Consider the following 72,089-nt stretch of genomic DNA (forward strand, 5'->3'; position numbering starts at 1 on the left):
TAATGTATATGAACGGGTCCTTTCAGTTGGTATCAGAGCGGTGGTCTTAGCGAACCAGGTCTGCATTAGTGTGTCTAACTGATAAGTCGTTAGGATGCATTAGTGAGTCTGGACTTCGACCGTGTCTGCATGTCAAAAGTTTTGCTTATCATTTCTAGTCGGAAATCATCTGCTTATCATCCATAGGAAATTATCTACTTATCATTATTAGTCTAGACACGTCTTGCTACATTAATTGCATGAGTAGTGTATAGACAAAATTCATATCTTAGCGTATCTGCTAAATCATATCTTATCGTATCTGTTACTTTAAACTTTGCCTGACATATCCCGCAAATTCCTCCGTAATCTATGAAATCTTTTGATCTCTATATATAGATATCCTATGTAAATAGAATACCACCCGATAGCCGAAAAATCATTTTATATCGAAAATCCTTTATCCAATCGTACGAAATGGAATTTGTCATCAGTTCAAGTCACTCGGATTCCGAAATGGAATCTCACTCAAGCTCCGAAAGCAGTGTGACCGGAATGGATCAACCAATCAGTCATCACCTATTCTGGATGAATTGGGGATGGGTTCGTAGCCTCCTCAATCATTGGAAACAAGAAGAAGGCGATCCTTTCCATCCACCACATTGCCCTCTTGGCGAAGAACCTGAAGCACTTACCGGCGAACCTGTTCGAGACACCATTTTCTCTCTCATTTCCAGGGTATCTCGTCACGATTATATACTACATCAAATTCTAGATTTTATTTATCCGCTCGTTCCGACCAACAATCATCCTGGAATAATAGAAGAAGTCAACGAACTTCGCGCTCGGGTAGTGGCTTTGGAGAATATGGTGCAGAGATTACAAACACCAGCAGCAGCACCAGCAGCATAACCATTACCACCATCATCAACGCCAACAGTACCATTACCACCTCCAACCACAACCGCGTTGTAAACCTCAACTTCACAATCTGTCCCACTAGCATCAACGTCATACGCACCATAGATACCAAGGAGTACCAACAACAATAACTGACGAAGTATTAATTCATAACTTCATTGGAGAAACATTCCACGGCGATTATATAATCTCTAAAGTCTTAGAGATTATCTAATCTAGCCCTAACCATAAATCAGTTAAGCGAACCAAAATGATAGAAGGAAGAGTAGAAACCCTGACAAAAATGGTGTGTGATTAACAAGTTAAACTTGTTTTAACAACAGCATCAACAGTACCGTCAACGTCACCAGCATCGTCAGTACAGTCAACATCAGAATCAACAATACCTATAATATCACAAACTCCGTCAGTTCAAGAATCACTGTAGACATCATTACGAATCAATAACGTGTATATTGTATCAACAAGTTATGAAGAATTCACTCATTCCCTCTGAAGAAATTATATATATATATATTTTTTATATATATATTTTGAAATAAAAAATAAATCTTTCCGTGCTAAGCTATTGTGTGTGAATCTTAACTACTCGGTTAATTCATATTATAAATATGCAATAATGTACGTCCCTCGCCCGCGACTTAACCATCGTTAACTACAATCTCTGTCTCAATTCAACAAATTCCAATTCCTAATAAATCAAGTATATATTTGATTTTACACTTCATCATTGATGTAACCGAAACTTTTCAGATAACATCATTCGTACTTTGCGAAGTTCACAAGAATTTAACGAAAACCAACATCACATCTCAACAAATAACGAAGTATTGATTCATAATTTCAATATTATTGAAGAAATACTTATGTAACCTCTAAAGCCTTCAAGGAATTATTCAATTCTAGTTCCAACCGTAAATCGGATGAGTTTAATTTAGTATTAACTCATTAAAATCTATGTTACATCTGAGGAGAATATATACATATATATTTTCATAAAGACTGTAATAAAATTCTTATGTACAAAATATTAATTGTGAAAATTTTTTAACGGGTAGGTAATACTCGAGAGATATATATAAATTCACAATTAATATGTTACATTCTTCGAATCAGATTAAGCAAATTATCAATTATACTTCCTACTTTCACAATAATATACATTCTTTCATAGAAATTAAAACAACCATACTAATTCAAACCCAATTACATATTCTGATTTTAAAATCTCAGAATTTAATTCGAGATATAATCGGTACTATCACTTTTAGATTCCTACATCTTTCAAAGCTATACTTTGACTTCAAAAGTGTGTTAGAACATCAAATGTATATTAACGATTACAATCTGTGTTCAAAATCCTTCAAAATTCCTGAAGACACTTCAAATAATAAACAATCGAGATAATGATCCAACCACATATTAACCACAGTCTTGCATCTGAAAAGCTCTCGAAACCAGAGTCATAATTTAACACGTATCCGTGTCAGACCCTTTGGCATTTATTAGCAAAAATAACTTTGCGATTCCTTTTCAAATTAGTCAGTTTTGTCACAGCTTTAGCAAGTCAACTTCGACTTTTCAGTTGAAACAGTCTTATTATAACCTTGATATAGACGTTGCCCTTTCGTCATTGTTACCGGAGAACCTTTTATGTCTCACCACATTAAAAATAAACTTACCAACAACTTCACTGATCTTTGACTTTCCGAAAAGTCATTATATTTATCGAAACCCCATCATTTACTCATCCGCATCTTGTAACAAGAATTGTCATGCCAATTACTGGGAATCAGCAATTAGTATTTTGAAATCTTGCAGCATGTCTCTGCCAACAGTTATAGGTGTATATATAACGTCTATCTCCTAGACTTATATACTTTGAATGTGAAGTTTCTGAAAAACACCCTAAACTGCGAACTAGTTCTCCGAAGTTTGAAAAATGCTGATGAAGCAGCAAAAACTGTAAACGACCTTAACAGTCAAAAGTTTGATAATAAAGGATAGTGTGTTGGAAAAGCTTAGAAAAAGAGAAGGTTTGGAACTGGAAAACGGATTAAGCAAACCATGAAGGAGGCTATGGACAAATCACAAAGACTAAACCTGCCTTCAAAGAATCCAAATGATTCAGTGTCTGCTGAAATTATTATTAAATACCTTACTCCTGACTCTAAACCCTTGTGAATAATATTCTTCATCATCCTCTGATCTTAGATATTCTAAAATATCATCATATCTTTCATTATAAATATCCTCCATATTTCTGAAGATATTTTCTTACCTATTCTTATCTGGAATCATTTATCTCTTTGCGCTATCTGGATTACATCAAAAAGGAAACTGTTTAGTTCCTATACTCTGTAAACCTTTGAGTTTAAACTATGAATGTTTTTGAAGTAGTGTTGGAAACTGAAGCATGAGTTAGTATAATATAATGACACTTGATCAACGTGATTATATTACAGTAATTCATGCTGAGTTTCTAAATGGAACGTGATGATTCACAGATCATAACATCATCATGTGCCATGTTATACGACTCTTGTATTCTATTTAACCTCTAAAATATCAAGAAAATATTTCTTGATGATTCGGCCTTTTCCAAGGTATTCTTGTAATTTGACAAGTCAAGATCGTGCCATCACAATTTCCTTCCTAGAACATTAACAATGTTCATTCCGAAATTCATATCTGTGAATTCTGGACCATTACAAGCGGTGCTTAATCGCAAGAAGAAGAAACGAAAGGACAAAACTCCGAAATAGAAATTGGGGTATAAATTGCAGTAAATAAAAGAGAGCATTAACTGTGGATGACAATGATTATAGAAAATAGAAACAGAGACTTTGAAATATAAGGGAAGATATAAATCCCAACGACAAACCAAAAATTATAAACCATATATATCGATGCATATAGCAATATAAAGATACGGGAGAACTAGAAACACTATAAACCCAAGAGTATAGTAGAAGTAAATAGATTCTTCTGGCGGTAGATGAAAAAGAAGAATGACCGATATGAAAGTTATAAGTATATCGAGAATCAGAACTGGATGGAGCATATTGATGAACACTTTAAAATATGAGTTGAGGGGGAAAGAATAGAAGGTGATGAAACATGACTAGGAACTTAGAAATCAACAGATTTAACTCACACAATGACGGAATAAGTGAATCAAACCCTCTAGTAAGTAGGTTAAGCGTTTTGGGATTAATTTAGTCATACCATAACTAAATCAAGTGTGATTAGATCAACACCTAGAGCTATTATTCACCACCTGGGTGATTTGGGTTGAGAGAGAATCGGAGGAGCTCACCAGATCTGAGTGTGTGTAACAAATGAGAGGCTTAACCTAAAATGAAGAACATAAGACTTTATATACCCCTGCTGTTGACTCACCCGTACGATTCATCCATCACACATACGAGTTGGCTTCATCAGCTGTACGGGTGATCACTCACTCGTGTCTTCTCATTTAGGTTGTAACTGTGACTTAGCTCAGTATCAACCGTGCGTATGAGCCTATCAGCCGTACGAGTGAGGCTTCACTCGGACGTCTGACTAAGTCTAACATAGTCAAACATCCAAATCTCGTTCCTGCAGTTCCTGTAACCACATACAAACACGGATAGTATAATAACGAACAATCATGGTGGCCTGTAAACTGTTGTACCTGCAATGGACGTGGGTAGATGTCTAGGGACTTGCATAAAATGCATCAACAGAAGGTTTGAGTTGTAAGGAAACGAAGGAGGTGAATTTATAAGAAAATCTCCGACAGAACAATTAAAATGGACGATCGCATTTAAAGCGGATCCTAATTCCCTTGATTACCGGAGAGTCAAATCTTATTAAGAAGATTTTCTTCAAATCCCTTGAAATCTGGGAATCAATCATATCTACGTCAAATGATAAGATGAATCTACACTTACTCATTTCACTCTTCTATGTTAGCTTCATTCGTACTCTTCATATAAATGGATTGTTTATCTAAATTATTCGCTGATAATAAAACTCTAATTTTCAGCCCGTATGCATCATGAAAACATACTTATTATCATTCACGAGCTTTCCACTCAAATTTCGGGACGAAATTTCTTTAACGGGTAGGTACTGTGACAACCCAGAAATTTCCAACCAAATTTAAACTTTAATCTTTATATGTTTCCGACACGATAAGCAATATTTGTTAAGTTAAATTTCAAGAATTTTAAACTATGTTCATACATTCATTCGACCTCGACCAAGTTCCAACGATTCACGAACCATTAAATGAATATGATTATATATGTATATGTGTATATATATATTATAACTTGAAACGTAAACAAAATATTAGATTAAATACTTTATATGATTGTATCTGTTTCAAAATGTTTATCAATGGAATTAGAAGATAAGATCAAATGATTGAATTATCAGATATATTCAATTATGATTACAAGTCTCTGTTGAAAAGCCCACGTTGATTTGAGAAATCTTTCTATTTTAACAATATTCAGAAAATGGTAAAGTGATTTATAAATAAGAACAAATTGTTAATCATTGAGAACTAGACAAAGGATAGTGGAAGATTGAATCTCATAAAGACTCGATTGATCTATTTAGTTTCAAACGTACAAAAATGTTTTCAGTTTAAAAAGAACTTTATTATTAAAACGTATATAACTTTTATAAATATCTAGAACCACTTTTGACAACTCATTACTTAACTAGTATGATAAAGATAACGATATTTATATTTTATTTTATTAAATATATATAATGATTTAAATTAATATTATATATATTTATACGCGTATTATACGTATTATGTAGTTTTATACTTTTACTATACTTAAACTTTACCTTTACTTTATTTTTACTTTACTTTAACTTTAACTTTAATAATTCACTTTAATAATTCATACTTTAATAATTCATACTTTAATAATTCACTTTAATAATTCATACTTTAATAATTCACTTTAATAATTCATACTTTAATAATTCACTTTAATAATTCATACTTTAATAATTCACTTTAATAATTCAAAAATCTATTATAAATAGAATTCAATAGGCTTCATTATTTCATAGAAACTTGAAAATATTTTTCTCTAAACTCTCTCAATCGATTTACATATATATATTTACTCCATATTATTTCAAGATATTATTAGTATACATAAATATTACGTCAGAGTACTGTCCGAGTGATTTCGAAATTGTTTTTCGAGTGGGATTGGATTAAGGAAATTATGGGTTATAGCTATGGAGGTGATTGGGTATGGTTCATGGGTATGCTCGCGAGGTCAATATAGTATTTATCATCTCCGTTGCGTCTACGTACCTTTCCTGCAATATTGAATCTCAATATTGATACGTGAGTACTCATAATTTAACTTTTACATACTAATAGTGTATCCCTGACTAGTGCTCGAGTATATAGGATTATGCATGTTTGTACTTTTGATATTGCCTTTAGTTAGGTTATGTTGAATCCTGAATTAGTTATATATGCGACTGAGATAAGGTATAAGATATGCATGTTGTTGGAAAGCTAGCGAAAAATTAAGAACTTTTCATTTAGATATCGAATGATTTCGATGAACGGATTTGAAGTTATAGTCCATCGAATTTTTGTATTATTATTAAAAATGATTATTATTATCGTCGTTATTATCGTCGTTCCAGTTTTATCTTATTATTATTATTATTATTATTATTATTATTATTATTATTATTATTATTATTATTATTATTATTATTATTATTATTATTATTATTATTATTATCTTTATCAATAAAAGGATTTATCATTAAAAAAAATTATTATTTTTTTATTATTACTATCGTTATTATCGTTAAAGTTATAATTAGTATTATTATTATTATCCAATTATTATTATTATTATTATTATTATTATTATTATTATTATTATTATTGGTATTATTATTATTATTATTATTATTATTATCATTATTAATATATATATCATTATTTAAAAATGGTTATTGTTATTGTTAATATTATTATTACTATATTATCATTAAGATAATTATTAGTATTATCGTTAATAATGTTATAGTAACTATCATTATTAATATTAGTGTAATTAAAACAAATATTTGTAACACCTAATTATTTTGATTACTATTATTATCATTATTACGAACATGATATAAAAGACGATTAAAAGCAATTAAACGAAACGATTAGGAAATAATGGGTAAGAGTATCATGATGAAATTAAAATATTATAAGATATTGATTTAGATAAAATTATCGTTCTTATTATTTTTATCATTACTATTATTATTAAAATTATCGTTAGTATTAAAACTATCATTTTAACAAAAATTATCATTTTAATAGAAATGTCATTGTTACTATAAAATATCATTATTATTATTATTTCAAATAGAATTATTATTTTAAAGATAATATTAAAAATTATCGTAAATATTAAAGTTATCATAATTAGAATTATCATTTTATCATAATGTCATCTTAGTAATTATAAATATTGATATTTTTATAATAATAATTATTATTACAAAATAATACAACTTTTACTTACTATCATTATAGATATTATTTTATCAAATAAATATTTGATACAAACATATTTTACTACGTGTAATAACTTACTTTAATAATACCTATCATATTATCTTTATAATATTAAATGAACCCTATAAATTTTATTACTTAATATATATAAAAGTATATTTTATTATATAAATATAATATAAAATTTTATTTATTAATAAATAAATTATATTATTTACTCTAATAAATCTTTTAAAAATATTTAAAAATATAAAACGACGATATTTAAACTATATATTAATCATGTATAGATTTTTGGAAATTATTTTGAGTCAAATTTACTTTTGTTGACTTTTGCATATTAGTCTCGAGCATTAGGATTGTGGTACACTATGACTTGACCTAATTTGTTAGACAAATATTGACCAACACATAAATATATATAATTAATTTAGGTTCGTGAATCCGAGGCCAACCTTGCACTTGTTCAATGACGTTATATGTATTTTTACTACGAAATACAGTATGGTGAGTTTCATTTGCCTTTTTACCCTTTATATTTTTGGGACTGAGAATACATGCGCTTTTATAAATGTTTTGACGAAATAGACACAAGTAATTGAAACTACATTCTATGGTTGAATTATCGAAATCGAATATGCCCCTTTTTATTAAAGTCTGGTAATCTAAGAATTAGGGAACAGACACCCTAATTGACGCGAATCCTAAAGATAGATCTATTGGGCCTAACAAACCCCATCCAAAGTACCGGATGCTTTAGTACTTCGAAATTTATATCATGTCCGAAGGAGGATCCCGGAATGATAGGGGATATTCTTATATGTATCTAGTTAATGTCGGTTACCAGGTGTTCACCATATGAATGATTGTTTTTGTCTCTATGCATGGGACGTATATTTATGAGAACTGGAAATGAAATTCTTGTGGTCTATTAAAATGATGGAAATAAATGATTATGATAAACTAATGAACTCACCAACCTTTTGGTTGACACTTTAAAGCATGTTTATTCTCAGGTGTTAAAGAAATCTTCCGCTGTGCATTTGCTCATTTTAAAGATATTACTTGGAGTCTTCAATAGCATATTTCGAAGAACGTTGCATTCGAGTCATTGAGTTCATCAAAGATTATTATTAAATCAATTTATAGTTGGATAGTGGATATTATGAAATGGTATGCATGCCTGTCAATTTTCGATGTAAAGAAAGATTGTCTTTTAAAAACGAATGCAATGTTTGTAAAATGTATCATATAGAGGTCAAATACCTCGCAATGTAATCAACTATTGTGAATCGTTTATAATGTATATGAACGGGTCCTTTCACTAAAGAACTAGTCTTCTCCCCCCATTCTGAATTTTTATTTTTTTTAGGTTTTACGAGATGAAGAATTCCTTTGATCTGAACCATGGTCTAATACTACACGCTTTAATCACTAAACGGAATAATGACACCCTTCCAAGTGAATTGGTATCATTAATCAGAGGCAAATTGGACGGAGTAAGAAAAGAACTCAGAAACGATCATAATAAGTTACATTTTGGTAAAGAAAAATCAAAATCTGCAGCGAAAATAAGAGCACGACACCTTGAAAGATGTCACAAATGCGGAAAATGGTCACATGAAGGAAAATGCTCGACGAATCAGACATATTCCAATACCGAGTTCGTTACTTTATGTAGAGAAGGACCGTTCATATGTTTCGAAGAAAAAACGTTGAATGCTCGAGGTTACGCCTATGTAGCTATGGAAAACCAATTAGTCCGTTTATCTTATGAGTGGGCTAAAGCAGGTCACTGAGAATTCTATCTCACAGGTAAGTATGTACAGTTTTTTTATTTTTATTTTATTATTTTTAACCTTTTGATAATAAACGCTAAATAGTTCGTTATAAAGTATTAAATTGGTATTCAATAAAATTAGGTTTTGCGACCGAAATTATTGATATCATACAAAAATTTATTACATCACTGCGAAATTTACCGTTTATTCTTAAGGTATAAATATCTTTAATCATTCAACCCTAAATATTTCAAAAATTCGTCATGAGTTAAACTAGGTTATGGAACCGAAATTACTTTACCGAAAAGAGGGGCGTATATTTTTGATAATATTTGATTGATAAAAGTGGGATAAAAGACCAAAAAGATTTTTAATTTTTAATTTTTACTTTATTCTTAAAATTAAAATTAAAATTAAATTATTATTGTAAACTTTTTAAAATCAATATATTTAAGTTTGTAAATATTTGAAAAGTTAATATTTTTAATATAAGTTTGTATGTATAAAAACAAAAATATAATAAAAATTTGGTGTGAATTTTTAAAATTTTAATAATATGAATTTTTAATTTTATGCATTTTAAATTTAAGTTTGGTGTGAATTTAAAAACAAAATTTACTTTATTTCGCTAAGTTAAAAATTTGATTTTTAAAATTCGTCGTGAGTTGAAGACTAGGTCGTTGAACTGAAATTGCTCTATCCAAGGGAGGAACGAGAACTTTTATTATCATTATTTTTAACCTTATTGAATTAAAGTATGCCAAAAACATAAAAAAAAAATCTTTACTGTTAAAACCACGTTTTGAATTGACAAATTTTAAAATTTTGTCGAGGGACGGAATAGGACAACGATCCGAAACGCCCTCATCCTAAAAAGAAACAAATTTTTAAAATTTTATTAATTATATGTTTTATAAGTTATAAGGTTTAAAAAAAAAAAAAACCCAGACCCCATGCGATCGCATGGGGTTTGGCCTTCAACACCATGCGATCGCATGGTGGCCAAAAACTTGACAGGATCATATATCAGCGAGCTGTGCTCTCTGTCTCCACTTCATACTCACACACACATATGTAAACACACACATATAACCCAAAAATCACCATTTTTCACCAAATTCAACCAAATTTCATCCTACAATCCGCTATAATCATGCCTAGATTCGGATTCTTCAACAAAAAGGTAAAGATTACACTCCTAAACTCATAAATTTTCTAGTTTTTGTGATAATTACCAATATTTTACCTAATGCAATTTTGTTAATTTCTAGTGTAATTAGAGTTAAATTGTTAGTATATTATGCATGTATAACCTAGATTGATGCTATTTAACATGATTTGAAGCAAAAAATTTCAAAATTTTTAGGAATCTAGGGTTTATGTTCTTGAGCAATTTGGGGCTTTTTGATATAAACAGGTTATGGCCGATTTTTGTCATGAATTATTGCTAAATTAAGTAGTGTAACATGTTTAGGTAGCTAAATGATCCAAACATTGATCCTAAACATGATTTTTGGAGATTAAAGTAGACTTTTTAGGTATAAAATTCATGAACTTGATTAATTTGATATAATTGTCATTAGAGACTTGTTTAATTGCTAGTAAAGGTTGTTTTGACATGTTATTTGAGTTAAATGCTTATGAACTTTGTATACATTTTCATATGAGCTTATTTGAAAAAGTGTAGAATTGTAAAAAAATGTGAAAATGTGTATAAGTTTAATTTTGATTGAACATGTTATTGTGGTTAATTTAATTTGTTATTTTGCTAACACTAACGCATATTTGGATGCACAAATTTTGTGTTTAATGTGTTTTGCAGAAAACCAATACTGCTGGTGCTTCATCATCATCTAGACAACCACAACAAGAACCTGAACAAGAATATGAGCAGCAAAACGAGCCAGAACCCAAACAAGAACCACAACAGGAACAACAACATCAACCTGATCAACATGTACCTTATTATGATCCGCTACAATTTGTTGATGCCTTCACAGTATTTCTAATACATCCGCCAGTAGAATACCCAACGATTCCTGAACATACATTGCATCCTAATCTGAGATTCGATAGAAGCTGGAGAGATTACCCGGCATATCAAAGTAATAAATTCAAATTAGTAACGAAAGATGTAGAGGTGCCTAGGGTAATTGATTGGAATCCTTTGGAAATGGTACATCTAGCTGACCGTGTTAGACTGCTACTGATTCAAAGGTATGTCAGTTCTTCTTTACCGATTGGGAACGTCTATTCACCATTCGTAGGCCTGTATATAAGGAATGGTGTGTCGAGCTTATGAGTACTATATCATTAAATGCAGATGTAGATAGGTTAGATGATAGAAGTTTTCTTAGATTTATACTTGGCCGTAGGATGTACAGGATGTCCATGCTGGACATGGCCAGGGCTTTGCAGATATATACGCCCACTGAATTGCTACTACCCGATTGTATGAATTTGATTTATCGTGGTGAAAAGGTAGATAGGAATTTTGACGCAAAGGCCGTCTGGAGGCGTATGTCAGATTATAATGTTTTTGGGCGGGCAGGAACACATACCTACTTACATATTAACAGAGCCGAGCTTCGTATAATTCATAGATTTTTGGCTAACTCGATTATACAGAGAGGTCACAACAAGGAAAAATTGACCTTACATGATTTATTTTACCTAAAGTGTATTCGAGACCCAAGAGGCTTTGTTAATATCCCTTACTGTGTTGGTTTTTATTTATCTAAAATGGTGGAAGGAATACAGGAAGGGGGGATAATTGGGGGAGGTATTTTTGTTACTCTCATTGGAGAGTATTTAGGTGTAGATAGGGATCAAGGGGGTCCACTTTTGGTATGTAGAGAACAGGTTGAGCTTTTAGGATTGAGGGTTTATGCGGGTGCTAAGGTGTTAAAGAGTAGACGCAACCAGGCAATACCCTATGAAGGTAGTCATCCTCAGGTAGAGAGAGGCTCAGACGAGGAAATGGAGGAAGCGGATGACATTAGGGATGTCATTCGGGATGCTATGACTGATGTCTACCAGCATATAGATGAGGTAGATATGACAAACACGGAGAGATTTCGTCGGATGGAGCAGTGGCAAGCCCGGAATGATTACGAGCATTCCAGGCAACAACAACATGATAGATGGGACTATCATCAGCGTCAGATTATGAGCCGGCTGTCACCTCAGGATCACTACGTTCTGACCCGACCCGCTTACTATCCTCAATACCAGCCCGAGATGAGACCACCATATACTCTCTACGACCCTAACCAGGCCTACCAGTACACCTATCACCAACCATGGAACCCAGACGATGACATGAACTGGAACCCCTATCCAGATTGACATAGTTCCAGTTGGTAACTTCTATGATTTTTCATCTTTTTATTATTTTTATTTATTTATGTTTAAACATATGATATTGTGATACATTAATGTATTGTTTAATATTTTTATTATTTTGTACTAATATTTCATATTTGATTTGAAAGTGGGATTTTAAGTCCCATTTCAAATTACCATGCATGTTTATATTTGTATGTATGTATATTGTACACAACAGGGTAAAACAGCGCATTTTCAAAGACTGGCATTAAGTTCAGCAAAAGCTAGTAATTTTGACGACAAAACGAAAAACAAATGTGATGTAACAACAAGATGGAATGAACAAATGATGTGCACCATTTATCATTCAACAAACAAACGCCAATATGTTTGGAAACTTTGGTAAAATTTAGTCATTTTTCTACGCTAATCACCCTCAATAATTTAAATTGTTACCGATTTCTTGCAAATGAGGGCATTGCAAGATCTTAAGTGTGGGAAGGGGTTAAATTCTTTCGGATTTTTAAAAATTTTAACTTAAACACTTGGTTACCATTAGAAATACTAGTAACACAGTAGTTGTATTAGAATCTAGTGCTCTCTGATAAAAAAGAACAGTCCTAGTCTTATATACTGACTACCCAATTCTAGTAAAATTTTTCAAAATTTTCAATTAAATGAATTCAAAATCATGTTTATACATATTTATGAACGATAAAACTAGGTGTTAACACCGAAATTATTGTTACCTCAGAAAGGACATAAATTGAGAAACAAACCAAAATATTAGAATTCATTTAAAATGGAATAGAGGACAATAAAAAGGAAAATAAAAGCCAAGTGTGGGAAAAATTTACCAAGATATTTTGAACATATATCACATATTTTTGTACAAATAACTGAAGATACTTTTGTTTTGGACAAAATTAACCATTTTACCCAATTTCTTATAATATATTTGAAAGAAAGATGGATCTACACGATGAATCAATTCCATCATTAAAAGGAAGTAAAGTCTTCCGAAAAAGACACGCGCTTCTTGATTTAGGTCATGAAGTTGTCATCCAGACCAGTTGTAGAGTCTACGAAAAACCTTGAAAAGTTTTCTCGAAAATCAGCTGGAAATCCACGGACCTCAGCATCAAACAGGGTCGCTAAGTGGTCAGACTTATCCTAACCATGAGAGGATCTGTCTCATAAAATGGGGAGGACGCCGTGCAAATTAGCTTGATAAGACTAATGAATCAGATGTAGCGACCCGACCAAATCATGTTTGACGGCGCCGTCTACGTAGGTCCCATTACATGGTCATAAGTCTTTAAGACAAAGTTTGACCGAAAATATGTCGCATTCATTTCATAAGTGTGGATGTTTCAAACTTTACAAAAGTAGTTTCCATAACTAGTACATAACGATGTTTAAAGTACAAATGAAACACGTGCGACACAGTTTAAATTAGTCAAAAGACGCTCCACGTATGCAAGTATACTCGACATCCAAAGCAAGTATCAAAAAGAATGAGCGGAAGCATGTATCACCTAATGTTCAAGGACCTGAGAAAAACATAGAAATCTGTCAACGAAAACGTTGGTGAAATCATAGGTTTAAGTAAGTAAGTGAGTAAAAGTAAGTCGAACCACAAGATTTGCATCATTGATAAATAGTAATACATTCTAAAAGTTAATATTCACGAGCACCCAATTATCAAGGCTTAACGTTTCCTTTAATAGTACCCCATCACAATAGTGTTAGAACATACACTGTTTCCCGAAAATATATTTCATCCGAATAACGGTAGCGAACCGTCCGAATAAGGGTTTGTCGAACCCATATTCCATACAACATAAGTTCACGCCTACACTTACATCCTGCAAGTGTAACTAATGATAATCGAATTGAGGATTTTGTTCTAAACTCGTATGTAGAATGTTTGTTTTCCTGTACTTACGTTCACTTAGTTAAAAAGAAACGTTTATGTTTTCTCATCCCAAATGTAAGTTCAAACGAGTAAAAGTGGGACTATGATCTCACCTTGGGCGCAAGAGTAAATAAGTACTTCGACAAGTGACGTGTGTAAAGAACAATGCTAGTCTTGACCTAAACAAATAGATTGTATCAATAACGATAGTCACGATTGGTCAAAGATGTTCAATTAGTCCTATGGCTCGTTACGACTCGATTATGTAGCATGTGAATCAATTTATCAAGTTTCATGCAAGATACAAGTATAGAAACAAGTTAGAATGGTTGCATAAACATTTGGTTAAGTTTGACAAAAAGTCGAACTTCGGTCGGGTCAAAGTCAACTAAAAAGTCAACATATTCGGGTCGGGCCCCGAACTATTTTTCTGAAGTTTTTATTCATATATAAGCATGTTAGAACAAGTCACATGTGAATCGAAGGTCCATAGCGTGCCAAACATTTTCCATATTTTGACCATGGAGGTCAGAACCTGGACACGTTATATGTCGCGCCGCGAACCAAGGCTGCCGCGCCGCGGCATATAACGGGTGCTGGTACCTGGTCAGTCTCAAATGTTCAAGTCTTTTTCCAAACTTCGAACAAACACAAAACTCAAACCGTAAACACTTATGACTCGCACCTTATGTCGTTGGAAAGCTCTTTTGACAAGGAAGACAACTAAGCACATTTCACCAACCGAAAACATTAATTGCAATAACCGACTTTTCAAATCGAATGATCAATCAATGCACACATTTAATACTCAAATTTGATAAGTGCACATTTATGACTTGGGCATTTAATGCATACATACAACACGCCGTTTTGTAGGTAATCGAGAATACAATACAACTAACTACTTACTAACAATAATTCATGGCATTCAATGCATCAAATATTCATTTCAAGCTTATCAAACCCTAACCCAAATTCACCAAAATCACTAATCAAGTTTATGGAGTTTTCTCAAGCAACCTACACATCAAATTGAAGCTAGTGATACTAGGAACACATTTAATACATGCATTTATAACATTTAACATCATTCAAACAACCAAATCACCAAATCAAACACACCAAAGTTTATGTTCATGCTAGTTACTTCAAATAACAAAATCGAACATATAAATCATATATTCATGTTAGACTTGAGCCATAGACACTAATTAACAACTTTATAAGTTAAAAACATCAAGAACACAAAATCTAGTGATTTTAGAAAGTTACCCAAATGTAATGAAATCGGTATAGAATCGAAGAGGAAGTTGCAAGGATTCCAAATATGTAATTTGTTTTGGTTGAAGCTTGATCGATTTGTTTTAGATGATGAATTCTTGTTTGAAGGTTTGAGAGAAACTTTGAAAGTAGTTAGAGAAAATGGAAAAGAAATGGAAAAGAAATGGGGAGGTGGGTTTGACTAGTCAAAAGCTAGTCACCTCTTTGGCATTTTAGCAAAACTAGTCCCTCGAGTTCGGTTTGCGGGTGCGTTAAATTACCTAAACAAGATAATTTAAAACGCGAAATAATGGAAGATGTTATAAACATATAACGGAGTTTAAAATAGTATAGCGGAAAAAGGCGGGATGTTACATTACCTACTCCTTAAAAGAAATTTCGTCCTGAAATTTAAGTAGGCGTAGTAGTCGTTGTTTCTTCCTCGGAATCTTGCGTTTTCGGAACCGGGAACAAGTGAGGGTATTTCTTTTGCATTTGATCTTTCCTTTCCCAAGTAAACTCGGGTCCCCTTTTGGCGTTCCAACGGACTTTAACAATCAGAATTTAGCTTTGTTTCAATGTCTTGACGGAGGTGTCCACAATTTCAACCGGTTCCTCCACAAAATGAAGTTTGTCATCAATAGTGAGTTCCTCGAGAGGGATGACGATATCGGGTTCGGCAAGACACTTTTTCAAGTTAGATACATGGAAGGTAGGATGAACAGAGTTCAATTAAGGCAGAAGATCTAAACGATAAGCAACGGTTCCAATACGCTCCAAGATTTCGAAAGGACCAATATACCGCGGATTTAGCTTCCCGCGTTTCCCAAAATGGATTACACCTTTCCAAGGTGCGACTTTTAACATTACGCGGTCACCGACTTGAAATTCGAGGTCGTTGCGTCTTTTGTTGGTATAGCTCTTTTGATGACTTCGGGCCGTCCTAAGCCTATCTCGGATTTGAACGATTTTCTCGGTGGTTTCATGAATGAGTTCGGGCCCGGTGATTTGCACGTCGCCTACCTCGGCCTAACAAAGAGGTGAACGACATTTTCGGCCATATAACGCTTCAAAAGGTGCGGCTTTAATACTCGCGTGATAACTATTGTTGTAAGAGAACTAGGAGAGAGGTAAGTGCTTGTCCCAAGCTTTTCCAAAATCAACCACGCAAGCTCGTAACATGTCCTCCAAGGTTTGAATTGTGCGTTCGCTTTGTCCATCGGTTTGAGGATGATATGCGGTGCTCATGTCTAAACGCGTTCCCAACGCTTCTTGTAAGGTACGCCAAAATCTAGAAACAAAACGGCCATCTCAGTCAGAGATAATCGATAAAGGTACACCGTGTTGGGCTACGTTCTCCTTGATGTAAAGTTGTGCAAGTTTCTCCATTTTTTCCGTTTCTTTCATGGCAAGGAAGTGTGCGGATTTGGTGAGACGGTCAACAATGACCCAAATAGTATCATAACCGCCCGACGTTTTTGGTAGCTTGGTGATAAAATCCATCGTTATCCTTTCCCATTTCCATTGCGGGATTTCGGGTTGTTGAAGCAACCCGGACGGTCTTTGGTGTTCGGCTTTGACTTTAGAGCAAGTTAAACACTTGGCAACGTAAGTAGCAACGTCCTTCTTAATGTTCGGCCACCAATATTGTTCTTTAAGGTCGTGGTACATCTTATTGGCACCGGGATGAATCGAGTATCGTGATTTGTGGGCTTCATCTAAGATGAGGTTTCGTAAATTGCCATACCTAGGCACCCAAATCCTTCCGGCGAAATATCGGAGTCCGGTCTCCCTAATTTCGAATCGGGAGACGAGAATGTTCAAGAGCTCGTGTGAAACGTTTTCCTCCTTGAGAGCCTCATCTTGGGCTACCCGAATTTGGCTATTAAGGTTGGTGTGGATGGTGATGTTTAAGGCGCGGACACGAAGAGGCACCGCTTTTTCTTTTTGACTTAAGGCATCGGCTACTATATTTGCCTTTCCAGAATGATAACGAAGCTCGCAATCATAATCGTTTAAGGTTTCAATCCACCGTCGTTGTCTCATGTTTAGTTGCTTTTGATTGTGTTGGAGACTTTTGTGATCGGTAAAGATAGTACTCTTGGTTCCATAAAGATAGTGTCTCTACATTTTAAGTGCAAAGACAACGGCTCCGAGTTCGAGATCATGAGTCGTGTAGTTTCGTTCATGAATTTTGAGTTCTCGAGAAGCATATGAAATGACTTTCGTTCGTTGCATCAACACACACCCAAAACCATGCTTCGAGGCGTCGCAATACACAACAAAATCATCGTTGCCTTCGGGAAGTGACAAGATAGGAGCGGTGGTTAGCTTCGTTTTCAAGATTTGAAATGCGGATTCTTGTTCGGTTGTCCAAACGAATTTCCTTCCCTTATGAGTTAACGCGGTTAGAGGACGAGCGGCCAAGGAGAAATCTTTGATGAATCTACGATAGTATCCGGCGAGACCCAAGAATTGACGAATGTGAGTAGGAGTAGTAGGAGTCTCCCATTTACTAATGGCTTCGATTTTTGATGGATCGACTTTAATACCTTGATCACTTACAACATGACCAAGAAATTGAACTTCCTTCAACCAAAATTCACACTTAGAGAATTTGGCATAGAGTCATTCTTGTCTTAAAAGTTCAAGCACAAGTCGGAGGTGTTCCTCGTGCTCTTCTTCGCTTTTAGAATAAACCAAAATATCATCGATGAACACGATAACGAATTTGTCAAGATATGGTTTGCACACACGGTTCATAAGATCCATGAACACCGCCGGTGCGTTAGTGAGACCAAATGGCATTACAAGAAATTCATAACTACTATAACGAGTCCGGAAAGCGGTTTTGGAGACATCTTCCCCCTTAACCCTTAATTGATGATAACCCAAACGGAGATCGATTTTTGAATATACACAAGACCCTTGTAGTTGATCAAAGAGGTCATCGATGCGAGGAAGAGGATATCGGTTCTTAACCGTCAATTTGTTTAGTTCACGATAATCAATGCACATTCGTAGGGATTCATCTTTCTTTTTAACAAACAAAATCGGAGCGCCCCAAGGTGAATGGCTAGGTTGGATAAAACCACGATCAAGTAGTTCTTGGATTTGACTTTGCAATTCTTGCATTTCGGATGGAGCGAGTCTATATGGTGCACGTGCTACGGGTGCGGCTCACGGAATAAGATCGATTTGAAATTCAACCAATCGATGAGGTGGAAGACCCGGCAATTTGTCAGGAAATACATCGGAATAGTCACTAACAATTGGCACATCATCGATGTGCTTCTCATCGGACTCGACTTTCTTAATGTGAGCAAGGATCGCAAAACAACCCTTACGGAGTAGTTTTCTAACTTTAATGCACGAAACGAGGTTGAGTCCGGTGCAACTTTTATCGCCATAGACGATCAAAGGTTCACCATTCTCGATAGGAATTCGAATTGCGTTAAGATCACAAAGGATGTGAGATTTCGTTTTGGCTAGCCAATTCATACCAATTATTACATCGAAGCTTCCTAGTTCCATGGGTATCAAGTCAATTTCAAACTCATTACCTAAAATGTTTAACGTACACCCCCGATAATATGTGTCGGCACTCAATAGCTTCCCGTTGGCCACTTCAATGGTATAAGTGGTATCTAGTGGGAGTGGTGGAGTGCTAAAAGAATGGATCAAAGTCTTGGATACAAAGCATTTATCGGCACCCGAATTGAATAAGCAAGTAACATAGGTGTTGTTGAGAAGAAACGTACCCGTGACTAATTCATTGTCATCTCAGGCTTCCTCGGTGTTGATGTTGAAAGCTCGGCCGCGCGTATTGGGGTTATCTTTCTTCTTCGGGCATGCATTTCTATAATGGCCCGTTTGGCCACATTCATAACAAGTGATCGTTTTTGGAGGATTGGGCCCCTTTCGAGCGACGGGGGCGGCGCATGTGCAATTGTTGGCCTTGTGACCAACTCCTTGGCATCGGTGACAAATTAGTTTGCCACATTCACCCGAGTGGTGCTTGTGACATTTGTTGCAAAAAGGTTGAGTTCCGACATAACCTTTCTTGCCGTCGTTGGTGAAGGGCTTTTTGGTGAAGGTGTTGTTGTTGTAGTTGCTTGATGGAGTGGCTTCCTATTTCCTTTTGTTGCCACCAGATTTGTCCTCGGCCTTAGGAGCCGGCACTACGATTTCATCAACCGTTTCAATCAATTGGTGGGCCATGTTCAAAGCGGCTTGGTGATTAGCGGGTTTGGAGGACATCACACCTTGTTTGATGCTCTTTGGAAGACCATCCATATAGAGTTCAACCCTTTGAGATTCGGGGTTCACGAGATTAAGACACATCAAGGATAGTTCAGCGAAACGTTGGTTATAGGCCTTGAGATCGTTTCCGACTGCCTTCAAAGTTCTTAGCTCTTGTTCGAGCTTCCGGGTTTCTTCGCGAGGGAAATATTCAACAATCATCTTTTCCCTTAAATCGGCCCAAGAGAGGGCATGAGCTTCATCGGTACCCACCGATTGTATATAGGTGTTCCACCATGTAAGAGCGACACCGGTGATAGTGTGGGTGGAGTACTTGACCTTATCTTGGTCCCGACAACCGCTTATGCTAAAGACGGCCTCCGTTTGTTCGAACCATCGAGTGAGAGTAACCGGTCCCCCGGTTCCATCATAAGTGTGAGGTTTGCACCCCAAAAAAGCCTTGTAGGAGCACCCTTCGCTAGAGTTACCGGCCCCTTGGTTATTGTTGTTGTTGGAGGAGTGATCGGCCATAGCCGCCTCTACGGTGGTGGCTATCATTCGTTGTAGAGCTTGTTCGGGAGTTTCATGGTGTGGCACACGACGAGGAGGCATTGTTCCTTCAAAACAAAAGAATACCGTTGGTTAGTATTCTAAATAATACTAACCGTGATATGGAATAAAGATAGAGAGAAAATTATCCTTGACTCGCCTTAAATTCTTTATGTCATAATGTCGGAATGTTCATATGAGTCACCGTAATATAATCCCGAAAATTATATTACCCTAATTCATATGTGCATTCGACATTACTTCATATAGTCAAGGTGGCGCGTGAATAAAATTTATCAACGTAAGATCAAGATCGAATATGAGTTAGATATGATAGAAGAGTTCGAGTATAAATGCACAAGTAGTCAAGTAATTCCTACTTCGAGTCTATATGCCGGTTGTAGTCTACATTCACCAATGTACCCTATGACTCGGGGTTGACACCAATGAACTCTAAATCCCTACAACCAATGCTCTGATACCATCTGTAGCGACCCGACTAAATCATGTTTGACGGCACCGTCTACGTAGGTCCCATTACATGGTCATAAGTCTTTAAGACAAAGTTTGACCGAAAATATGTCGCATTCATTTCATAAGTGTGGATGTTTCAAAGTTTACAAAAGTAGTTTCCATAACTAGTACATAACGATGTTTAAAGTACAAATGAAACACGTGTGACACAGTTTAAAGTAGTCAAAAGACGCTCTACGTATGCAAGTATACTCGACATCCAAAGCAAGTATCAAAAAGAATGAGCGGAAGCATGTATCACCTAATGTTCAAGGACTTGAGAAAAACATAGAAATCTGTCAACGAAAACGTTGGTGAAATCATAGGTTTAAGTAAGTAAGTGAGTAAAAGTAAGTCGAACCACAAGATTTGCATCATTGATAAATAGTAATACATTCTAAAAGTTAATATTCACGAGCACCCAATTATCAAGGCTTAACGTTTCCTTCAATACTACCCCATCACAATAGTGTTAGAACATACACTGTTTCCCGAAAATATATTTCATCCGAATAACGGTAGCGAACCGTCCGAATGAGGGTTTGTCAAACCCATATGACCATACAACATATGTTCACGCCTACACTTACACCCTGCAAGTGTAACTAATGATAATCGAATTGAGGATTTTGTTCTAAACTCGTATGTAGAATGTTTGTTTTCCTGTACTTGTGTTCACTTAGTTAAAAAGAAACGTTTATGTTTTCTCATCCCAAAGAGTAAAAGTGGGACTATGATCTCACCTTGGGCGCAAGAGTAAATAAGTACTTCGACAAGTGACGTGTGCAAAGAACAATGCTAGTCTTGACCTAAACAAATAGGTTGTATCAATAACGATAGTCACGATTGGTCAAAGATGTTCAATTAGTCCTATGGCTCGTTACGACTCGATTATGTAGCATGTGAATCAATTTGTCAAGTTTCATGCAAGATACAAGTATAGAAACAAGTTAGAATGGTTGCATAAACATTTGGTTAAGTTTGACAAAAAGTCGAACTTCGGTCGGGTCAAAGTCAACGAAAAAGTCAACATGTTCGGGTCGGGTCCCGAACTATTTTTCTGAAGTTTTTTTTCATATATAAGCATGTTAGAACAAGTCTCATGTGAATCAGAGGTCCATAGCATGCCAAACATTTTCCATATTTTGACCATGGAGGTCAGAACCTGGACACGTTATATGTCGCGCCGCGACCCAAGGCTGCCGCGCCGCGGCATATAACGGGTGCTGGTACCTGGTCAGTCTCAAATGTTCAAGTCTTTTTCCGAACTTCGAACAAACACAAAACACAAACCGTAAACACTTATGACTCGCACCTTATGTCGTTGGAAAGCTCTTTTGACAAGGAAGACAACTAAGCACATTTCACCAACCGAAAACAATAATTGCAATAACCGACTTTTCAAATCGAATGATCAATCAATGCACACATTTAATACTCAAATTTGATAAGTGCACATTTATGACTTGGGCATTTAATGCATACATACAACATGCCGTTTTGTAGGTAATCAAGAATACAATACAACTAACTACTTACTAACAATAATTCATGGCATTCAATGCATCAAATATTCATTTCAAGCTTATCAAACCCTAACCCAAATTCACCAAAATCACTAATCAAGTTTATGGAGTTTTCTCAAGCAACCTACACATCAAATTGAAGCTAGTGATACTAGGAACACATTTAATACATGTATTTATAACATTTAACATCATTCAAACAACCAAATCACCAAATCAAACACACCAAAGTTTATGTTCATGCTAGTTACTTCAAATAACAAAATCGAACATATAAATCATATATTCATGTTAGACTTGAGCCATAGACTTGAGCCATAGACACTAATTAACAACTTTATAAGTTAAAAACATCAAGAACACAAAATCTAGTGATTGTAGAAAGTTACCCAAATGTAATGAAATCGGTATGGAATCGAAGAGGAAGTTGCAAGGATTCCAAATATGTAATTTTTTTTTGGTTGAAGCTTGATCGATTTGTTTTAGATGATGAATTCTTGTTTGAAGGTTTGAGAGAAACTTTGAAAGTAGTTAGAGAAAATGGAAAAGAAATGGAAAAGAAATGGGGAGGTGGGTTTGACTAGTCAAAAGCTAGTCACCTCTTTGGCATTTTGGCAAAACTAGTCCCTCGAGTTCGGTTTGCGGGTGCGTAAAATTACCTAAACAAGATAATTTAAAATGCGTAATAACAGAAAATGTTATAAACATATAACGGAGTTTAAAATAGTATAACGGAAAAAGGCGGGATGTTAGATCAGATCCCCAGAAAGGATAATCTCCTTAAAAGATCAAAAATCAGCTTTTAATCCTGATATTACTCAATCCTAGAGATTGATCTTAAAGATTGAGAATTACAAACTCATGGAATTCGATGATATCTAAACTCGAGCTTGAACGAGAAAATATTTTGATCAAAATTACAAACCGATTTGTTTTCTAAAAAACCCATTTTCAATGTGTTCATTACCATTGAACGTAAAATCCTAGGAATTCACCTGGAATTTATTAGGTCACCTGAACCAAATCGGGTGTCAACCGTAAGAACGGTGGTTGCATAGCATGGTTGAACACAGGACCTTATGCCAGACTGAAAAAATTATAGGGTGAGCTTTACTATTGCTCCTACAAAGGATAGTAATTGCATCCGACACGTTATAGACCATAATTAAAAGCATGTCAGGGGACATTGCCTTAACAATTGCTTGTTCAACGATTTCCTTTACAACCGGATGATAGTTTACCGATAGGTAATATACGGAGCAAGTATACTGGACGTGTTGCTTTACCAATACAAGGTTAGCAAGTGGGTGACACAAAACCGCAAGTTTTGAGCTAAAATTTTCAAATCTGAAACCCACCAAACCCACAAAAACAATTTGCAAACACCGGTGAAGGGTTATTCCGGAAAACTTATCTAGGGTAAAAACTAGATTATATTTTCAAAAGATCAAATGTTTTCATAAAGATCCAATTTCATAAAGGATCTAAATTTTCATAGTCATGTGGGACTGTAAACCACATCGTTACTACCATTGTTCATACCGCCGTATAAAAATCACTGATGTACAAAGTGTGAAGAATAAAGAATTGATTCTAATATTTTTATTTCAAGACTATATTGCTTGAGGACAAGCAACGCTCAAGTATGGGAATATTTGATAATGCTAAAAACGAACATATATTTCATAGCATTATCCCTCAAGAAAGACAAGCTTTTAGTTGCAATTGTTCTATTTACAAGTAATATTCGTTTAAATAATAAAAGGTGAAGACAAAAGACAGATTCGACGAATTGAAGATGCAAACGACCAAAAAGCTCAAAAGTACAAAGTACAATCAAAGATGTTCCAATTATTGATAAGAAACGTCTCAAATTTACAAGAGTACAAGACGCGAAATGCAAAATACAAGATATTAAATTGTACGCAAGGACGTTCGAAAATCCGAAACCGGGACCAAAGTCAACTCTCAACGCTCGACGCAACGGACTAAAAATTACAAGTCAACTATGCACATAAATATAATATAATATTTAAATAATTCTTAAAATTATTTATATATTATATATTATATTTAAAAACCGTCGGCAGAAGAAACAAGCTCATGTGAGCTGGAAAAGCAGGCCATGCGATCGCATGGCCTGGCAGTTATAAAGCCATGCGATCGCATGGTGAATAGTACCAGGCCACATTCCTATAAAAGCATGCTCTGGTCGACTGATATATCCATATCTTTCCTCTATCTATCTCACGAATATATATATATATATATATATATATATATATATATATATATATATATATATATATATATATATTATATTTTAATTTTAATTTTAATTCTAATTTTAAATTCTAATAATAAGGGTATGTTAGCGAATGTTGTAAGGGTGTAAGTCGAAATTCTGTCCGTGTAACGCTACACTATTTTTAATCACTGTAAGTTATGGTTAATGTTATTTTTAAATTAATGTCTCGTAGCTAAGTTATTATTATGCTTATTTAATGCCGAAGTAATCGTGATGTTGGGCTAAAAATTAAAATTGGGTAATTGGGCTTTGGACCATAATTGGGGTTTGGACAAAAGAACGACACTTGTGGAAATTAGACTATGGGCTATTAATGGGTTTTATATTAACTAAATGAAACCTCGTTAATTTAATATATAGACTTATAATTTGACGTATTTATATATAACCACATAAGTTTGACTGGGTACGGTGGGCGGGATATCTATAAAATACCAATAATTGTTCATTTTACAGGACACGGAACTGGATTAATAGTTAATAGACTTGTTGAAACAGGGGTGGATTACATTTAAGGGTAATTGGTGTAATTGTTAACAAAGTAGTAAAACCTTAGTTTACACGCAGTCGATAACCTGATGTATTCATTAAACAAAGTATTAAGACCTTGTTACAATTCGAATCCCCAATTAGTGGGAATATTTGACTTCGGGAATAAGAATAATTTGCCGAAGACTTTTGTATTTTATGATTATGACTGATGGACTATTATGGACAAATCCGTATGGACATATTGAATAATCCAGGACAAAGGACAATTAACCCATGGGAATAAACTAAAAACAACACGTCGAACATCATGATTACGGAAGTTTAAATAAGCATAATTCCTTTATTTCATATTTAATTTCACTTTTAATTATCGCACTTTTTATTTATTGTCATTTTATTTAATTGCATTTTTAATTATCCTACTCTTTAATTATTGCAATTTTATTTTATCGCACTTTTATTTATCGCAATTTCATTATCGTTATTTACTCTACGCTTTAAATTAAGTTATATTTATTTTTAATATTTTACATTAGGTTTTAACTGCGACTAAAAGTTTTAAAATCGACAAACCGGTCATTAAACGGTAAAAACCCCCCTTTATAATAATAATATTACTTATATATATTTTTGTATTTTTACAATTCTATACCGTTAAGCTTGTTTAGAGTCTCCATGTGGAACAAACCGGACTTACTAAAAACTACACTACTGTACGATTAGGTACACTGCCTATAAGTGTTGTAGCAAGGTTTAGGTATATACATCCTATAAATTAATAAATAACTCGTGTAAAATTGTATCGTATTTAATAGTTTTTCCTAATAAATATATAACTATTTCCTAGTACGCCTCGCATACATCAATGTCTACCAGAACACCACCACAATACCACCACTTCAATCATCATACCACCTCCACACCCGTCATTTTCCTTTCTTTATATTTTCCTTCATTAACTTACGAATATGCTTCTTTCCGTCTCAAATCATCATCGAACCCTTGCACCTCTATCTTTAATCAACCAACACAATTATGCTCTACTATTTCTGTCTTTCTATTACTATGATCAACACCCACAAACTGCTACAGTAATTAAACGAAAAAGATATTAATTAGGAGGATGCCGATATCATGATGATGCAGGAACGTAATAGTTGCTGCAACTCGTGTTTCTGTTTCACTTTATAACCCCACGCAACACACAACTACCGCTATGTTCCTATTTCAATCAACTAACATTACCATCAGGTTACCTACAATCACCACCTTTCTTATTTATTTTTTTGTTTCATGTTGCAACCCACTTTCCTTCTTCCTCTTGATCACCATCGGCAACCATCTTAAACCATCATCATACATCAACCTCTGCCACTGCAACATCACCATCCACTACTTACGGCTCACCCACGATTAACTCAACCATCACCATCTCCACCCGTCACCTGCTGCGACTATTTTATATCACCATCACTTTCATTCTTGAACACCATCAACAAATCCAATTGAACCATCACCTACCACTGTTGTATTGCTGCTATCCAGTTTCTTTTTCTGTTTTGAATGAGTAAACAACAACCAAAACACCACACAACCCATTCCTCGATCACCGTTAAGGCTGCTGTAAGTTTTGTTTTTTTATTCTATTAAATATTGATGATGATGATAACGATGGAAGATGATTAATGATGATGATACACCAAAATAGTAGCTGTAAAGATGAGCTGTAAAGTTATTTAGATAGCGACTTTTTTTTTGGTTCCTGTCATATATCCAGACGTTTAAACAAGGGACATTCAAACTTGTTTTTGGACCGATTGTATCAGTGGGCCGAACTATCTGCTGGGCTGTCTAGTTAGGCTATGTAGCATGACTAGTTGGGCCGTGAGTTTGTGAGGTAAATTGGGCTGTTGGTTCACGCTTTTCCTACTTCCTGCTCGATTGCAACTCATAGAGTTGCTGCATCCGTTTTCTATTACAAAATGGAAATGATGATGATGATAGTATATGGTAATTATGATGAGGGGATGATGGAAGATGTTGTATAAAGATGATGATGAATGATACGTGACCATGGTTATGATATGATGACACGTTAAATATGATGATGATTACTGATTATCGAAATGGAAATAATAATAATAATACATAAAATCACAATTAATCGATAACGATGATGTTAAACGAATTACTATGACGATAATGGTATTGATGATGATGAAGATGTGGTGATGTTGATAATGATATCACGATTTAAGACAATGATGATAGTTATGATAATGGGTTACGATTATATAGGGATGATGATAATGATGAACGAAACGATTACGATGATAGATGATCCATGATGATGATGATTGATTCGTTAATGATATGTGAAATAACGATAAATATAAATATGGTTAAGGATATTATAGGGTTAGCGGGAGGTCGCGGGTTCAAACCCGGACTTGGGCATTTTTTAAGGCTACTCCTTGAGGTAGTTATTACTAATACTCTTATTATTATTATTTCATTATTATTATTATTGTTATTATTATTATTATTATTATTATTATTTATTAATGATTGTTATTTCATTATTATTATTAAGATTATTAAGATTATTAGTATAATTAATATTATTATCATTATTATTATTACTAAAATATATATTATTATTAATAATATGAGTATTAGTATTATGATTATCGTAAATATTATTATTATTAATAATATGAGTATTAGTATTATGATTATCGTAAATCTTATTATTGTGACCATTATTACTAAAAGTATCATTTTTATTAATAATAGTATTAGAATTATCATTTAACAGTAATATTGGTATTATTATTAAAATAACTATTAAAATTTCTATTAAAATCCTCATTTTTATTAAAATACCATTATTATTTAAAATATTATTCCTATGAAAAACTAACATTTTTATCTTTTCATTATTATCATTTTTATTAAAATTATTATTATTTAACATTACTTTTAGTATTATTATTATTATCAAAACTATTAATATCAGTATCATTATTAAATCTAATTACTTTTAATATTATTATTATTATCATGAAAAGATACAAATTTTTACTTGTTATTATTGATATTATTTTACCAAATAAATAGATATATAAGAATATATTTAAAACACATCACATAACAACATTAATATTTTCATAATAAATACTAATTATTTATGTAAAGTATATAAAATAAGTATAGTTAATTTAGTTATTAATGAAACATACAAGTTACTAACTTAACAATTAATAATAAAACATAAATTGTTCGATTTCAATTATATGTTTTAATATATATAATTGATATAGGTTCGTGAATCCCAGGCCAACCCTACACTTTTTCAATGCCATCATATGTATTTCTACTATGAAATACAGTATTGTGAGTTTCATTTGCTCCCTTTTTAAATGCTTTTGCAATATATATTTTTGGAACTGAGAATACATGCGCTGCTTTTATAAATGTTTTATGAAATAGACACAAGTAATCGGAACTACATTCTATGGTTGGATTATCAAATCGAATATCACCCTTTTTAGTCTGATAATCTAAGAATTAGGGAACAGAAACCCTAATTGACGCGAATCCTAAAGATAGATTTATTGGGCCTAACAAACCCCATCCGAGTTACGGATGCTTTAGTACTTCAATTTTATCATGTCCGATGTGAGACCCGGAATGATGGAGATATTCTAGTTACGTTTTGTTAATGTCGATTACCAGGTGTTCACCATATGAATGATTTTTAATTCACGAGTTACGCGTATCATTTTTGTACTTGGGTTACGTGTACAATTAAAAATATGAAATCTTGTGGTCTATTAAAATGATGAAAATGAATGATTATAATAAAAATGAACTCACCAACCTTTTGGTTAACACTTTAAAGCATGTTTATTCTCAGGTATGAAAGAAATCTTCCGCTGTGCATTTGCTCATCTTAAGGATATTACTTGGAGTCGTTCATGGCATATTTAGGACATTACCTCGCAATAGGACTAAATGTTGATGACTTCGTTCGGATGGATTAGGACGAGTCTCTACAGTTGGTATCAGAACAGTGGTCTTATCGAACCAGGTCTTGTATTATTGTGTCTAACTGATAGTTGTTTAGATGCATTAGTGGGTCTGGACTTCGACCGTGTCTGCATGTCAAATGTTTTGCTTATCATTTTGTGTCAAAAATTACCTACTTATCATTCTTAGTCTAGACACATCTTACTACATTGACTGCATGAATAGTGTATAGACAAAATTCATATCTTAGCGTATCAACTAATTCATATCTTAGCGTATCTGTTACTGTAAACTTTGCCTGACATATTCCGTAAATTCCTCCATAATTTACGAAATCTTTTGCTCTATATATAGATATTCTATGTAATTAGAATACCACCCGATAGCCTGAAAATCATTTCATATCGAAAAATCCTTTATTCAATCGTACAAAATGGAATTCGTCATTAGTTCAAGTCCCTCGAATCCCGAAATGAAATCCCACTCAAGCTCTGAAAGCAGTGTGATGGATCAACCAATCAGCCATCATCTATTCTAAATGAATTGGGGTTGGGTTCGTAGCCTCCTCAATCATTGGAGACAAGAAGAAGGTGATCCCTTTCATCCACCACATTTCCCTCTTAGTGAAGAACCTGAAGCACTTACCGGCGAACCTGTCCGAAACACCATCTTCTCTCTCATTTCCAGAGTATCCCGTCATGATTATATTCTATCCACAATTCTAAACCTTATTCATCCGCTCATTCCGACCGACAATCATCCCGAAATAATAGAAGAAGTCAACGAACTTCGCGCTCGAGTAATCAATTTGGAGAATATGGTGCAAAATTTACCAGCTTCAACAACATCACCGGCACCAACAGTACCATTAGTAACAGTACCAGTACCATCAACAATCCATGCCTCAACATCTCATTCTATACCTCGAGTATAATCATCGTTCTACGTATCGTTTTACATCATTTATCTTCGTTCGACATAACAATTATGTAATCTCTAATATTTTAGAGATTATGTGTTCTAGCTCTAACGATAAATCAAATGAGATTAATATCATATTAACTCATTAAATCCATGATTACATCTGAAGAAAATATATATGTATATATGTTTTCATAAAGATTGTAATTAAAAATCTTTTCGTACAAACTGTTGATGGTGAAAATATTTTAACGGGTAGGTAATACCCGAGGAATATTTAGATATCACATTAATAAGTACACTGTACATTCTTCGAATCCGATTCAACCATCATTCACTATCCTACTTACATCCACAGATATACGTATTCGTTCACCGTAGAATAACTATTTTCATTCAATTTCATATTTGGATTTTGACTTATCAGAATCCAACAAGTGGCATAATGAAGAAAACATTGGACAAAATAAAATTTGTTAGAAATAAACAAATTAACTATGAGAAATTCTGTTAAGAATCCACGCTAACAAAATCCTAGCTAACTGTTCCTAGCTAACTGTTAATTCCGTATTACATTTTATTTATCGCAATTTTCATTCTCACAATTTTATTTATTGTCATTTAATTTCTGTTATTTATTTTACGCACTTTAAATATCGGGACACATATACAATGTTTTGACATATCATATTGACGTCATATATATATATATTATTTGGAATAACCATAGACACTCTATATGCGGTAATGTTCGAGTTAGCTATACAGGGTTGAGGTTGATTCTAAATAATATATATACTTTGAGTTGTGATCGAGTCTGAGACATGTATATAATGGATCACGACACGTATTAATTAATTCAAATGTTAAATATTAAACTATATATGAATGGTCAAACTACTAATTGTGGACTACTAACTGTGGGCTAATAACATTGGACAATTAAAATGAATTAAAATATTGATTATAACATATGAATCTAAACATTTCTTCATTTTTACCACTTGATTTCATCTTAAACCTCATTTGTATCTTAATGATTACAACCTACGTTCAAACCTTTCATGATTCTTGAAAACACCTTAATCGAGAGGATGAACCAATCGCACTTCATCTACGGAAGAAAAGATTGATGCATATAGTTATGAACCTGAAACACTCAGAACCTGAGTAAACATTTAACCCATAGTTGTGCTAATTCCTTTAGCGTTATTATTACCGAAAATAACTTTGCAACTCCTGTTCGAGATAGCCAGTTTTGTCACAGCTCCAGCAAGTCAACTTCGACATTTCGTTTGAAACAATCTTATTATAATCTTGATATATATGTGTGCTCTTTCATTGTTATCGGGGAACCTTTTATATTCCACCATAATACCAGCAGACGTACCAGCAACCTCGTTGCTCCTTGGCTTAAATTCCCCCGACAAATCACTATATTTATCTATTGAAGTCTTATCATAAACTCATCGGCATCTTGTAACGATAATTACCATACCATATACCGGGAGGCATCAATCGATAATCTTGAATTTCTCAGCGATTCTACGACAACAATTATATATATATATATATATATATATATATATATATATATATATATATATATATATATATATATATATATATAACTTCTATCTCCTGGATTTATGAACTTCAATTCTGAATTTCTGAAAAGCGCTTTAGCCTATGAATCAGTTTTCTGAGTTTTGAAAAAGCTGATGAAGCAGTGAAAACTGAAGACTGCCTTAACAGTCAAAAGTTTGATGATAAAGAATGGAGTGTTGAAAAAGCTCAAAGATTTTGATACTGAAAAATGAATTGAGCAAATCATGAAGGAGACTCTGAACAAATCACAAGGACTAAAATTGTACATAAAGAATCCTGATGATTTTGTTTTTGATGAAAGCTTTAGCGAATACCTTGCTCCTTAATTGCTCTAAATCATCGTGAATAAATTTCTTCATCAGAATTTGATTCTAAAATTCTAAGATATCATCGTATCTTTCATTATAAATATCCTCGATATTTCTGAAGATATTTTCATAACTATTCTTATCTGAAATCATTTATCTCTTCGCGATATCAGTGTTACATCAGAAAGGAAACTATTTTAGTTTCTAAATTCTAAAAAATTCGAATTTAAAATATGAATGTTTTTTGAAAAAGTGTTTGGAACTGAAGCATGAGTTAGTATAATATAATGACACTTGATCAACGTGATTATATTACAGTAAGGCATGCTGAGTTTCTAATAGAACGTGATGATTCACAGACGATAACGTCATCATGTGCCATGTTACACGACTCTTACATTCTATCTAACCTCTAAACATATCAAGAACATATTATCTTGATAGTTCTATCTTTTCCCTTGAATTCAGGAAATCAACCGTGACTACGTCATCGATTAAGACGAACCTGCATTTAATCACTTCACTCTTTTGTGATAGCTTCACTCGTACGCTTCGAGTAATCGAATTATTTTATCAATATTACTCAAGGATGATAAAACTCTATTTATCAACTCATATTCGTCATGAAAACATACTTATTGTTAACCATGACGATCTCTATCAAATTTCGGGGATGAAATTTCTTTAACGGGTAGGTATTGTGACGACCCGAAAAATTTCGACTAATTTTAAATCAAACTCTCGATACGATTTCATAATTCTGACATGATAAGCAAAGTGTGTTAGGTTGAGTCTCAAAAATTTTGAACTGTTTTCATATATGCAATTACCCTTCGACCAATTCCGACGATTCACGAACAATTAATTGTAAATGTATGTGTACATATATATATATATATATATATATATATATATATATGAATAATTATATGTATATATAATAACTGGAAATTTTGATATACCATTTAATTGTTAGAATTAATAATGTAAAATAAAATAATATATAATAATTAATATTTAAAACATATCTATATATATAAATAAAGTATATAGAATATATAAATAGGGTTTCGAAGTTATTTAGTGAACAAAAGTAATGCTCAATTGTCATTTGATTAATAGTAAACGAGTTAAAAAGAAACTTATGTGATTTTAAAATAAACGGTTAGCCGAAAATGAGTTTTATAAATTATAGGCTTATTAAAAATGTATTTAGGAACTAGTTGTTGAATTTTAAAACTTTTTATATTTTACTTGGGGTTGGGAGTGAATAATTAATGTATTTTTTATTTAATAGCTAATGACCGAATTTTATACCATAATGACCAAAATAAATAAATATGATTAATTTAAAAATATGAGATTTTTCTGAACACTTTTATCCGCCACTGATTAACAATGGACTCGATATAACATCCGTAATTAAAACTATTGGAAGAGAGGCGGCTAACTATTTATTTCACATATTCCCTTTTTCTTTGATTAAGATTCACATATGAATTATATTTATATTATAATTACTATTTAAAATACTGTATCTAATTGATTGATCGTAAAATTATTGCACATATGATTAATTGTGATCACTGTTCTTGATTAGCAATCAACAACATCTCTTTTATATATACATAGGTACATAGACGTGAACTATCTATATCTATCTCATTTTCTCCTCTTTCCTTCTCTAAAAAACAATCTTCTTCCTATTTCTCTTCTTTCATAACCAAGAACCATATCTATTTAATACTACAAGTGTTCTTAATCGGCCAACCACAATCACCAACCCTGGCCGTACATCATCCACCATGACTACCGGAACACCACCCCAATACCACCTGTTCAATCATCATACCACCTCCACACCCGTCATTTTCCTTTCTTTATATTTTCCTTCATTAACTTACGAATATGCTTCTTTCTGTCTCAAATCATCATCGAACCCTTGCACCTCTATCTTTGATTAACCAACACCATTATGCTCTACTATTTCTGTCTTTCTATTACTATGACCAACACCCACAAACTGCTACAGTAATTAAATGAAAAAGATATTAATTAGGAGGATGCCGATATCATGATGATGCAGGAACGTAATAGTTGCTGCAACTCGTGTTTCTGTTTCACTTTATAACCCCACGCAACATACAACTACCGCTATGTTCCTATTTTAATCAACTAACATTACCATCAGGTTACCTACAATCACCACCTTTCTTAATTATTTTTTTTGTTTCATGTTGCAACCCACTTTCCTTCTTCCTCTTGATCACCATCGGCAACCATCTTAAACCATCATCATACATCAACCTCCGCCACTGCAACATCACCATCCACCACTTACTGCTCACCCACGATCAACTCTACCATCACCATCTCCACCCGTCACCTGCTGCGACTATTTTGTATCACCATCACTTTCATTCTTGAACACCATCAATAAAGCCAATTGAACCATCACCTGCCACTGTTGTATCCAGTTGCAGCTACTGCTATCCAGTTTCTTTTTCTGTTTCGAGCGAGTAAACAACAACCAAAACACCACACAACCCATTCCTCGATCACCGTTAAGGCTGCTGTAAGTTTTGTTTTTTTATTCTATTAAATATTGATGATGATGATGATAAAGATGGAAGATGATTAATTATGATGATACACCAAAATAGTAGCTGTAAAGATGAGTTGTAAAGTTGTTTAGATAGTGACTTTTTTTTGGTTCCTGTCATATATCCTAGCAGTTTAAACAAGGGACATTCAAACTTGTTTTTGGACCGATTGTATCAGTGGGCCGAACTATCTACTGGGCTGTCTTGTTGGGCTATGTAGCATGACTAGTTGGGCCATGAGTTTGTGAGGTAAATTGGGCCATTGGTTCACGCTTTTCCTGCTTCCTACTCGATTGCAACTCATAGAGTTGTTGCATCCGTTTTCAATTACAAAATGGAAATGATGATGATGATAGTATATGGTAATTATGATGAGGGGATGATGGAAGATGTTGTATAAAGATGATGATGAATGATACGTGACCATGGTTATGATATGATGACACGTTAAATATGATGATGATTACTGATTATCGAAATGGAAATAATAATAATAATACATAAAATCACAATTAATCGATAACGAGGATGTTAAACGAATTACTATGACGATAATGGTATTGATGATGATGAAGATGTGGTGATGTTGATAATGATATCACGATTTAAGACAATGATGATAGTTATGATAATGGGTTACGATTATATAGGGATGATGATAATGATGAACGAAACGATTACGATGATAGATGATCCATGATGATGATGATTGATTCGTTAATGATATGTGAACTAACGATAATAATAAATATGGTTAAGGATATTATCGGGTTAGCGGGAGGTCGCAGGTTCAAACCCGGACTTGGGCATTTTTTTAAGGCTACTCCTTGAGGTAGTTATTACTAATACTCTTATTATTATTATTTCATTATTATTATTGTTATTATTATTATTATTATTATTATTATTATTATTATTATTTATTAATGATTGTTATTAAGTAATTATTATTATTACCAATATTAGAAATAAGATTATTAGTATAATTAATATTATTATCATTATTATTATTACTAAAATATATATATATATATATATATATATATATATATATATTATTAATAATATGAGTATTAGTATTATGATTATCTTAAATATTATTAATAATAATAATATGAGTATTAGTATTATGATTATCGTAAATATTATTATTGTGACCATTATTACTAAAAGTATCATTTTTATTAATAATAGTATTAGAATTATCATTTAACAGTAATATTGGTATTATTATTAAAATAACTATTAAAATTTCTATTAAAATCATCATTTTTATTAAAAGTACCATTATTATTTAAAATATTATTCCTATGAAAAACTAAAATTTTTATCTTTTCATTACTATCATTTTTATTAAAATTATTATTATTTAACATTACTTTTAGTATTAGTATTATTATCAAAACTATTAATATCAGTATCATTATTAAATCTAATTACTTTTAATATTATTATTATTGTCATGAAAAGATACAAATTTTTACTTGTTATTATTGATATTATTTTACCAAATAAATAGCTATATAAGAATATATTTAAAACACATCACATAACAACATTAATATTTTCATAATAAATACTAATTATTTATGTAAAGTATATAAAATAAGTATAGTTAATTTAGTTATTAATGAAACATACAAGTTACTAACTTAACAATTAATAATAAAACATAAACTTGTTCGATTACGATTATATATTTTAATATATATAATTGATATAGGTTCGTGAATCCTAGGCTAACCCTACACTTGTTCAATGCCATCATATGTATTTCTACTACGAAATAGAGTATTGTGAGTTTCATTTGCTCCCTTTTTAAATGCTTTTGCAATATATATTTTTGGGACTGAGAATACATGCGCTGTTTTTATAAATGTTTTACGAAATAGACACAAGTAATCAAAACTACATTCTATGGTTGGATTATCAAATCGAATATCACACTTTTTAGTCTGGTAATCTAAGAATTAGGGAATAGAAACCCTAATTGACGTGAATCCTAAAGATAGATCTATTGTCCTAACAAACCCAATCCGGGTTACGGATGCTTTAGTACTTCGATTTTATCTTGTCCGATGAGAGTCCCGGAATGATGGGGATATTCTAGACGTGAAATGTCCCGTTCATATTGATTATAAATGTTCCATATTAATTGATTTCGTTGCGAGGTTTTGACCTCTATATGAGACATTTTTCAAAGACTGCATTCGTTTTAAAAACAAACCATAACCTTTATTTTATCGACAAGGTTAAAAGGACACCACCAAGATTATTAGAAATGATAATCTAAAATATCACACTTACACACTACCAATACATATTGGTTTACAATATTAATATGTTACAACAAAGTAAATTTCGAATGCAGTTTTAAACAATATTATACAAGCATGCTGACTCCAAATCTTGTCCATATATTATCATGCAATAGCGGAAGCTCTTAATAATCACCTGAGAATAAACATGCTTTAAACGTCAACAAAAATGTCGGTGTGTTATAAGTTTAACCTATATATTTATCAAATCATAATAATAGACCACAAGATTTCATATTTCAATATACATCCCATACATAGAGATAAAAATCATTCATATGGTGAACACCTGGTAACCGACATTAACAAGATGCATATAAGAATATCCCCATCATTCCGGGACATCCATCGGACATGATATTAAAACTCGAAGTACTAAAGCATCCTGTACTTTGGATGGGGTTTGTTAGGCCCAATACATCTATCTTTAGGATTCGCGTCAATTAGGCGTGCACTAATTCTCAAAATTAGTGATGTTCCCTAATTCTTAGGCTACCAAGCAAAAGGGGCATATTCGGCTTCGATCATTCAACCATAGAAAGTAGTTTCATGTACTTGTGTCTATTTTGTAAAACATTTATAAAGCTGCATGTATTCTCATCCCAATAATATTAGATTTTAAAAGTGGGACTATAACTCACTTTCACAGATTTTTACTTCGTCGGGAAGTAAGACTTGGCCACTGGTCGATTCACGAACCTATAACAAATATGTACATATATATCAAAGTATGTTCAAAATATAATTACAATATTTTTAATATATTTTGATGTTTTAAGTTTATTAAGTCAGCTGTCCTCGTTAGTAACCTATAACTAGTTGTTTATCCAAAGTTAGATGTACAGAAATAAATTGATATATATTATCTTGAATCAATCCACGACCCAGTGTATACACGTCTCAGGCTAGATCACAACTCAAAGTATATATATTTTTGGAATCAACATCAACCCTGTATAGCTAACTCCAACATTACTGCATATAGAGTGTCTATGGTTGTTCCAAATAATATATATACATGGGTCGATATGATATGTCAAAACATTTGCATACGTGTCTATGGTATCCCAAGATTACATAATATATTAGAATACATGTATAATATAATATGAGTTATCTAGGATATGATTAATATAGATTTGTTACAATATTTCCCGTAGCTACAACAATCAAAAAATATCCAATCTTGTTTTACCCATAACTTCTTCGTTTTAAATCCGTTTTGAGTGAATAAAATTGCTATGGTTTCATATTGAACTCTATTTTATGAATCTAAACAGAAAAAGTATAGGTTTATAGTCGGAAATATAAGTTACAAGTCATTTTTGTAAGAGGTAGTCATTTCAGTCGAAAGAACGACGTCTTGATGACCATTTTGAAAAACATACTTTCACTTTGAGTTTAACCATGATTTTTGGATATAGTTTCATTTTCATAAGAAAAATAATTTTTCCAGAAGAAAAACTTTTAAATTAAAGTTTATCATAGTTTTTAATTATCAAACCCAAAACAGCCCGCGGTGTTACTACGACGGCGTATGTCCGGTTTTACGGTGTTTTTCGTGTTTCCAGGTTTTAAATCATTAAGTTAGCATATCATATAGATATAGAACATGTGTTTAGTTGATTTTAAAATTCAAGTTAGAAGGATTAAATTTTGTTTGCGAACAAGTTTAAAATTAACTAAACTATGTTCTAGTGATTTCAAGTTAAAACCTTCGAATAACGTAGTTATATATATATGAATCGAATGATGTTATGAACATCATTACTACCTCAGGTTTTGTGAATAAACCTACTAGAAATGAGAAAAATAGACCTAGCTTCAAAGGATCCTTGGATGGCTTGAATGTTCTTGAAGCAGAATCATGACACGAAAACAAGTTCAAGTAAGATTTCCACTCGAAATAAGATTGTTATAGTTATAGATATTGAATCAAAGTTTGAATGTGAGTATTACCTTGTATTAGAAAGATTTCTTACAATAAATAAGAAAGATTTCTTGAGGTTGGATGATCACTTTACAAGATTGGAAGTAAGCTAGCAAACTTGGAAGTATTCTTGATTTTATGAAACTAGAACTTATAGAATTTATGAAGAACACTTAGAACTTGAAGATAGAACTTGAGAGAGATCAATTAGATAAATAAAATTGAAGAATGAAAGTGTTTGTAGGTGTTTTTGGTCGTTGGTATATGGATTAGATATACAGGATGTGTAATTTTGTTTACATGTAAATAAGTCATGAATGATTACTAATATTTTTGTAATTTTATGAGATATTTCATGCTAGTTGCCAAATGATGGTTCCCACATGTGTTAGGTGACTCACATGGACTTCTAAGAGCTGATCATTGGAGTGTATATACCAATAGTACATACATCTAAAAGATGTGTATTGTACGAGTACGAATACGGGTGCATACGAGTAGAATTGTTGATGAAACTAAACGAGGATGTAATTGTAAGCATTTTTGTTAAGTAGAAGTATTTTGATAAGTGTATTGAAGTCTTTCAAAAGTGTATGAATACATATTAAAACACTACATGTATATACATTTTAACTGAGTCGTTAAGTCATCGTCAGTCGTTACATGTAAATGTTGTTTTGAAACCTTTAGGTTAACGATCTAGTTAAATGTTGTTAACCCATTGTTTATTATATATAAAGAGATGTTAAATTATGACATTATCATGATATTATGAAATATTAATATATCTTAGTATGATATATATACAGTTAAATGTTGTTACAACGATAATCGTTACATATATGTCTCGTTTCGAAATCATTAAGTTAGTAGTCTTATTTTTACATATGTAGTTCATTGTTAATACACTTAATGATATATTTACTTATCATTTAACATAATTAACCAAGTGTATCAATATCTTAATATGATTCATATGTACTTAGTAAGACGTTGTTATAACGATAATCGTTATATATATCGTTTTCGTGTTTCTTAATTCAATAGTCTCATTTTTATGTATATAACTCATTGTTAAAATACCTAATGAGATACTTACTTATAATAATATCATGTTAACTATATATATAACCATATATATGTCATCATATAGTTTTTACAAATTTTTAACGTTCGTGAATCACCGGTCAACTTGGGTGGTCAATTGTCTATATGAAACCTATTTCAATTAATCAAGTCTTAACAAGTTTGATTGCTTAACATGTTAGAAACACTTAATTATGTAAATAACAATTTCATTTAATATATATATACATGGAAAAGTTCGGGTCACTACAGTACCTACCCGTTAAATAAATTTCGTCCCAAAATTTTAAGCAGTTGGAGGTGTTGACGTATCTTCTAGAAATAAGTGCGGGTATTTCTTCTTCATCTGATCTTCTCGTTCCCAAGTGAACTCGGGTCCTCTACGAACATTCCATCGAACTTTAACAATTGGTATCTTGTTTTGCTTAAGTCTTTTAACCTCACGATCCATTATTTCGACGGGTTCTTCGACGAATTGAAGTTTTTCGTTGATTTGGATTTCGTCTAACAGAATAGTGAGATCTTATTTAGCAAAACATTTCTTCAAATTTGAGACGTGGAAAGTGTTATGTACAGCCGCTAGTTGTTGTGGTAATTTAAGTCGGTAAGCTACTGGTCCGACACGATCAATAATCTTGAATGGTCCTATATACCTTGGATTTAATTTCCCTCATTTACCAAATCGAACAACGCCTTTCCAAGGTGCAACCTTAAGCATGGCCATCTCTCCAATTTCAAATTCTATATCTTTTCTTTTAATGTCGGCGTAGCTCTTTTGTCGACTTTGGGCGGTTTTCAACCGTTGTTGAATTTGGATGATCTTCTCGGCAGTTTTTTGTATTATCTCTGGACCCGTAATCTGTCTATCCCCCACTTCACTCCAACAAATCGGAGACCTGCACTTTCTACCATAAAGTGCTTCAAACGGCGCCATCTCAATGCTTGAATGGTAGCTGTTGTTGTAGGAAAATTCTGCTAACGGTAGATGTCAATCCCAACTGTTTCTAAAATCAATAACACATGCTCGTAGCATGTCTTCAAGCGTTTGTATCGTCCTTTTGCTCTGCCCATCAGTTTGTGGATGATAGGTAGTACTCATGTCTAGAAGAGTTCCTAATGCTTGCTGTAATGTCTGCCAGAATCTTGAAATAAATCTGCCATCCCTATCAGAGATAATAGAGATTGGTATTCCATGTCTGGAGACGACTTCCTTCAAATACAGTCGTGCTAACTTCTCCATATTGTCATCTTCTCTTATTGGCAGGAAGTAGGAATGGTAATGGATCGGATGATGCCATATCCACATTAATATCCATTTAATTTTTATTCATCCATATCCATATCCATATCCGTTTAATCTCAGTTCATCCATCCATATCCATATCCGTTGGATTAAGCGGATTAATGGATATCCATTGGATATTAAATTAAATGTTAATCTAACGACGCTTTTAATAATTAAATATTGATTATAACAAATGTAAATTCATAATCTTTATGTTTTTAGTTTATTACACATGTTTTTATTATAATTTTCACTGATCGGGACTTTAATTGAACAAAAGACGTTACAATATAGGTGAATATATGTTTAAACTAATATAAATGTGTAACGTTTAACATTATAATTATAAGTTTCATAACCCTTATTTTCGTTAATAGTTTACAAATTTGTAGGTCATATGTATATGTATGTCGATATTTAGAAGCATATACATGTATTTTAGTACATATATATGTATGTATTGATGTATTTCGGGTGGTACCGGATATATCCATGGATGATAAGTTATCATCCATATCCAATCCATGAAATATTTTGATCATCCATATCCATATCTATATCCATTTATCGCCCATTTACATGATCCATATCCATTATATATGGATCGGATCGGGTGGATATCCATGGATGAAACATCCATTGCCATCCCTAGCAGGAAGTGTGCTGATTTGGTGAGACGATCAACTATTACCCAAATAATATCAAAACCACTTGCAGTCCTTGGCAATTTAGTGATGAAATCCATGGTAATGTTTTCCCATTTCCATTCCGAGATTTCGGGTTGTTGAAGTAGACCTGATGGCTTTTGATGCTCAGCTTTGACCTTAGAACACGTCAAACATTCTCCTACGTATTTAGCAACATCGGCTTTCATACCCAACCACCAAAAATATTTCTTGAGATCCTTGTACATCTTTCCCGTTCCAGGATGTATTGAGTATATGGTTTTATGAGCTTCTCTAAGTACCATTTCTCTCATATCTCCAAATTTTAGTACTCAAATCCTTTCAGCCCTATACCGGATTCCATCTTCCCGAATATTAAGATGCTTCTCCGATCCTTTGGGTATTTCATCCTTTAAATTTCTCTCTTTTAAAGCTCCTTGTTGCGCCTCCTTTATTTGAGTAGTAAGGTTAGTGTGAATCATTATATTCATAGCTTTTACTCGAATGGGTTCTCTGTCCTTTCTGCTCAAGGCGTCGGCTACCACATTTGCCTTCCCCGGGTGATAACGAATCTCAAAGTCGTAATCATTCAACAATTCAATCCATCTGCGCTGCCTCATGTTCAGTTGTTTCTGATTAAATATGTGTTGAAGACTTTTGTGGTCGGTATATATAATACTTTTAACCCCATATAAGTAGTGCCTCTAACTCTTTAATGCAAAAACAACCGCGCCTAATTCTAAATCATGCGTCGTATAATTCTGCTCGTGAATCTTCAATTGTCTAGACGCATAAGCAATTACTTTCGTTCGTTGCATTAATATATGATAGTGCTCCAAATGAACATATATTTAGGCGCGATATCCTTCCAATATGTAAAGTTTTCAGTTGCAATTGTTCTATTTTCAAGTAATATTCATTTAAATAAATAACTGCGAAGATAAAAGAAGAAAACGAAGATTTGAAGACGCAAATGACCAAAAAGCTCAAATGTACAAGATACAATCCAAGTGGTTCAATTTATTGATGAATAACGTCTAAAAATGACAAGAGTACAACCCGCGAAACGCAAAGTACAAGATATCTAAGCGTACGAAAGGACGTTCAAAAATCCGGAATCGAGACATAAACCAAGCATCAATGTACAAGTCAACGGAGCAAAAATTACAAGTCAACTATGCACAAGAATATAATATAATATATATATAATTCATAATAATAATAATAATATAATAATAATATAAACGTGCATATTGAAGAATCAAGTTGATATTTTCAAATCTCTTACAATCGGATGATAAAATTTTCAAAGATGCCAACTAACTTTAATAACAGTAGGCATTTTACTTTGCCTATAAGAGGAAGCAAAACACAGACGAAATGTACACCTTTCTCTATCTTTTTCTTTCCCTTATATTTATGTATCAATTATCACTCCAATTAGTAATCTCAATTTGCAATTTTAATTTTAAGTTAGTGATAATAATAAGGTTGGGTTAGTCGAGTGTTTTAAGGTTTTGTAAGTCAGAACTCTGTCCATGTACCACTACGCTATTAATACCCACTGTAAGTTATGGTTAATGTTATTTTTAAATTAATATCTCGTAGCTAAGTTAATATTATGCTTATTTAAATCGAAGTAATCGTGATGTTGGGCTAAATATTAAGATTGGGTAATTGGACTTTGTACCATAATTGGGGTTTGGACAAAAGACCGACACTTGTGGAAATTAGACTATGGGCTATTAATGGGCTTTATATTTGTTTAACTGAATAATAATTCGTTAATTTAATATAAAGATTTACAATTGGACGTACCTATAAATAACCAACATACACTCGATCGGACACGATGGGCGGGATATTTATAAACACTAATAATTGTTCATTTAACCGGACACGGGGATGGATTAGTAGTTAATGGACTTATTAAAACAGGGGTGAATTACATACAAGGAAAATTGGTGTAATTATAGTTTAAGTCCCCAATTAGTTGGAATATTTGACTTCGGATATAAGAATAATTTGACGAGGACACTCGCACTTTATATTTATGACTGATGAACTGTTATGGACAAAACCAGATGGACATATTGAATAATCCAGGACAAAGGACAATTAACCCATGGTAATAAACTAAAATCAACACGTCAAACATCATGATTACGGAAGTTTAAATAAGCATAATTCCTTTAAATTGTTATTTTATTGCAACTTTTATTTATCGCACTTTTAATTATTGCACTCTTAATTATCGTTATTTATTTTAAGCTTTAAATTAAGTTATATTTTATTTTAATATTTTGCATTAGGTTTTGACTGCGACTAAAGTTTTAAAATCGACAAACCGGTCATTAAACGGTAAAACCCTCCTTTTATAATAATAATAATACTTTATATATATATATATATATATATATATATATATATATATATATATATATATATATATATATATATATATATATATATAAATTTACAAATATAAGTTAAAATTATTATAGCGTTAAACTTGTTTACTAGCTCCCTGTGGAACGAACCGGACTTACTAAAAACTACACTACTGTACGATTGTAGTGACCCGAACTTTTCCATGTTTATATATATTAATTGAGATTGATATTTACATGATTAAATGTTTCCAACATGTTAAGCAATCAAACTTGTTAAGACTTGATTAATTGAAATAGGTTTCATATAGACAATTGACCACCCAAGTTGACCGGTGATTCACGAACGTTAAAACTTGTAAAAAAAACTATATGATGACATATATATGGTTATATATATAGTTAACATGATATTATGATAAGTAAACATATCATTAATTATATTAACAATGAACTACATATGTAAAAACAAGACTACTAACTTAATGATTTTGAAACGAGACATATATGTAACGTTTATCGTTGTAACGACATTTAATGTATATATATCATATTAAGAGATATTCGTACATCATAATATCATGATAATATAATAATTTAAAATCTCTTTTGATATTATAAACATTGGGTTAACAACATTTAACAAGATCGTTAACCTAAAGGTTTCAAAACAACACTTACATGTAACGACTAACGATGACTTAACGACTCAGTTAAAATGTATATACATGTAGTGTTTTAATATGTATTTATACACTTTTGAAAGACTTCAATACACTTATCAAAATACTTCTACTTAACAAAAATGCTTACAATTACATTCTCGTTCAGTTTCATCAACAATTCTACTCGTATGCACCCGTATTCGTACTCGTACAATACACAGCTTTTAGATGTATGTACTATTGGTATATACACTCCAATGATCAGCTCTTAGCAGCCCATGTGAGTCACCTAACACATGTGGGAACCATCATTTGGCAACTAGCATGAAATATCTCATAAGATTACAAAAATATGAGTAATCATTCATGACTTATTTACATGAAAACAAAATTACATATCCTTTATATCTAATCCATACACCAACGACCAAAAACACCTACAAACACTTTCATTCTTCAATTTTCTTCATCTAATTGAACTCTCTCAAGTTCTATCTTCAAGTTCTAAGTGTTCTTCATAAATTCCAAAAGTTCTAGTTTCATAAAATCAAGAATACTTTCAAGTTTGCTAGCTCACTTCCAATCTTGTAAGGTGATCATCCAACCTCAAGAAATCTTTGTTTCTTACAGTAGGTTATCATTCTAATACAAGGTAATAATCATATTCAAACTTTGGTTCAATTTCTATAACTATAACAATCTTATTTCAAGTGATGATCTTACTTGAACTTGTTTTCGTGTCATGATTTTGCTTCAAGAACTTTGAGCCATCCAAGGATCCATTGAAGCTAGATCCATTTTTCTCTTTTCCAGTAGGTTCATCCAAGGAACTTAAGGTAGTAATGATGTTCATAACATCATTCGATTCATACATATAAAGCTATCTTATTCGAAGGTTTAAACTTGTAATCACTAGAACATAGTTTAGTTAATTCTAAACTTGTTCGCAAACAAAAGTTAATCCTTCTAACTTGACTTTTAAAATCAACTAAACACATGTTCTATATCTATATGATATGCTAACTTAATGATTTAAAACCTGGAAACACGAAAAACACCGTAAAACCGGATTTACGCCGTCGTAGTAACACCGCGGGCTGTTTTGGGTTAGTTAATTAAAAACTATGATAAACTTTGATTTAAAAGTTGTTATTCTGAGAAAATGATTTTTATTATGAACATGAAACTATATCCAAAAATTATGGTTAAACTCAAAGTGGAAGTATGTTTTCTAAAATGGTCATCTAGACGTCGTTCTTTCGACTGAAATGACTACCTTTACAAAAACGACTTGTAACTTATTTTTCCGACTAGAAACCTATACTTTTTTTGTTTAGATTCATAAAATAGAGTTCAATATGAAACCATAGCAATTTGATTCACTCAAAACGGATTTAAAATGAAGAAGTTATGGGTAAAACAAGATTGGATAATTTTTCTCATTTTAGCTACGTGAAAATTGGTAACAAATCTATTCCAACCATAACTTAATCAACTTGTATTATATATTATGTAATCTTGAGATACCATAGACACGTATACAATGTTTCGACCTATCATGTCGACACATCTATATATATTTCGGAACAACCATAGACACTCTATATGTGAATGTTGGAGTTAGCTATACAGGGTTGAGGTTGATTCCAAAATATATATAGTTTGAGTTGTGATCAATACTGAGATACGTATACACTGGGTCGTGGATTGATTCAAGATAATATTTATCGATTTATTTCTGTACATCTAACTGTGGACAACTAGTTGTAGGTTACTAACGAGGACAGCTGACTTAATAAACTTAAAACATCAAAATATATTAAAAGTGTTGTAAATATATTTTGAACATACTTTGATATATATGTATATATTGTTATAGGTTCGTGAATCAACCAGTGGCCAAGTCTTACTTTCCGACGAAGTAAAAATCTGTGAAAGTGAGTTATAGTCCCACTTTTAAAATCTAATATTTTTGGGATGAGAATACATGCAGGTTTTATAAATGATTTACAAAATAGACACAAGTACGTGAAACTACATTCTATGGTTGAATTATCGAAATCGAATATGCCCCTTTTTATTAAGTCTGGTAATCTAAGAATTAGGGAACAGACACCCTAATTGACGCGAATCCTAAAGATAGATCTATTGGGCCTAACAAACCCCATCCAAAGTACCGGATGCTTTAGTACTTCGAAATTTATATCATATCCGAAGGGTGTCCCGGAATGATGGGGATATTCTTATATATGCATCTTGTTATTGTCGGTTACCAGGTGTTCACCATATGAATGATTTTTATCTCTATGTATGGGATGTGTATTGAAATATGAAATCTTGTGGTCTATTGTTACGATTTGATATATATAGGTTAAACCTATAACTCACCAACATTTTTGTTGACGTTTTAAGCATGTTTATTCTCAGGTGATTATTAAGAGCTTCCGCTGTCGTATACTTAAATAAGGACAAGATTTGGAGTCCATGCTTGTATGATATTGTGTAAAAACTGCATTCAAGAAACTTATTTTGTTGTAACATATTTGTATTGTAAACCATTATGTAATGGTCGTGTGTAAACAGGATATTTTAGATTATCATTATTTGATAATCTACGTAAAGCTTTTTAAACCTTTATTGATGAAATAAAGGTTATGGTTTGTTTAAAAATGAATGCAGTCTTTGAAAAACGTCTCATATAGAGGTCAAAACCTCGCAACGAAATCAATTAATATGGAACGTTTTTAATCAATAAGAACGGGACATTTCAGTTGGTATCAGAGCGTTGGTCTTAGAGAACCAGAAAATTTGCATTAGTGTGTCTTATCGAGTTTGTTAGGATGCATTAGCGAGTCTGGACTTCGACCGTGTTTTCTTTAAAAATGATTGCTTAACATTTTTGTTGGAAACTATATATTTTTAACATATGAATATTATGTGATATATTAATCTCTTAACGTGTTTGATATTATGTGATAGATGTCTACCTCTAGAACAAGTCCCATTGACTCACCTAATAATAATGAAGAGTCAAATGTAAATTGGAATGATTTGTGGACTGATTCACAAGTTCCCGAAGAGGAACCGGAAGAAGAGTCGGAACCGGAAGAAGAATCGGAACCGGAAGAAGAATCGGAACCGGATGAAGAAATAGAACCGGTGGGGGAAATAATAAAACGGTTAAGTAAAAGAAAATCCTCAACCAACCGACCAAAGTTAATTATGGTCAATGGTGTTTCCGCCAAGGAAGCAAAATATTGGGAGGATTACCAATTCTCCGATGAATCGGATTCCGACGAGAATTCCGATGATGTTATAGAAATTACCCCAACTGAATTTAAAAAGGCAAAAGAAAATAATAAGGGAAAGGGCATAAAAATAGAGAAATCTAATTCCAACCCCGATGAACTTTATATGTATCGTCAACCCCCGAAGTCCTTAAGTTGTAACAATGACCCGGGAACCTCTAAACCACCAGGTTTTTCTAAACCAATGTGGACAACGACGGCTCATATTAGGGGAACATCATATATCCCTAGAAACTTGGCAAAACGAACCAAAACCGAAGAAGAAGAAACGAGCGAGTCGGAATAAGATAGTTGTATTCGTGTGGTGTAATATATGTAATATAGTGTTCTTATGCTTTATGATATATGTAAAAATTGCTTGTATTAATAAGTATTTTTTTTTATGAAACTAACTCTTGTCTATTTTACAGTTTAAAAACACAAAATGGATAGACAACCCAATATTTTAAGAGACCTACCCGGAGACATGATTGATGAAATCTTGTCTAGAGTCGGCCAGAATTCTTCGGCACAACTATTTAAGGCGAGATCAGTTTGTAAGACATTCGAAGAACGTTCCAAGAATGTCTTGGTTTATAAGAGACTTTCGTTTGAAAGATGGGGGATATCACATTGGGAAACCCATAAGTTACGATGTGTTTACTTTGACGCATATATTGCGGGGAACCCAAATGCTATTTTACGCAACGGGTTAAGAAATTATTTTGACTCAATATATCCGAATATTGGACTTCGTGATTTAGAAAAAGCGGCTAACATGCAACATAAAGAAGCATGTTATGCTTACGGATTAGTAATGTTCGCTTCTCACCAAAGTGAGAACAAGAACATCGGGCTACAACTATTAAACAAAACGTTTCCACAAGTGACGGAGTCGGTAATTGGGGTAAGAAATGAGGTTTTTAGATTATTACGGGACTGTTGGACATTACGTAACCCTCGTCCCTTTGATGACGTTACAACACGCTGTCTTATCAACGGCCATAACGGTTATGTTGCACAAGACCAAGGATGGGAAGTAGTCCTAGTAAAACCAGAATGCATGACTTGTTTCTGGACGTATGAATTACGTGTCCTTATTGCCTTTGCCGAACGACTTGTGTACTAGCTAGAATTGTCTTCACAACTATCTTGTATCAAAGTTATTGTGTGCTATATTTCATGCTTTATGTAAAATAAGCGGTATTGTAAGTTTGTAAAATATTGTATAAAAGTTTGAACGCGAAATATTATTACAATCAGTTTTTCATATAGAATTGTAGTAGTTGAATTGTATATTAGCTACTAAGTATGAACTTAACGGGTAGGTACTACCCGAATTTAAACTTATAAAATGCTAATATGAAGAAAAAGCTTTTATAAATGAGTTCATATTATGCTACGAAATACTATTAACTACTCTTAATATTCTGTATGATTAACTTGTTCCATTTAACTATTTTGAAGGAAATGGCACCGACTACTCGACACACCGTGAATATGAATGAAGAGGAATTCCGTACTTTTCTAGCTTCAAACATAGCCGCAGTACAGGCTGCGCTACATACCAACAATAACCTTGGATCTAGCAGTACAGGAAATCGTGTAGGATGCACCTACAAAGAATTCACTGCCTGCAAACCTTTGGAATTTGATGGAACCGAAGGACCGATCGGATTGAAACGGTGGACCGAGAAGGTTGAATCGGTGTTTGCCATAAGTAAGTGTACTGAAGAGGACAAAGTGAAGTACGCTACGCATACCTTCACAGGTTCTGCGTTAACATGGTGGAATACCTATCTAGAGCAAGTGGGACAAGATGATGCGTACGCACTACCGTGGTCAGCATTCAAGCACTTGATGAACGAGAAGTACCGTCCCAGAACCGAGGTCAATAAGCTCAAGACAGAACTTAAAGGGTTACGAACCCAAGGATTTGATATTACCACGTACGAAAGACGATTCACAGAATTGTGCCTATTGTGTCCGGGAGCATTCGAAGATGAGGAAGAGAAGATCGACGCGTTTGTGAAAGGATTACCGGAAAGAATCCAAGAAGATATAAGTTCACACGAGCCCGCCTCCATACAACAGGCATGTAGAATGGCTCACAAACTAGTGAACCAGATTGAAGAAAGAATTAAAGAACAGACTGCTGAAGAGGCCAATGTGAAACAAGTCAAAAGAAAGTGGGAGGAAAACGGTGATAAGAATCACCAATACAACAACAACAGCAATTACAACAATAATCGCAACAATTATCCCAACAATCGCAACATCAATCGCAACTACAACAAACGGCCCAACAACAACAACAACAACAACAACAGCAACTACAACAATCATCCCAACAACAATAATAACCGCAACAACAACAACAATCAGAAGCAGCTATGCCAAAGGTGTGAAAAGAATCACTCGGGGTTCTGCACCAAATTTTGCAACAAGTGTAAAAGAAATGGTCATAGCGCGGTGAAGTGTGAGGTCTACGGACCAGGGGTTAATAGAACGAAAGGAACAAATGGTGTCGGAACGAGTAATGGAGGAACAAGTAGTGTCGGAGCAAGTTATGCCAATGTAGTTTGTTATAAATGTGGAAAACCAGGCCACATTATTAGAAATTGCCCGAACCAGGAGAACACGAATGGACAAGGCCGTGGAAGAGTTTTCAATATTAATGCGGTAGAGGCACAGGAAGACCCGGAGCTTGTTACGGGTACGTTTCTTATTGACAATAAATCTGCTTACGTTTTATTTGATTCGGGTGCGGATAGAAGCTATATGAGTAGAGATTTTTGTGCTAAATTAAGTTGTCCATTGACGCCTTTGGATAGTAAATTTTTACTCGAATTAGCAAATGGTAAATTAATTTCAGCAGATAATATATGTCGGAATCGAGAAATTAAACTGGTTAGCGAAACATTTAAGATTGATTTGATACCAGTAGAGTTAGGGAGTTTTGATGTGATAATCGGTATGGACTGGTTGAAAGAAGTGAAAGCGGAGATCGTTTGTTACAAAAATGCAATTCGCATTATACGAGAAAAAGGAAAACCCTTAATGGTGTACGGAGAAAAGGGCAACACGAAGCTACATCTTATTAGTAATTTGAAGGCACAAAAACTAATAAGAAAAGGTTGCTATGCTGTTCTAGCACACGTCGAGAAAGTACAAACTGAAGAAAAGAGTATCAATGATGTTCCCATTGCAAAAGAATTTCCCGATGTATTTCCGAAAGAATTACCGGGATTACCCCCACATCGATCCGTTGAATTTCAAATAGATCTTGTACCAGGAGCTGCACCAATAGCTCGTGCTCCTTACAGACTCGCACCCAGCGAGATGAAAGAACTGCAAAGCCAATTACAAGAACTTTTAGAGCGTGGTTTCATTCGACCAAGCACATCACCGTGGGGAGCTCCTGTTTTGTTTGTCAAGAAGAAAGATGGTACATTCAGGTTGTGTATCGACTACCGAGAGTTGAACAAACTTACCATCAAGAACCGCTACCCACTACCGAGAATCGACGACTTATTTGATCAACTACAAGGCTCGTCTGTTTATTCAAAGATTGACTTACGTTCCGGGTATCATCAAATGCGGGTGAAAGAAGATGATATTCCAAAGACTGCTTTCAGAACACGTTACGGTCATTACGAGTTTATGGTCATGCCGTTTGGTTTAACTAATGCACCAGCTGTGTTCATGGACCTTATGAACCGAGTGTGTGGACCATACCTTGACAAGTTTGTCATTGTTTTCATTGATGACATACTTATTTACTCAAAGAATGACCAAGAACACGGTGAACATTTGAGAAAGGTGTTAGAAGTATTGAGGAAGGAAGAATTGTACGCTAAGTTTTCAAAGTGTGCATTTTGGTTGGAAGAAGTTCAATTCCTCGGTCACATAGTGAATAAAGAAGGTATTAAGGTGGATCCGGCAAAGATAGAAACTGTTGAAAAGTGGGAAACCCCGAAAACTCCGAAACACATACGCCAGTTTTTAGGACTAGCTGGTTACTACAGAAGGTTCATCCAAGACTTTTCCAGAATAGCAAAACCCTTGACTGCATTAACGCATAAAGGGAAGAAATTTGAATGGAATGATGAACAAGAGAAAGCGTTTCAGTTATTGAAGAAAAAGCTAACTACGGCACCTATATTGTCATTGCCTGAAGGGAATGATGATTTTGTGATTTATTGTGACGCATCAAAGCAAGGTCTCGGTTGTGTATTAATGCAACGAACGAAGGTGATTGCTTATGCGTCTAGACAATTGAAGATTCACGAACAAAATTATACGACGCATGATTTGGAATTAGGCGCGGTTGTTTTTGCATTAAAGACTTGGAGGCACTACTTATATGGGGTCAAAAGTATTATATATACCGACCACAAAAGTCTTCAACACATATTTAATCAGAAACAACTGAATATGAGGCAGCGTAGGTGGATTGAATTATTGAATGATTACGATTTTGAGATTCGTTACCACCCGGGGAAGGCAAATGTGGTAGCCGATGCCTTGAGCAGGAAGGATAGAGAACCCATTCGAGTAAAATCTATGAATATAATGATTCATAATAACATTACTACTCAAATAAAGGAGGCGCAACAAGGAGTTTTAAAAGAGGGAAATTTAAAGGATGAAATACCCAAAGGATCGGAGAAGCATCTTAATATTCGGGAAGACGGAACCCGGTATAGGGCTGAAAGGATTTGGGTACCAAAATTTGGAGATATGAGAGAAATGGTACTTAGAGAAGCTCATAAAACCAGATACTCAATACATCCTGGAACGGGGAAGATGTACAAGGATCTCAAGAAACATTTTTGGTGGCCGGGTATGAAAGCCGATGTTGCTAAATACGTAGGAGAATGTTTGACGTGTTCTAAGGTCAAAGCTGAGCATCAGAAACCATCAGGTCTACTTCAACAACCCGAAATCCCGGAATGGAAATGGGAAAACATTACCATGGATTTCATCACTAAATTGCCAAGGACTGCAAGTGGTTTTGATACTATTTGGGTAATAGTTGATCGTCTCACCAAATCAGCACACTTCCTGCCAATAAGAGAAGATGACAAGATGGAGAAGTTAGCACGACTGTATTTGAAGGAAGTCGTCTCCAGACATGGAATACCAATCTCTATTATCTCTGATAGGGATGGCAGATTTATTTCAAGATTCTGGCAGACATTACAGCAAGCATTAGGAACTCGTCTAGACATGAGTACTGCCTATCATCCACAAACTGATGGGCAGAGCGAAAGGACGATACAAACGCTTGAAGACATGCTACGAGCATGTGTTATTGATTTCGGAAACAGTTGGGATCGACATCTACCGTTAGCAGAATTTTCCTACAACAACAGCTACCATTCAAGCATTGAGATGGCGCCGTTTGAAGCACTTTATGGTAGAAAGTGCAGGTCTCCGATTTGTTGGAGTGAAGTGGGGGATAGACAGATTACGGGTCCGGAGATTATACAAGAAACTACCGAGAAGATCATCCAAATTCAACAACGGTTGAAAACCGCCCAAAGTCGACAAAAGAGCTACGCTGACATTAAAAGAAAAGATATAGAATTTGAAATTGGAGAGATGGTCATGCTTAAAGTTGCACCTTGGAAAGGCGTTGTTCGATTTGGTAAACGAGGAAAATTAAATCCAAGGTATATTGGACCATTCAAGATTATTGATCGTGTCGGACCAGTAGCTTACCGACTTGAGTTACCTCAACAACTCGCGGCTGTACATAACACTTTCCACGTCTCGAATTTGAAGAAATGTTTTGCTAAAGAAGATCTCACTATTCCGTTAGATGAAATCCAAATCAACGAAAAACTCCAATTCATCGAAGAACCCGTCGAAATAATGGATCGTGAGGTTAAAAGACTTAAGCAAAACAAGATACCAATTGTTAAGGTTCGATGGAATGCTCGTAGAGGACCCGAGTTCACCTGGGAGCGTGAAGATCAGATGAAGAAGAAATACCCGCATCTATTTCCAGAAGATTCGTCAACACCTTCAACAACTTAAAATTTCGGGACGAAATTTATTTAACGGGTAGGTACTGTAGTGACCCGAACTTTTCCATGTTTATATATATTAATTGAGATTGATATTTACATGATTAAATGTTTCCAACATGTTAAGCAATCAAACTTGTTAAGACTTGATTAATTGAAATAGGTTTCATATAGACAATTGACCACCCAAGTTGACCGGTGATTCACGAACGTTAAAACTTGTAAAAAAAACTATATGATGACATATATATGGTTATATATATAGTTAACATGATATTATGATAAGTAAACATATCATTAATTATATTAACAATGAACTACATATGTAAAAACAAGACTACTAACTTAATGATTTTGAAACGAGACATATATGTAACGTTTATCGTTGTAACGACATTTAATGTATATATATCATATTAAGAGATATTCGTACATCATAATATCATGATAATATAATAATTTAAAATCTCTTTTGATATTATAAACATTGGGTTAACAACATTTAACAAGATCGTTAACCTAAAGGTTTCAAAACAACACTTACATGTAACGACTAACGATGACTTAACGACTCAGTTAAAATGTATATACATGTAGTGTTTTAATATGTATTTATACACTTTTGAAAGACTTCAATACACTTATCAAAATACTTCTACTTAACAAAAATGCTTACAATTACATTCTCGTTCAGTTTCATCAACAATTCTACTCGTATGCACCCGTATTCGTACTCGTACAATACACAGCTTTTAGATGTATGTACTATTGGTATATACACTCCAATGATCAGCTCTTAGCAGCCCATGTGAGTCACCTAACACATGTGGGAACCATCATTTGGCAACTAGCATGAAATATCTCATAAGATTACAAAAATATGAGTAATCATTCATGACTTATTTACATGAAAACAAAATTACATATCCTTTATATCTAATCCATACACCAACGACCAAAAACACCTACAAACACTTTCATTCTTCAATTTTCTTCATCTAATTGAACTCTCTCAAGTTCTATCTTCAAGTTCTAAGTGTTCTTCATAAATTCCAAAAGTTCTAGTTTCATAAAATCAAGAATACTTTCAAGTTTGCTAGCTCACTTCCAATCTTGTAAGGTGATCATCCAACCTCAAGAAATCTTTGTTTCTTACAGTAGGTTATCATTCTAATACAAGGTAATAATCATATTCAAACTTTGGTTCAATTTCTATAACTATAACAATCTTATTTCAAGTGATGATCTTACTTGAACTTGTTTTCGTGTCATGATTTTGCTTCAAGAACTTTGAGCCATCCAAGGATCCATTGAAGCTAGATCCATTTTTCTCTTTTCCAGTAGGTTCATCCAAGGAACTTAAGGTAGTAATGATGTTCATAACATCATTCGATTCATACATATAAAGCTATCTTATTCGAAGGTTTAAACTTGTAATCACTAGAACATAGTTTAGTTAATTCTAAACTTGTTCGCAAACAAAAGTTAATCCTTCTAACTTGACTTTTAAAATCAACTAAACACATGTTCTATATCTATATGATATGCTAACTTAATGATTTAAAACCTGGAAACACGAAAAACACCGTAAAACCGGATTTACGCCGTCGTAGTAACACCGCGGGCTGTTTTGGGTTAGTTAATTAAAAACTATGATAAACTTTGATTTAAAAGTTGTTATTCTGAGAAAATGATTTTTATTATGAACATGAAACTATATCCAAAAATTATGGTTAAACTCAAAGTGGAAGTATGTTTTCTAAAATGGTCATCTAGACGTCGTTCTTTCGACTGAAATGACTACCTTTACAAAAACGACTTGTAACTTATTTTTCCGACTAGAAACCTATACTTTTTTTGTTTAGATTCATAAAATAGAGTTCAATATGAAACCATAGCAATTTGATTCACTCAAAACGGATTTAAAATGAAGAAGTTATGGGTAAAACAAGATTGGATAATTTTTCTCATTTTAGCTACGTGAAAATTGGTAACAAATCTATTCCAACCATAACTTAATCAACTTGTATTATATATTATGTAATCTTGAGATACCATAGACACGTATACAATGTTTCGACCTATCATGTCGACACATCTATATATATTTCGGAACAACCATAGACACTCTATATGTGAATGTTGGAGTTAGCTATACAGGGTTGAGGTTGATTCCAAAATATATATAGTTTGAGTTGTGATCAATACTGAGATACGTATACACTGGGTCGTGGATTGATTCAAGATAATATTTATCGATTTATTTCTGTACATCTAACTGTGGACAACTAGTTGTAGGTTACTAACGAGGACAGCTGACTTAATAAACTTAAAACATCAAAATATATTAAAAGTGTTGTAAATATATTTTGAACATACTTTGATATATATGTATATATTGTTATAGGTTCGTGAATCAACCAGTGGCCAAGTCTTACTTTCCGACGAAGTAAAAATCTGTGAAAGTGAGTTATAGTCCCACTTTTAAAATCTAATATTTTTGGGATGAGAATACATGCAGGTTTTATAAATGATTTACAAAATAGACACAAGTACGTGAAACTACATTCTATGGTTGAATTATCGAAATCGAATATGCCCCTTTTTATTAAGTCTGGTAATCTAAGAATTAGGGAACAGACACCCTAATTGACGCGAATCCTAAAGATAGATCTATTGGGCCTAACAAACCCCATCCAAAGTACCGGATGCTTTAGTACTTCGAAATTTATATCATATCCGAAGGGTGTCCCGGAATGATGGGGATATTCTTATATATGCATCTTGTTATTGTCGGTTACCAGGTGTTCACCATATGAATGATTTTTATCTCTATGTATGGGATGTGTATTGAAATATGAAATCTTGTGGTCTATTGTTACGATTTGATATATATAGGTTAAACCTATAACTCACCAACATTTTTGTTGACGTTTTAAGCATGTTTATTCTCAGGTGATTATTAAGAGCTTCCGCTGTCGCATACTTAAATAAGGACAAGATTTGGAGTCCATGCTTGTATGATATTGTGTAAAAACTGCATTCAAGAAACTTATTTTGTTGTAACATATTTGTATTGTAAACCATTATGTAATGGTCGTGTGTAAACAGGATATTTTAGATTATCATTATTTGATAATCTACGTAAAGCTTTTTAAACCTTTATTGATGAAATAAAGGTTATGGTTTGTTTAAAAATGAATGCAGTCTTTGAAAAACGTCTCATATAGAGGTCAAAACCTCGCAACGAAATCAATTAATATGGAACGTTTTTAATCAATAAGAACGGGACATTTCAACGATTAGGTCCACTGCTTATAAGTGTTGTAGCACGGTTTAAGTATATCCATTCAATAAATAAATAAAATATCTTGTGTAAAATTGTATCGTATTAAATAGTATTTCGTAGTAAAATTATAACTATTTCCTAGTACACCTCGCACACATCAAGTATTTTTGGCGCCACTGCCCGGGAGCTCGTGTTTTTTTTAAAATTAAAAATTATAAAATATTATAAAAAATTATAAAAAAATTTTTAAAAAAAAATTTAAAACGTAAAAAAATAATAATAATAATTTAAAAAAAAATATTAATTTCGTAAAAAAAATAAATTTTTTTTAAAATCGTTAAAAAAAATAAAAAAATTTAAAAAAAAAATTTAATAAAAAGAAAAAATAAATTATAGTATTTGGGCCAAACCAGTTTGAACATGCAATTTCAGTTTTTGAACACGCAATTTCAGTTTTGAACACGCAATTTCAGAATTTAAACATGCAATTTCAGATTTTACACATGCAATTTCAGATTTTAAACATGCAATTCCAGTTTTAAACACGCAATTTCATATTTTCAACACGCAATTTCAGTTTTTGAACATGCAATTTCGGATTTTACACACGCAATTTCAGTTTTGAACATGCAATTTCGGATTTTACACATGCAATTTCAGATTTTAAACATGCAATTTCAGATTTTACACACGCAATTTCATATTTTCAACACGCAATTTCAGTTTTTGAACACGCAATTTCAGATTTTACACACGCAATTTCGGTTCTGAACATGCAATTTCGGATTTTACACACGCAATTTCGGTTTTGAACATGCAATTCCAAATTTAAAAAAAAAAAAAAGTAAAAAAAGTTTTTATTTTAAGTTTTATTACCTTTAGATTTTTAGATTCTAGTCACAACTTTTAGTATTAAGTTTAGTTTTGCCATAGTTATTTATATACTTTTAGATTTTTAGGCTTTGCCGTAAAATCCCTTAAGTGTTTTTTTTCTTTAGACTAAGATTTAGGTGCCTTAAAATTTTGCGACGCCGTGTTAAAATTTTAGTATACTTTTAAGTAATTCCCGTTTTTCGTTTAGAATCCCTTTTTAATTTTCGACGCGCTACAATTTTTTTATTTTTCGACCTTTTATTTTTCGACGTTTTTCGACGCGCTCTTTTTCTTTCTTATTTCTCGCCGCTCTAGTTTTTAAGACATAGAATTTTCTATTTCTTCTCTAAAATTTCTTTAAATTTCAACGAAAAATTATTTTAAGCGGTTAAATTGATAGACATCCAAAATTTTCTGGTTCGTAGTTATAGTTGGATTTGTTAGTAGCGAGTTGTGGGCTTCCGATTTAAAGGGTCCTGGCTACTTGCTGCATCTATTGGCTATTCGAAACGTGGGCAAAATCAGAAAAGTCTATTAATTTGATAACTTATATAATTTTTATCTTTTATAACTAATAGGATATTCAGTGAATGCACCGAGCAAAACGTTCACCACCTGTAACTCGATCAAGACATCTAGCCAATATTGTTGCCGTTGATTTTTCTTTAGAATCGTCATTCAGTCGACCAAGTACTCCAATTCAAATTTTCGATAATCCATTTTTTGAACCCGACCTCACAATTGAAAATCTGGAGGATATTCAGGGACAATTCAGAGATCCTGAACCATTAATCTTTCCTCCGGAACCACCAATCATTCAAACAGAGATTGTCGAGGAACAAACCATTAAATCAGAATCCTCTAGTGATTCAGATTCAATAAATTCAATCATGAAAAATCTGGAACCTCTAAGTATGGAAGACCGAATGCGAGTTAAACGTACTGGCTAAGGTCATGCAATTACTCAACCAGACATTAATGCGCCAGATTATGAAATTAAAGGACAAATCCTACACATGGTAACTAATCAATGCCAGTTTAGTGGTGCGCCGAAGGAAGATCCAAACGAACATCTTCGAACCTTTAATAGGATCTGTACTCTATTTAAAATAAGGGAAGTGGAGGATGAACAGATCTATCTCATGTTATTTCCCTGGACTTTAAAGGGAGAAGCCAAAGATTGGTTAGAATCGTGACCTGAAGGGGCGATTGATACATGGGACGTTTTAGTTGAAAAATTTCTTAAACAATTCTTTCCGGCATCTAAAGCCGTGAGACTTCAAGGAGAAATTGTTACGTTCACACAAAAGCCAAACGAAACTCTGTATGAGGCGTGGACAAGATTTGGAAAGTTATTGAGAGTATGTCCACAACATGGTTTAGACACTTATCAAATAGTACAAATATTCTACCAAGGATGCGACATCACTACACGAAAAGATATCGATATAGCAGCTGGTGGTTCCATTATGAAGAAAACCGCAACTGATGCTTACAAAATTATTAATAACACTGCTTCTCACTCACATGAGTGACACCAAGAAAAAGATATCGTTAGATCATCTAAAGCAGCTAGTGCCGATTCTAGCCATGATTTTGATTCCATTTCTGCAAAGATAGATGCTGTTGAGAGACGAATGGAAAAGATGACTAAAGATATTCACTCAATACGAATTAGTTGTGAGCAGTGTGGAGGACCACATTTGACAAAAGATTGTCTCAGTATTGAACTAACAATAGAACAAAGAGAGAATGTTTCATACATAAACCAAAGGCCTGGAAATAATTATCAGAATAATTATCAACCGCCAAGACCAATTTACAATCAAAATCAGAATTATAACCGAAATGTTCCATACAACAACCAACAAGGTCCTAGCAATCAACAAATATCTAATAATACTTACAATCAGCAAATACCTAATTTTCAAAACAAACCACCACGAACCGATGATAAAAAGCCAAATTTAGAAGACATGATGTCGAAGCTAGTTGAATCTCAAACGCAGTTTTTCACATCTCAGAAATAAACCAATGAACAAAATGCTCAAGCATTTAGAAATCAACAAGCGTCTATCCAAAATTTGGAACAAGAAGTAAGTAACCTAGCAAGGTTGATAGGTGAAAGAAAACCAGGGAGTCTACCTAGCGATACAAATGCTAACCCTCGGAATGAAACAGCTAAAGCCATTACCACAAGAAGTGGTATTACACTTAAACCACCTGAAATACCTGTAATTTCTGATGACTCTATTCCTACTCCACAAGAACCACAACCTGAACAAGATAAGGAAACAGAACCGGTAGTTGAAAAGGTTAATGAAGATAACACAGTTATGGCTAAACCTTATGTTAAACCATACCAACCACCACTTTCTTACCCGAGTAAAATAAGAAAAGAAAGACTTGAAGCCGAGCAATCCAAATTCTTGGATATGTTTAAACAAATAAATGTCAATCTTCCTTTCATTGATGTAATTTTAGGAATGCCAAGATATGCTAAATTCTTGAAAGATCTAATCACAAATAGAAGAAAAATGGAAGAACTCTCGGCTGTTACTATGAATGCTACATGCTCCGCAGTATTATTGAATAAGATACCAGAAAAACTTTCAGATCCAGGAAGTTTCACAATTCCATGTTTTCTGGGTAGTCTTAATTCAATAGAAGCATTGGCAGACTTAGGTGCTAGTATAAATTTAATGCCATATTCATTATACACTAAACTAGACCTTGGAGAATTGAAACCAACACGAATAAGTATACAACTAGCCGATCGATCAGTAAAATATCCTAGAGGGATAATGGAGAACATGCTAGTTAAAGTTGGTACTTTAGTATTTCCAGTAGATTTTGTTATTCTGGACATGGAAGAAGATTCTCGAGTTCCTCTCATATTAGGAAGACCATTCTTAAACACGGCTAAAGCAATAATAGACGTGTTCGGTAAGAAATTGACCCTAAGTATAGAGGACGAGAGTGTTACCTTTTCTATTGATAGAGCCATGCAACAACCGCAATCTGCAGATGATACATGTTATTATATTCAAACTATAGATTCATATGCAGAATTGTTAGAAGAATTTCCAGAATTACAAGAACAGGAGAATGTTCTTTAGGAGAAGGAACTGAACCAATTGATGAAGTTGAAATGTTAGCTACACTCATGGCTAATAATTATGAACCAACAATAGAAGAACTTCAAATGCTAAAAGAGGAAGACAGATATCGATACAAATCATCGATAGAAGAACCACCGACATTAGAGTTAAAGCCACTTCCAAACCATTTGGAATATGCTTATTTACATGGTGAATCTGAATTACCTGTAATAATATCGTCTTCTCTTACTGAAAATGAAAAATCTCAACTCATTTCTGTGCTAAAGGCTCATAAACCAGCTATTGCATGGAAGATTCATGATATTAAAGGAATAAGTCCTTCGTATTGCACACATAAAATCCTTATGGAAGAAGGTCATAAAACGTATGTGCAACGCCAACGAAGGCTAAATCCTAACATGCAAGATGTTGTTAAGAAAGAAATTATTAAACTGCTTGATGCAGGTTTAATTTATCCAATTTATGATAGTCCATGGGTAAGCCCAGTTCAATGTGTACCTAAGAAGGGTGGCATGACTGTCATCACAAATGAAAAAAATGAGCTTATTCCTACTAGGACTGTAACAGGATGGCGTGTTTGTATTGATTATAGAAAATTAAATGACGCCACCAGAAAAGATCACTTTTCCTTACCTTTCATTGATCAAATGTTGGAAAGATTAGCCGGAAACAGTTAATATTGTTTTCTTGATGGTTTTTCCGGATATTTTCAAATTCCAATAGCACCCGAGGACCAAGAGAAAACCACGTTCATGTGCCCTTATGGTACTTTTGCTTACAAACGCATGCCATTTGGACTTTGCAACGCCCCTGCAATCTTTCAAAGGTGCATGATGGCGATTTTTCACGACATGATAGAAGAATGCATGGAAGTTTTCATGGATGACTTTTCAATCTTCGGTGATACATTTGAATCATGTCTAGTTAATCTTGAACGAATGCTTATTAGATGCGAACAATCAAATCTAGTACTTAATTGGGAGAAATGCCATTTCATGGTTAAAGAAGGCATCGTTCTTGGTCATAAAATTTCAAAGGAAGGAATTGAAGTGGATAGAGCTAAAGTAGATGTAATTGCTAAACTTCCACATCCTACTAATGTTAGAGGAGTTAGGAGTTTTCTAGGGCATGCCATTTTTTACCGACGTTTCATAAAAGATTTTTCTAAAATTGCCACTCCTATGAACAAACTCCTTTAAAAAGATGCTCCATTTATCTTTTCAGATGAATGCATCAAATCTTTTAATATTCTTAAAGAGAAACTCACTAATGTGCCAATCTTGATAACTCCAAATTGGAATCTACCATTTGAACTCATGTGCGATGCAAGTGACTTTGCAATGGGAGCCGTTTTAGGACAAAGGATTGAAAAACGATTTCAACCTATTTATTACTCTAGTAAGACGTTACAAGGAGCACAAATAAATTACAAAACTACTGAAAAAGAACTCCTTGCTATTGTCTTTGTTTTTGACAAATTTCGTTCATATCTCGTTCTAGCTAAAACGGTAGTCTATACCGACCATTCTGCTCTTAGACACCTATTTTCGAAACAAGATGCCAAACCACGATTAATCCGTTGGATCTTACTCTTGCAAGAGTTCGATATTGAGATCCGAGATAAAAGGGGGCAGAAAATCTCGCAGCTGATCATCTTTCTCGTCTTGAAAATCCTGAATTAGAAGTTCTAAATGAATCGGCCATACAAGATAACTTTCCTGATGAATATCTATTGAAGATAGATTATAATGAAATTTCATGATTTGCAGACTATGCAAACTACTTAGTATGTGGATTCCTTGAAAAAGGATTATCGTACCAAAAACGAAAGAAATTCTTTAGTGATATAAAACACTATTTCTGGGAAGATCCACATCTATTTAAAAGTTGTCCCGATGGAATAATACGCCGATGTGTATTCGGGGATGAAGCTAGTCAAATCTTAAACCATTATCACACGGTACCAACAGGAGGGCATTATGGGCCTCAACTCACAGCAAGAAAAGTTTACGATGCTGGATTCTATTGGCCTACAATTTTCAAAAACGCACACCTTCTTTGCAAATCCTGTGATGCTTTTCAAAGGGCCAGAAAAATAAGTCAACGTGATGAAATGTCACAAAATGTCATTCAAGTATGTGAAGTATTTGACGTTTGGGGTATTGACTTTATGGGTCCATTTCCAAAATCTCATAATAATCTCTATATTCTCGTTGCCATTGATTATGTATCTAAATGGGCGGAAGCACAAGTTCTCCCAACTAACAATGCACGAGTTGTAGTCAACTTTTTAAAACGTCTTTTTGCTAGGTTTGGAACACCGAAAGCTTTAATAAGTGATCGGGGTACTCATTTTTGTAATAATCAACATGAGAAAGTTCTTAAAATATATGGAGTAACTCATAATATCTCAACCGCTTATCATCCACAAACAAGTGGACAAGTTAAAAATACCAACCGAGCTTTAAAACGTATTCTAGAAAAAACCGTAGAATCAAATCCGAAGGAATGGTCCATGAAATTGGAGGATGCACTCTGGGCTTTTAGAAAAGCCTACAAAACTCCAATTGGAACCACACCTTTTAAACTCGTTTACGGAAAAGCTTGTCATCTTCCAGTAGAAATTGAACACAAAGCATTTTGGGCTTTGAAGACATGTAATCTTGATTTACATGAAGCCGGACGTCTACGGTTAAGTCAATTAAACGAATTAGAAGAATTAAGACATGAAGCATATGAAAATTCGTTAATCTAAAAAGAAAGAATGAAGAAATGGCATGATAAAAGAATAAGAAGTTCAAAAGAATTTAAAGAAGGAGACATAGTTCTTCTTTTCAATTCACGATTCAAGCTATTTCCTAGAAAATTGAAATCAAGATGGTCTGGACCATTCATAGTCAAAAGAGTTTTCCCGTACGGAACATTAGAGTTAATAAATTCAAATGGGATTGAATTTAAAGTTAATGGTCACAGAGTTAAACATTACATAGATAGTCCGATGGAAGTTGACAACGAAGTTAATCACAATTTCAACACCACAGCTAATTAAGTGTGGGAAGGTTCGAATCTTTTTAGGGTAATATGTATTTCTGTTAGAGTTAGATTTTCTATTTTCGTGTAGTTCTCGAGAATGGAATCCGAATGATCTTTCCCTAGCAGACCCTAAAGAACTAGTCTTCTCCCCCCATTCTGAATTTTTATTTTTTTAGGTTTTACGAGATGAAGAATTCCTGTAAACTAAACCATGGTCTAATGCTACACGCTTTGATTACTAAACGTAATAATGACACCCTTCCGAGTGACCTGGTGTCAGTAATAAGAGCCAAATTGGACGAAGTAAGAAAAGAACTCAGGAACGATCATAATAAGTTACATTTTGGTAAAGGAAAATCAAAATCCGCAGCGAAAAGAAGAGCACGACACCTTAAAAGATGTCACAAATGCGGAAAATGGTCACACGAAGAAAAATGCTTGACGAATCAGACATATTCCAATACCGAGTTCGTTACTTTATGCAGAGAAGGACCGTTCATATGTTTAGAAGAAAAATCATTGAATGCTCGAGGTTACGCGTGTGTAGCTATGAAAAACCAATTAGTCCGACTATATTATGAGTGGGTTAAAGCAGGTCGCTGAGAATTCTATCTCACAGGTAAGTATGTACAGTTTTTATTTTTTTTATTTGCTTTTAACCTTTGGATATTAAACGCTAAATTGTTCGTTATAAAGTATTAAATTGATACTCAATAAAATTAGGTTTTGCGACCGAAATTATTGATATCATACAAAAATTTATTACATCACTGCGAAATTTACCGTTTATTCATAAGGTATAAATATCTTTAATCAATCAACCCAAAATATTTCAGAGATTCGTCAGGAGTAAAACTAGGTTATGGAACCGAAATTACTTTACCGAAAAGAGGGCCGTATATTTTTGATAATATTTGATTAATTAAAATGGGATAAAAGACCAAAAACATTTTTAATTTTTATTTTTACTTTGTTTTTAAAATAAATATTAAATTAATATTGTAAACTTTTTAAAATCAATATATTTAAGTTTGTAAATATTTGAAAAATTAATATTTTTAATATAAGTTTGTATGTTAAAAAACAAAAATATAATATAAATTTAGTGTGAATTTTTAATAATATTAATATGAATTTTTAATTTTATGCATTTTAAATTTAAGTTTGGTGTGAATTTAAAAACAAAAATTTACTTATTTCATTAAGTTAAAAATGTGGTTTCTAAAAATTCGTCGTATGTTGAAGACTAGGTCGTTGAACCGAAATTGCTTTACCCGAGGACGGGACAAGAAATTTTGTTATCATTATTTTTAATCTTATTGATCTAAAGTATGCCAAAAATATAAAATAAAAAAAAAACCCGAAAATCTTTGCTTTTAAACAATCACCAAAATGACAAATTTTAAAAATTTTGTGGAGGGGCGGACTAGGTAAACGTACCGAAACTACCTCTACCTAAAGTAAAAGGAAACAAAATGTTAAAAATTATTCATTTAAATTATTTTAATAAATAAAGGTTTTATAAAAAAAATATTATGTATATATTTGTTTGTAGTTTATATTATGTACAAAACATGGTAAAATAGCACACTTTCAAAAACTGGCATTATGTTCAGCAAAAGCTACTAATTTTAACGACAAGACGTAACATATCAAATGTGATATAAAACAATAGGTTTGCAAACTCGGTATTTTTAATCATTTTTCTACACTAATCACCCTCATGAATTTAAATTTTTACTGATATCTTGCAAATGAGGGCATTGCAAGATCTCAAGTGTGGGGAAGGGTTATAAATTCTCTCAGGTTTACACTTGGTTTAATTGCCAAATTTTGTGAAAATTTGAAAAATTTTCAACTAAATGAATTCAAAATCATGTTTATACATATTTATGAACGATGAAAACTAGGTGTCAACACCGAAATTATTGTTACCTCGGAAAGGACATAAATTGAGAAACAACCTAAAATGCTTGAATTAATTTAAAATTGAATAGAGGAGAAAAAGGCAAAGAAAAACATAAATAAAAGCTAAGTGTGGGAAGAATTTACCAAGTTATTTAAAACATATATCACATATTCTTGTACAAGCTTATTGCAAGTGCTTTTGTTTTGGACTAAATTAACTGTTTTACCCGTAATATTATAATAAAGATAAAAGAAAAGATAAATCTACACGATGAATCAATTCCATCATTAAAAAAGGAAGTAAAGTCTTCTGAAAAAGAAATGCGCTTCTTGATTTAGGTCATGAAGTTGTCGTCCAGACCAGTTGTAGAGTCTACAAAAAAACCTTGAAAAGTTTTCTCGAAAATCAGCTGGAAATCCACGGACCTCAGCATCAAACAGGGTCGCCAAGTGGTCAGACTTATCCTAACCATGAGAGAATCTATCTCGTAAAATGGGGAGGGCGCCGTGCAAATTAGCTTGATAAGACTAATGAATCAGACCCCCAGAAAGGATAATCTCCTTAAAGATTAAAAATCAGCTTTTAAGCCTGATATTACTCAATCCTTGAGATTGACTTTAAAGATTGAGAATTACAAACTCATGGAATTCGATGATATCTAAACTCGAGCTTAAACGAGAAAATATTTTGATCAAAATTACAAACCGATTTGTTTTCTGAAAACCCATTTTTAATGCGTTCATTACCATTGAATGAAAAATCCTAGGAATTCACCTGAAATTCATTAGGTCACCTGAACCAAATCGGGTGTCAACCTTAAGAATGGTGGTTGCATACCATGGTCGAAGACAAGACCTTGTGCCAGGCCGAAAAATTATAGGGTGATCTTTACTATTGCTCCTACAAAGGATAGTAATTGCATCCGAAACGTTGTGGACCATGAACATCTGCATGTCATTAGACATTGCCTTAATAGTTGCTTGTTCAACGCTTTCTTTTACAACCGGAAGGTAGTTTACCGAAAGGTAATATACGGAGCAAGTATACTGGACGTGTTGCTTTGCTAATGCAAGGTTAGCAAGTGGGTGACACAAAACCGCAAGTTTTGAGCTAAAATTATAAAATATGAAATCCACAAAAATATTTTGCAAACACCGGTGAAGGGTTATTCCAGAAAACTTATCTAGAGTAAAAGCTAGAATGAATTTTCAAAAGATCAAATGTTTTCATAAAGTTCCAATTTCCTTAAAGGATCTAAATTTTCATAGTCATGTGGGACTGTAAACCATATTGTTACTATCATTGTTTATACCGCCGTATTAAAATCACTGATGTATAAAGTGTGAGAATAAAAAGTGATTTGAGTGAAGTGTGATTTAATTTCAAGTTCTGTATTGCTTGAGGACAAGCAACGCTCAAGTGTGGGGATATTTGATAGTGCTCCAAATGAACATATATTTAGGTGCAATATCCTTCCAATATGTAAAGTTTTTAGTTGCAATTGTTCTATTTTCAAGTAATATTCGTTTAAATAAATAACTGCGAAGACAAAAGAAGAAAACGAAGATTTGAAGACGCAAATGACCAAAAAGCTCAAATGTACAAGATACAATCCAAGTGGTTCAATTTATTGATGAATAACGTCTAAAAATGACAAGAGTACAAGCCGCAAAATGTAAAGTACAAGATATCTAAGCGAACGAAAGGACGTTCAAAAATCCGAAACCGAGACATAAACCAAGCATCAACGTACAAGTCAACGGAGCAAAAATTACAAGTCAACTATGCACAAGAATATAATATAATATATATATAATTCATAATAATAATAATAATATAATAATAATAATATAAACGTGCATATTGAAGAATCAAGTTGATATTTTCAAATCTCTTACAATCGGATGACAAAATTTTCAAAGATGCTAACTAACTTTAATAACAGTAGGCATCTTACTTTGCCTATAAGAGGAAGCAAAACACAGATGAAATGTACACCTTTCTCTATCTTTTTCTTTCCCTTATATTTATGTATCAATTATCACTCCAATTAGTAATCTCAATTTGCAATTTTAATTTTAAGTTAGTGATAATAATAAGGTTGGGTTAGTAAAGTGTTTTAAGGTTTTGTAAGTCAGAACTCTATCCATGTACCACTACGCTATTAATACCCACTGTAAGTTATAGTTAATGTTATTTTTAAATTAATATCTCGTAGCTAAGTTAATATTATGCTTATTTAAATCGAAGTAATCGTGATGTTGGGCTAAATATTAAGATTGGGTAATTGGACTTTGTACCATAATTGGGGTTTGGACAAAAGACTGACACTTGTGGAAATTAGACTATGGGCTATTAATGGGCTTTATATTTGTTTAACTGAATGATAATTCGTTAATTTAATATAAAGATTTACAATTGGACGTACCTATAAATAACCAACATACACTCGATCGGACACGATGGGCGGAATATTTATAAACACTAATAATTGTTCATTTAACCGGACATGGGGATGGATTAATAGTTAATGGACTTATTAAAACAGGGGTGAATTACATACAAGGAAAATTGGTGTAATTATAGTTTAAGTCCCCAATTAGTTGGAATATTTGACTTCGGATATAAGAATAATTTGACGAGGACACTCGCACTTTATATTTATGACTGATGAACTGTTATGGACAAAAACCAGATGGACATATTGAATAATCCAGGACAAAGGACAATTAACCCATGGTAATAAACTAAAATCAACACATCAAACATCATGATTACGGAAGTTTAAATAAGCATAATTCCTTTAAATTGTTATTTTATCGCAACTTTTATTTATTGCACTTTTAATTATTGCACTCTTAATTATCGTTATTTATTTTACGCTTTAAATTAAGTTATATTTTATTTTAATATTTTGCATTAGGTTTTGACTGCGACTAAAGTTTTAAAATCGACAAACCGGTCATTAAACGGTAAAACTCCCCTTTTATAATAATAATAATACTTTATATATATATATATATATATATATATATATATATATATATATATATATATATATATATATATATATATATATATATATATATATATATATATATATATATTTATATTTTTACAAATATAAGTTAAAATTATTATAGCGTTAAACTTGTTTACTAGCACCCTGTGGAACGAACCGGACTTACTAAAAACCACACTACTGTTCGATTAGATCCACTGCCTATAAGTGTTGTAGCACGGTTTAAGTATATCCATTCAATAAATAAATAAAATATCTTGTGTAAAATTGTATCGTATTAAATATTATTTCGTAGTAAAATTATAACTATTTCCTAGTACACCTCGCACACATCAATATACAACCGAGACCTTGCTTTGAGGCATCACAATATATCACAAAATCATCATTCCCTTTAGGTAATGACAATATAGGTGCCGTAGTTAACTTTTTCTTCAACAATTGAAATGCTTTCTCTTGTTCATCCTTCCATTCAAATTTCTTCCCTTTATGCGTTAATGCAGTCAAGGGTTTTGCTATTTTGGAAAAATCTTGGATGAATCTCCTGTAATAACCAGCCAGCCCTAAAAATTAGCGTATGTGCTTCGGAGTTTTCGGGGTTTCCCACTTTTCAATAGTTTCAATCTTTATCGGATCCACTTGAATACCTTCTTTGTTCACTATGTGACCGAGGAATTGAACTTCTTCCAACCAAAATGCACACTTTGAAAACTTAGCGTACAGTTTTTCTTTTCTCAGCAACTCTAGCACTTTTCTCAAATGTTCTTCGTGCTCTTGATCATTCTTTGAGTAAATAAGTATGTCATTGATAAACAAAAATGACAAACTTGTCAAGGTATGGTCCACACACTCGGTTCATGTGGTCCATGAACACAGCTGGTGCGTTAGTCAATCCAAACGGCATAACCATAAACTCGTAATGACCGTAACGCATCCTGAAAGTAGTCTTCGGAATATCATCCTCCTTTACCCGCATTTGATGATACCCAGAATGTAAATCAATCTTCGAATAAACTGACGAACCTTGTAGTTGATCAAATAAGTCGTCGATTCTTGGTAGTGGATAACGATTCTTGATGGTAAGTTTGTTCAACTCTCGGTAGTCGATAGACAACCTGAATGTACCATCCTTCTTCTTGACAAACAAAACAGGAGCTCCCCACGGTGATGTGCTTGGTCGAATGAAACCACGCTCTAAAAGTTCCTGTAACTGACTTTGTAATTCTTTCATTTCGCTAGGTGCGAGTCTGTATGGAGCACGAGCTATTGGTGCAGCTCTCGGTACAAGGTCTATTTGAAATTCAACAGATCGGTGTGGAGGTAGTCCCGGTAATTCTTTCAGAAATACATCGGGAAATTCTTTTGCGACGGGAACATCATTGATGTTCTTTTCTTCAGAATTGACTTTCTTGATGTGTGCTAGCACAGCATAGCAACCTTTTCTTATTAGTTTTTGTGCCTTCAGGTTACTAATAAGATTTAACTTCGCGTTGCTCTTTTCTTCGTACACCATTAAGGGTTTTCCTTTTTCTCGTAAAATGCGAATTGCATTTTTGTAACAAACGATCTCTGCTTTCACTTCTTTCAACCAGTCCATACCGATTATCACAACAAAACTCCCTAACTCTACTGGTATCAAGTCAATCTTAAATGTTTCGCTAACCAGTTTAATTTCTCGATTCCGACATATATTATCTGCTGTAATTTATTTACCATTTGCTAATTCGAGTAAAAATTTATTATCCAAGGGCATCGGTGAGCAACTTAGTTTAGCACAAAAATCTCTACGCATATAGCTTCTATCCGCACCCGAATCAAATAAAACATAAGCAGATTTATTGTCAATGAGAAACGTACCCGTAACAAGCTCTGGGTCTTACTGCGCTTCTATCGTATTAATATTGAAAACTCTTCCGTGGCCCTGCCCATTAGTATTCCCTTAATTCGGCCAATTTTTAATAATGTGACCCGATTTTCCACATTTATAACAGACTACGTTGGTAGTACTTGCTCCGACACTACTTGTTCTGACATTACTTGTTCCGGCATTATTTGTTCCTTTAGTTCTGTTATACATTGGTCCGTAGACCTCACACTTTGTCGAGCTATGACCATTTCTTTTACACCTGTTGCAAAATGTTGTACAGAACCCCGGGTGATTCTCTTCACACCTTTGGCATTGCTGTTTCTGATTATTGTTGTTGTTGCGGTTGTTATTGTTGTTGGGACGTTTGTTATAGTTGTTGTTGTTGGGATTACGATTGTTGTTGTTGCGATTTATGTTGCGGTTGTTGGGATAGTTGTTGCGATTGTGGTTGTAATTGTTGTTGTTG

The sequence above is a fragment of the Rutidosis leptorrhynchoides genome, chromosome 1 (genome assembly GCF_046630445.1).
Source record: "Rutidosis leptorrhynchoides isolate AG116_Rl617_1_P2 chromosome 1, CSIRO_AGI_Rlap_v1, whole genome shotgun sequence".
Classification (NCBI taxonomy): domain Eukaryota; kingdom Viridiplantae; phylum Streptophyta; class Magnoliopsida; order Asterales; family Asteraceae; genus Rutidosis; species Rutidosis leptorrhynchoides.